General features: G+C 31.6%; 3 protein-coding genes across 5 annotated transcripts in view; 2 read left to right on the top strand and 1 right to left on the bottom strand.

Annotated features, from left to right (window-relative positions):
* The window catches only part of LOC133193960 (uncharacterized), a 15,803-nt gene extending 13,362 nt beyond the window's left edge, over window positions 1–2,441 (top strand). The window contains exon 7 of the mRNA XM_061329872.1: window positions 2,238–2,441. Within this exon, the coding sequence (XP_061185856.1) occupies window positions 2,238–2,396 (159 nt within the window). The 3' untranslated portion in view covers window positions 2,397–2,441. The remainder of the gene's footprint in view (window positions 1–2,237) is intronic.
* A 6,297-nt stretch (window positions 2,442–8,738) lies between these two features.
* Window positions 8,739–17,158, top strand: LOC133193684 (uncharacterized). Of its 3 annotated transcripts, none has more exons than XM_061329638.1 (5): window positions 8,739–8,866; window positions 13,767–13,863; window positions 14,216–14,291; window positions 16,497–16,644; window positions 17,077–17,158. In XM_061329638.1, exons 2-5 carry the CDS (start codon window positions 13,836–13,838, stop codon window positions 17,149–17,151), a joined length of 327 nt encoding a protein of 108 aa, XP_061185622.1. In that variant the 5' UTR covers window positions 8,739–8,866; window positions 13,767–13,835; the 3' UTR covers window positions 17,152–17,158. The 3 variants fall into 3 exon arrangements, with proteins under 3 accessions (XP_061185622.1, XP_061185620.1, XP_061185621.1); XM_061329636.1 differs by lacking the exon at window positions 8,739–8,866 and adding an exon at window positions 11,381–11,534; XM_061329637.1 differs by lacking the exon at window positions 8,739–8,866 and adding an exon at window positions 11,381–11,534 and having other exon boundaries at window positions 16,497–16,648; window positions 17,077–17,155.
* Window positions 17,159–42,266: 25,108 nt separating this feature from the next.
* On the bottom strand, window positions 42,267–56,233 carry LOC133193682 (uncharacterized). The gene is made up of 5 exons (XM_061329635.1): window positions 56,048–56,233; window positions 49,288–49,387; window positions 44,304–44,364; window positions 42,936–43,074; window positions 42,267–42,720 (listed from the first exon to the last, which is right to left on the bottom strand). The coding sequence occupies exons 1-5, from the start codon at window positions 56,096–56,098 to the stop codon at window positions 42,640–42,642; spliced, it is 432 nt and encodes a 143-aa protein (XP_061185619.1). The 5' UTR covers window positions 56,099–56,233; the 3' UTR covers window positions 42,267–42,639.
* Window positions 56,234–72,089: the final 15,856 nt, after the last annotated feature.

The following is a 72,089-nucleotide window of genomic DNA, read 5'->3' as shown; positions in this document are numbered from 1 at the left end:
AAACCACTGGGCCAATTTCAGCCAAACTTTGCCAAAAAGCATCCTCGGGTGAAGGGGATTTAAGTTTGTTTACAGGAAGTACCACGTCCTCATTCAAGGGGGAATAATTAAAAAAAAATTGTGAAAATTTGGTGGCATCTTTTAAAAATTCTGTTCTCAAGAACCAGTGGGCCAGAAAAGATGAAAATTATAGGAAAAGTTTTTTTTACATAGATTCAAATTCGTCCAAGTCATGAACTCAATAATTTGAAGTACAATTTGCAAACGGGGTTTCTTGCCTACTAATTTCTTAAAGGCAGAGATTTTTTACCGGGTGGTAAATTCCAGGTGAGGGAGGGGTTATTTTGTACAGGTGTGAATGCCTTGAGGGCTAGCAGTCTACCTGTGGTCATTTGTCTCCTAATCTCTATACACAGGAAGTGATTTAATACACAGTAGAGTACCCAAGAAGTCAAACTTTACCTGTGTTGGGATTTTGAATTGATTTTAAATTAGAAATAAAAAGTTATAAATAAAGATTAATCTCAATATTTTTTTATTAATTTGTTATTGAATGTGTGTCAAAGCATCCCCACCCATTAAAAAAATATTATTATTCACATTATTTGTTGAGCTTTGAAAAAAATTATACCAAATTTTAATATATATTATCATAAAGAATATCATAATTATTTCAAATACTAAAGGTGTGTATGGATATATATTATCAAGCTAAAAATTCCATAGTAATACAGCTTCTCTATTGTTTATACCATGTGTGGTAAATATCAAAGGATCAAAAGTTAATTTGAAGGTCACCACGAGTGCCAAACAAGGTGTACAGGGTATACACAGGGACTAGTAAGTAAATGCCAATCAAGTTCTAGCATCCAATGATGTACCTTTATGCACTTGATTGACAGGGGTACACAGATCAGGTATTTTTGAAGGCGGTGCTTAAAATCTCTGCCTTTAAAAACAAAATGAAATCACAACCATAATATCAAGTAATTAAAAATAACTTTCCATCAGTGCAACTATGTCCCAATTTTTTATGGATATTTGCTAGCAAATAAAACTGACACACCCACGGCTCCTATACATTTTCTGAAAGATTTGGCTAGTTAAGGTTTTAAATTTTCTTTCCTCACTCAAGTTAACCTGAGTTTTAATGAAAAATCACAAACAGGTCTGGCTGAACAGTGATGTAAAAATTACATAACAGTAACTACTACATATATACAACCTTTCTGTAAACAAAAACAGATCTATTTTCTTGATGCCATAAAAAATCACCTTAATTGTTATGGATTTTTTCCCCGGATTTTTTAATTTAACAAGAAAAAATAACTAATTGATTTCATTACAAGATTTTTCTGGTAACAATGATTAAGGGGTACAATACAGACTTGACATGTCATCTTGGAGGAAAAAAAAATATGGCAACATTTAATGCAAAATTGTTTAGTCAAAAAGTTAAAAATGTGGTGTTTTGACCTAAATATACAAATCCAGAAGTATTGCAAGCTGAATTCGAAATCAGACTGATTTAATCTTTCAAAAAATGTTTTGCTTTGTGGCCGCCATTCCTTTTGTCTTCTTTTCTTTGAAAGACGGTAGGAACTTCTTTGTCTTGTCCAAGACATGATCATTTTCTGACAAGTACATGTAATTACATGTAGCTTCTATCCTGTAAAAGCTTTAAGTATTTTGAAACAGATTATCTTAATTTACATATATAAAATTAAGAATGCTAAAAATTAACACATTGATATAATTTTCTTTTTAAAATTAAAAATATTTATAAAGTATATTTATAAATGTAGTTAAATGATTTGGTTAATTCAATGAATTAAGACTGAAAAATTATCAACCTAGTAGTAAACCGTCATGGTTAAATTATTGAACTAAAAGAAATAGCAGAGGGAATATCTTTAAAAGTCTTTTCAAGAACAGCAAAGTCATTATTAGCCATATTAATACAGAAGCATCCTCAGATAGTGAAAATTCAAGATTATTCAAATCATGACTCCCAATGGTAGGACCGGGCCACAACAAGGGATAAAAGTTATACAAAGGAATATTTAGGAAAATTTAAAAACCTTCTTCTTAAGAACAGCAAAGCCATGATCAATTATATTCATAAGAAATCATCCTCATGTATATTGGAAAAAGAATCTGCTGATAAAGAACAGAAGGGCCATACTTACTCAGGTGAGCATTGTGGCCCATGGGCCTCTTCTTGTATATTTTAACAGGCTAGCCAGTTTATCAGTCTTCCTTTCATCGAAACACCAAAAATTGAAGAAAGTGCAAAAGATGTCCAGAATGATGCCAAGTTTTCGGAACCTAGAGACAAAAAAGTGCATGCGGGAAAAGTACGACAAAGAAACAAACAAACTCATAAAAAATCATAGGATTGTCCAAAAGTCTTACAGAAGTAAATATTAACATTCTAACAATTTTATTATTATTATTCATATAAAGTTAATTAAAACACGAGTAAAAGTGAGCCTCATATGAAAGTTTTCTTCACCTTGTTATAGTACAATACAACCTGTACGAAATGTTTCGCCCGGAATATAGGGGGAATAGAGGCGTACTTGGAGAAGGGATTCCGGGCGTCAGTTTGTCTCAATACATATATGGTGATATACAGGTTCCGGGCGTAACCCAAGAGGAAACCAAGAGGAATTGAGCAGGAATTTGAGGCGAAAAATGCAAATGAGCTACGCCCGGAAAAATAAATGACGCCCGGAAAAATTTTACGCCTGGAAACTAAAATGACGCCTGAAGCAGAATTACGCCTGGAATGTCCTTATTATTATATAATACTATGTGACCTAAAAACCTGTATAACCAAGAAAAAAACATTTGGGTTATGATTTACAATGTTAAAGTTAAAAATTTAGCCTTTTGAACTAGAAGAAAACATAATGACAGGTCATTAACATAGTATAAAAATATAATTTATAAAAGCTGTTTCAATTTTTTGTACAAGGGACACTGTCAAACAACACTATGAGTGTAAAATAATGTTTAAGAATTCAAAAAACTTCTTAAAATACATTTTATCACTTCAATAATCATGACTCATGACACTGAAACAAATAACTGAATACAGTTCTTAATTTATTCAGTACGTTACAGTTCGAATGCCTCTATCAGACAAACTCAAAATATCTAAAGTAAAGAGTCGATAAGTTATAACTTATGATCATTGTACATAATCATAATCAAAAGATCTACTCAAGTTGATACCAGATATTAATTATCACACCTACCAGTAGATACTATGTCATCCAGAACAAGTGTAAAAGCCTTAACGTTGATATATCTGTATTTCCTATTTCACTCACACTAAACTCCCTCCTTCTTGATCAAATTCAAACTTAACTTCCTATCTGAAATGACCCTTAATTGATTATTAAATTGACCAATCAGACGCCTTTCTTCCTCCTGAAAGTTCCAGGCGTAATTTTTGTTTCTATTTTCCTGCCATTTTACGCCAGGAAAATCTGAACTTGCCAATTGACGCCCGGAAAGAAGAAAAGACGCCTGGAAGACGCCTCTTATACTCAGGCGTAACTTTTCAAAAACTCCGTCTCCGCCTCAAGTACGCCCGGAATTTGCCAATTCCTGCTAGATTCCACCCATATTCCGGGCGGAATCCGCCTTTAAAATTCATACAGGAATAAAAGTGATTCTGAAATACTAGTAACTGACAACTTTGCTTCATTACAATAGAACACGATTAAAACTGACCTTAAAATTTAATAAGCTGATGTTATGACAGTTAAACATAATTAAAATGAACCGTTGATGACACTCATCTCTATAGTACATTGTGAAAACAAGGTCTAAGTCAACCTCGAATCGGAACATATGCTCTAGAATAAGTATCGAATAAGTTGAGGGAGATAAACACAATATGCATGCAGGTGATAGAGGAATATTACTACATAAATAAGGAAAGCTAACGATGGAAAAACTGAAGACATAATTTTGTCATAGAATTTAGTTGTTAGTTAGCCCTTATCGTCTAACGCAAGTACAACATCAAACGTTGATGGAATTGACTGTATTCTATGTATTCTGATTTTAAATTGGGGATACAAAAAGTTCACTCAATAAGAGAAAGTCAGAGCATAGGTTTGAAATAAATTATGGGGACAATCAACGTCTTTATAAACATTTCAATTCGCCCAACAACCCTACTTCTTTCATTGGGGATAGAATTTTGGAAAAAAATATTCATATGAAGCAGAATTTATTCAAAATCATACATGAAATCCTTTTCCGTGGCCTTCAACTAGACATATATATTAAGATATATCGACAACTTATTATCAATTAACAACAGCTATTTCCATTCATATGTCGACACGATATATCCCAGTGAGCTTGAATTAAAAGATACCACACAGTCTGACACATCTGTTTCATATTTGGAAATTTTACTAGAAAAAGACGTTAATGGTAATCTAACAACAAAGCTTTATGATAAAACGTGATAACTTTAACTTTTCAGTCGTCAACTTCCCTTACTTATGCAGCAACCCTAACAAAAAATTACTATAGTTAACTATAGTTTACTATAGTGAAAACTTTGATACTTTGATTTACCATGGAATTTACTCTGGAACTTTTGTGAGACTTCAAAGCTTAAATCTCTTAAATTAGATAACAGTTATGTTAATTTTAAAAAATAATATTTGAATATACAAATAACACTTCCATTTAATATAAAAATGTGCATGTATGAATTGAACACAAAAATACAACAATCTGAAATCCCATATAAAAATTACTTTGATTTACTATAGTAAAAAAAAAACTTTGATACTATAATAAACTATAGTTAACTATGGCATTTTTTGTTAGGGAATATACCCTTGTCACCTGCAAATGGGGTGTATATCTCTCAACTAATTCGATACGCAATAGCATGCTCTACGTATGAACAATTTCTAAAAGGAGGTAAGTTATTGACAAACAAGTTGATTAAGCAAGAATATCAACAGTCTCATTTAAAGTCATCATTTCGTAGGCTCTATGGTCGACATAATGACCTTGTCAGCAAATACAATCTATCATTAAGTCTGACTAACGTTTTTCTTGCTAATTGTTATGCCTTTATTGTCGACGGATTTTTCCGTTATTTCGCGATCATGACAAGGAGCACATGGCGGATGTAACCGTTCGGCAGGGAACTCCTCCATGGCACCTGATCTCACCTCTGATGTTTTTAGAGGACGATGTTTGCTCTTCTCCCGATTTGTATTGTTTTAATGGACTTTGAGCTTGAATACTATTCGTTATCTCCATATTTCATCATCCAACAATAGTCCCACTCAAGTACTCCATTCCGTAGACAAAGATCAGGAAACTAGGTATGGTATTACCATATGGTTACAACGACTACATAAATAATGAAGGGGATTTTTAAAGCCCACAATATGATAATGTGAAAGTGATATGATCATAGTCATGGACATCGATCATAAGACCAAATATATATGATGTCTCTTTTGATAAAGTCTTCATCACAATTAATTATATAAATAAATCCTGTATATCTTCTATCCGTTCTACCAGTGAATATCATGTACTAGAAATGACACTTCTTCAATGGCGCCATACGCCATTACGAAGTTCACAACATTCCTACTATAGAAATTTGTGCGACTTTTAGAAATGCATTTTGTCATTTATTATTTTTTAAAGGTGTCTTTCCTTAAAATATTTTATAGGACAGAAAAAAAATTCGTGCATAAACGATTGTTCTGAATGGAGATAAACGCCATCGCATTTGTAGAAAAAGCCCCCCCCCCCCCACCCTTTCATCTCTCGACCAAGTCCAGGAAATGAGGGGAAAAAAATCTTCCTAAAACCTTTCTTGTGCACATTTGTGCATCCAAAAGCCATAAGCTGTCAATTATCTAATCATCACTTAATTATTTTCTAACAGGTTTAATGGACAAAACAAATTAGCCTTTTTGTATACACAAATAGTACTTCGCTTGACCAGAATTGACACCTATGACGTCAGAGCAATGGCGAATACATCGGCGATCAAAATATGCATTTTGAGAATTGCTGAAACATCAAAAATATTAATTTTCTAGCAAAGATTTTTAAATATATGATTTTAATATCATGTAAACTTTGTCATATCAAAAATTTTTGAGACGTGATAAAAATCCTTTAAATGACCAAACGTAAAACCCTTCAAGAGAGAGGGCAAAACCTTCTGAAAGACTACTTTTATTTCAAAAGAAACATATTTGATATTCTATTCACAGTGATTTTATATCTGTTTTAAAAGGAAAAAAAAGGTTTCAGTCGATGCTGAAGCAATGTTTTGATGCAATATGCACGTTGCTACGTTTAGGTTATCGATTTTGCGAAACAATATTTTAGTGAAATATTTGTTTAAACTCTTAGACTCGTAATCGTAATAGATACCAAAATATTTTATGATGTTACAAATATTCATAGAAAGTATACGATTATCATATATTGTATATCATTATAAAATATATATAAAACACTAAAAAGGAACAAGGCGAAGATAACAAACACTGATCAATCTCATAAATCTTTAAACAATATATATTGTGAAAAGCGCAAAACAGATCCAGTGAAACAACAGAGATGGGATAAGGCGCCAAGGAGGAGTAAGTATTCACTGTCGACTGGTTATACCCGCCCTGAGCCCTCTGTATTAATAAGGTACCTGATGTAATCAGTAGTAAAATTTGACACTAAACCAATTTCAAAGCAAATGATAAAACGTCGGTCAAAATACGACTCAACGATAGGTTGTATTTGCAAACGAGGTCTTTATATAACGACCATAAGAGAGCCATATCTGCCTTGCCGACGACACGGCCTACCCAAGAATTTAAAAGGAAATCACCCGTTTCCTTTTATAGATATTCATTTTCAAAATCAGCCGATGTTATATCATTGGAAAGAGTGTTATATTTTCATAGGTTTAGCTGTGTCATATAACAATTATTTTACTTGTTCTTTACTCTAAATTCAAGACGTAAGACTAAGAAAATCAGTACAAATAAAACAAATAGCTATGAATATGCAAAATTCAATGAAATCGTTTAGAATTGTCTTTTCCCGAGATATTTTCAAATAGAAATGTGTATATTAAAACTTTTGGTTTTTTTTCATTTTTATAAAAATAATTAAGCAAAAAGAATAAAAGATACAGAAAAAAGATTAAAAAGGCATAAAAAGAAAATGTTTGACTCGAACTCGGAATCATTTCATTTACATTCTAGTCAACATACCACTGCTCCATGAGATCACTGGTGTCGAAGGCATAAATTGAAGACAAATCGCTAAATCTAAAAATAGTATGAGAAGGAAATTGAATATATATTTTCATCATTTATAATATGAAGACCACCTTTAACCAAAATTATCTAAATGTAATGAAGTGCAGACATATCCAAATAAAACTATTCGAATATTGTTTTTCTGGTTAAAGGTGGTCTTTGTCAACAGTTGTCATCGTTAATGTAGATACTTTTATATTTACTATATACTCCATACAAATTAAATGATTTTCATATTTATCATATACAGAAAATATTAACATTTACATATTATCATTGTGTAATTTGAGTTTTCATATTTATAAACTAAGATTATATGACAATTTTTTGGTTACAAAAAAATGTTTAAGAAATCATTACTAGAGTAGGCGAAAATGCTCATCAAATGTGCTATGGCTCTTTGCAAAATCCTGACTTTAAAAGGTTGTTGAACCCTGATTTTTTAACTGCTGTCATAATTTCATAATTATTATGAATTATGTAGAAGACTACGCCAGGCGATGGCAAAAGAAGAACTTGATACTTTGTCAGAATGGATTAAAAGTACATGTATAAGATGGATGTTGACATCTGGCATAAGGCGGCTGACTGGCAATGTGAAAAACCATCTATTCTTCTGTCTTCAGTAATTTAAAAAAAGAAGAATTAGATTAATAAATCAGTATGAACTGATCTCAGTTGACAAAGCAGTTGAGAACATTGTTTGTAAAGCTCATTGTTTTAATTTTATTTTAAAGGAACTTGGATATGATGATGCAAATGGTAATCTAACTAATACTGATAGTACTTTCTAAGGAAGAAATTCTTCAAAACCATATGTCAATTCTGAAAATTTTTAATATTCCCCAAAATTAAATTTAATTACAATACTCATACTGAATTCCTATACTAAATAAAATCCTTACAAAGATACATAGCGGGTTCCAGTAAATGATCTACGAAGCTTCCCTTTACCCCTCACTAAAATATTAACAGCAGTGATAGAGAAACTTCAGAAGTACTGTACAACAGTATATTCGAGAAGTGGTGTGAATCAGATGTGGATTCCTAAACACTCCGAGGAAATTTTAGAAAATTTGAAATCACAAAATTTTGCCAACATCAAATACATCGAAACGTACTACTTTTCAAAACTTTATACAACCATTCCCCACGATAAATTAAAGTCCAGGCTTTTTGACATCATAGAGAGATGCTTTTTATATTAAGAGGGAACTCGTGAATTTACTTACTTTGTCATTGGTCATTTGCAAAATTATTTTGTTAAGAAACATTCTGATTGTACACACAAGTACTTGTCTATCGTCATCTTCCCTTATTTATTTAGCAAGTGTGAGACGTTAATTACATCTGCATATGGAGTTTATGTCTCCCAGCTGAACAATCTGTGTGAAAAAATGTTAATGAATATTCGGACTGACAAAAGACTCTATTTTTCTAAACAAGATCATTGAAAAGACTACAGAATCTGCTAAATCTTGACTTTAAACTACTGTTGATTGTGGATATCTTTGTAATTCACTCTATTTGTAAGTAGCTTGCTTGGTTTATTCTATAAGCTGAATATGCTCTTGTATATCATATCACTCATATGTAGCTTTAACACTTTTTCCTGCGCCATAATATGCCTGTACGCGTGTGGAGAGGTGCTAAACCATTACAATTTAATTGTTAATGATAGTTTATGAGACAGGTGGATTTTTTAATAGGTAATTGTCTTATTGTAACACAGTTAGCATTATGTTCTTTTTTCTCTGATCTTATGTTGTGCTGGTGTAGGTAAGTCTAATTATGTCAAAGTGCACAAATTACTACTAGAATATGGCGTATTATCACGAGGTGTTTTTCTTCAATTAGAACTTTTTCAGTACTTTGTTGCAAATTAAGGTACAAATAATGCGTTTAATGACAGATCACCATGTAAAATTGTCGATCTGTGATTATATGTATTATATACGTAGTTCTAAAAGTATATGATGGATAAAATTGATTTATACAATAAAAGTAAGATTTAATGGGACTTTTTTTCGATTTTTAACTAGAAACAAACTACACAAGTGATGTATCTTGCTGATTAATGCCCTCCTTATTGTGTGAAACTAGTTCATACATGAGTACTCGCGCAAAAAAATTAAACTTGGTCTGTTGCCATTTTTAAATTTCGTTTTATATAGAGAAGTTCAAGGTACTGGTATCTTAATCAAATCAACCCAGTTTTAGCTATATTTTATTGAAAAAAGCAACTGAATTAAAAAAAAAAAGATTTAAAAAGAAAAAAAATGAAACCGCAGAGAAGGCATTAAAGACTTACGTTTTTTTTTTACATTAACGAAAGTTTCAAACTATAAAGACCCATCTGATTAATATTTTCTGCTAGTTTCTAAGTGATCCAAAATCTTTAAAAATCCCTTCTTGCATTTTAAATCCCTTGATAAAGTTAAATTTTAAATTACAGACAAACATTGCCAATTATGGCTTTTTGCGACTTATTGCAGTGATCTCATACGTTATAATAAACGCCTAGTTATGATAGAGGAGTTCGTCGTCAAACAATATTCGTAGTTTTGACCTTCTCGTGAAGTACAGGTCACCTGACATCACATGCTTACCGTATACGACAGCTCAAGGTCTCAAAAACTTCACATACATTATAACCATTTAGTATGCTAATAATGGGAGGAAACCGGTCTTACGCTAAAAGGATTCTTAAACAAAATCAATAACATTTGAGACTGTTTCGATTAAAAGTTAATCTGTTTAAGGATATTTATAAAGAACATGTGTTCTCCTCAGCTTAAATAAATTTTCACTACCTTACAATAAATTGATCTATCACATTTTTATTCTATTATTAACAGCGAAATGCTGTATTTTATCAATTAAATTATGGTATTATTTTCAAAGACGAGTATCATTTAGAAAATAAACTATTTAGTAAAGAGGGTCAATAAGTGAACGGAAAAATTATAATAAAGAAAAAGATTCAATGTTTTGTCGTTGAATATTTAATTTCAATCCTGAAAATAAATTTTAAAAAATGTTTCTTTTGTTAATTAACTTCCTATTTAAGTATTTAACACTGGATATCCCCTGTTTGTAAATAATTCTTTTAACATATTATAATATTATTTGTAGAAGGGCAATGTAATAAAAGCGTTTTCTAAGCGTTTTGCAATTCTAAGTGAATATTGGATACTTTTTGAAAGAATTACTGTTTCCTCTGTAAAATTTATAATTTTTTTTATCTCATGATTCAGACATAGAATAAAAATGTGTTGATAAAATCTTTTTACCTTTGTTACGTATGACATTGATAAAAGGTAATTATGATAAAATTTATCTACATCGTCAGATTTTCTTTTCAATGCAAATAATAAGTTTGTTACATTTAAATATTCAAAATCAAATGAAATCAGAATATAACGATGAAGTTTCCCCCTCAAATTGATTTGTTAATAATTGATTTTTTTTTACACCCATCTATACAGGACTGAAAAGGATAATTCTAATATATTTTATTTTTGGAAAGTAAACAAAAAATCCCCTTTTTTCTTTTCAGAGGATACCAATTCAAAATTATTATTCAGGACGGTAATCAGATACGTCAGTACTGACTCAGATTTTGTCTATTTTTGCAGGAACGTAGGAACCTAGAAGAGAAAATAAACAAATTATTATGAATTAAACGTAAATGCTACACTCTTCACATTATTCACTTTACTTGCATTGTTCCTCCAAAACAAAAAAAAAAAAAAAAAACAAAAACAAAAACAAAAAACAAACAAACAAAAAAAAGGCTTAAAAACGGTTAAATGTTGGTAAGGTAAATTATCTCTTATATATTTCTATTTATGTTTGAAAACACATATCCTTAGAAATAGAAAAACTGGTTCACTCACCTGATTTACAGAGGTTTAATTTACATATGTGTCTGACGTATTCATAGAGCTATAACGCTAGGGAAAGCGAATAATCCAACAAAAATCACTCAGCCTTTCTATCTTTATCAAAGAGTGCGTTGACTGAATGACTCCCATTATTGAAAGCATATGAACCAGCAAACATATTATTTTCTAATATTTAAGATTCACGCAATTAAGGCTTATTTACGAAAACCTGGAATAAAATACGAATACGATTATTGAAACATTGCTTGATATAGAGGACGTAAAGTGTGGATACAGCGGGATGGAAATGGTTTGTATTTTTTTTTTTAATTAAAACATTGTATTTACATGTACTTGCTTTTTCTTTTATGGAATTGAATATTGCTGCTGATTTTAAATATTCATCATCTTAATTTAAGGAACTATTTTCTTAGAATTTTATAATATTAAGACCAAGTATTTCTAATTTTAGGAAAATCTTCCAACAAATCTAGTTTTTTTATTTAAGATTAAAATGAAAAAAAAAACCTGTTATACCTTTTTCATTCTTCAGTATAAGTAATATAGTGAAGGAATCAATATATATAATTATTAATCAATAATAAATCCGACCTTAAAATATTTGTTACAGCCTTATTTCGCACTATATCTAGGTAAGCTGTTGATTATACATCTTTGGTTAATTATCCCTAACCGAAAATTCTCAATGATTCATTGATGAAGGTATTTGGCTATAAGAACACTGTCTGCCTACATGATATAAGCAAAACAGACATTCTGAATTTTAAATTAAAATTTTAAAATAATTTTGAAAAAAAAATCACTATGCATTTGTATTTGAATATTATACACACCAGCAAGTTTTCAAAATTCAATATAATATGAATGCGGGATTTTGTATTTTCATCACATAGCAGTAATCTTCCACTTCTTGCAATGTCTCCAAAATATAGTATATACTGTCTGAAAACCGTCCATGTAAATCAATGGACAAGAAATATTTCTTTTGAATTATTTTTGTGACTTTTCTGACGGATTTCCAGTGGATTACCACAATGTCATGTCACACGCTAGGTCGTTCGGCCTTCTTAGTTGTATTCAGAGACTCATTTCTCGCTTTTTTCCCCTTTGATATTTTTTGAATCCCTCTAATAACCGATAATATCGACATTAGAAACTGATATCAGCCGTTCTAGAAACTTAACATCAAAATTTTATGTAGATTTGAACTGTTTTATGAATAAATATAATCATTTGAATCAAAAACTTTACTATAAAGTTTATAACATTTTAAACCTTGGCAGTGTACACTTTCCGCGACCCTATAAGATGGCAATTTGTGACTAAAATTAAAGTTCAAACAATCAAAACCTAACCAGTTTGACTTGGAGATTTACAACAAACGTTTGTATACAATATGTCTATATAGGAACATCAAAAATGACAAAAACGCAGTTGTCTTAGACAGCATTCGTCTGGTCTTTTGAGCGTGAAGAATGATATTTCAAGTATGCTGGGTCTCACGTGACTCCAAAAATAAAGGACCATTTTTAGAAAACAAAAAATTGTAATCTTTAATTTTTTTATATTTTTTTTTTAATCTTTTTTGGCTTTTAAAATTTGCATATCATCCGAGCACAGGATTTGTTTTGCATATAAATTAAAGTAAGTAAACTGTTTAAATTAACTTTTTAACTTTAAAATTGAAATTTATTTCAAATATTTATTTCTATTTACAAAAAAAAAACCTCTTATGTTTTACAAGTAAACAATAATTAACAGGAAAATATAAATTACTCTGTGAAATGTGACTGCACGATGGATATAAGAAATCCTTTTAAAGAGTACAATATCATAAACACAGGAAATTTGAAAGGGAAATCATACATATCCGGTGTGTATAAATAAACCAATGACCTACGAATAATAACTATACCAACGACCTATGATTAATGCCATTGATCGAAAATATCATGAGTTGACCTGATTCCATTTATTTGGCCTTGCTACATTAATTATTTGATTTAAGAAAATTTGCCAACCCTCATTAATTGCTTCTGACAAGTATTTAACAAATTTGAATTTAAAAAACAAAATTACTCGCTCTTTTAGTCCATAGTTTTCTACTTGGACTGAATTAAAACAACTTTAAATTTGAGGCATCAACTGTGTATTTTTCTCAGAAAAGTTTATAGAGATGTAAAGAGATGTACCACTATTAAAGGTATATCCTTGAAGTGAAAGTTAAAGAGAAGCTTCTACTGGTTTCTGAATTGGGCAATGGTGAAAGAAAAATCTAAAATAAAATAATTACATTTGTATGGACTATCAACTTATAAAACAATTAATATAAACTTAACTCTGATATATACTCTTAAAATTTAATAACATGTACCATCAAAGACGTAGAAATTGACAGTATTTACTTGAAACAAAACTACAACTAAGTTTGAATAACAGGGTTGTTTCGTTTTAAATGAGCATCAATCGATAAATGAGCATCGTTTAGTATAAAAAAATATTATTTTACTTACATTGACAGGAAAGAAAAAACAACGGCCTGAAATCGACTAAAGGACAGAATCCCGTAAACATTAATGGAAGAAGAGTTATGAAGAAGATAAGTAACTTAAACAGAGGTAGGTACACATTAATATATAAAACATGGAACAGGTATCATAATGTATTGAAATCAGATAATGATGTAATCCTACTTATTATTAAAATATCCCCCAAGGATAATAATTAGTATTACCTTTCCTTTCTTTCTTTCCTTCTTTCTTTCTTTTTAACTAATTAATCAAATGGTTGAATTATTAATAAATGAATAAATTAATTAATAAATTTATTTATTTATTTTAGTTTATTTTATCTATTGTATATTTTTGTTAAAATCATTTTTATTTATTAAAAAAAAAAACCCAGAAACAATTGATAATAGATATTCTACCAAACACGAGATTAACCACATATTTAAATTCTTAAATTTAGGATTACGAATTTATAGAAAAACCAAACACAATATTTCTCAGAAAATTCCAAGACTTTGGAGACGAAGGAATTCTAGGTAAGTCTAAGAAATTGTGCATAATCTGGATTAAAACTAAAAAGACAACTCTGTAAAATGCTAAATAGTAACCGAGTTTCATAAAACACATATCAATGTATAATATTAACTTTTGCTAGGAAAAGGAATAGATGGGGAAGGGGTTACAATTTAGCAAATGATAGGCAATGATATTATTGGAACTCTTCAGACCAGGGCGTTGCTGTCTTATAATTGTGATTTACATTTTCATGTTGCTTTTTTATCATATAGCAGCCTCTGTAAATTGTTACAGAATTTCGTTACTAGTTATAAAATACAATTCCTTCAAAAGTTAGACTGCTTTCCAAATAGCACCAAAGTAAACAAAATAAAAAGAATATTATGAGTAAAACAGTCGTATTTAATTCAAAATCCAAAAAAAAGGAACCCACTTTAAATCGATCACAATTGAAAGTTTCTCTCTCTCCCTCTCTCTGAAATCACCGAAGGCATCGATTTTCTGTGTGTAAATCGATGAGTAAATAAAGATAAAGAAACCAAGTCTTTTGTGTGCTTATCACTTACTTCGCATGATCTGGATTTGTACAATGCATCATGTGAGATTTCTTGATACAAAGTCAAGGTTACTAGCTTTTTGAACAACGGCAAAAGGGAATATATTAATGATGGCTGGGAAGGTTTTGCATGTCAGATATGTACTATTACGTTATCTATTGCCAATATGATCGATTTGATATTTCTCCTTATAAGTATTCTCTTATTTTTATTTAGCCTTTACGAGTTTCCTCTTGTCATTCAGTTATTTTTTTTTATTGCCGACTTCGGTTTTTTTCCAATGACTTTTCTCATGGCATATTTTGTTTACCACAATCATAAAAAAAAAATCCTTGATTTCGATTTAAATGGCACTAAAAAACAAAGTAACAACTCTTTCAACTTTTGCTTCTTCTAAAACATAGGTATCAGTGTCACATACATGTCAATTTTTGAAAGTATCCATTATGGATTTTGAAAAAAAAAGGTTTACAAATCAAAAATTTGCGTCGCCATTGTAATTCATTAAATGCAGGAATGCATACATTTTGTATACGTAGAAATAATTGATGAGAGTGTCCACGTATTGCTTTGCTTTTTCATATCAACAACAGGGTTACAGTGAAATTTGCTTATAAAAAACTCGGATATTATAAAATCTTGGTTATAACGAATTGAAATATAAACTCGCCTATAAGGGACTTGCATTCAGGGAAGTCTTGGATGTATGTAAGATATATCCCCCTTCTTCGTCTTTTCTAAATCTAAATTGTCAAACCACAGAACCAACATCTATTTATGTGTTCTTGTCATCTATCACATTTATACCTGTATTATATCTGTCAGTTTTATATATACAGTACCAAGTACTCGTTCAAACTGTCAACTAATGTCTAAATTGTATGGCAAACAAGATGACTGAGTACGATCAAGTTTTAAATCAAGGCAAGGTACTATCAAAGAAATTGATGTTACAAGGATTTCAACAATTCTACGGTTGTTATAAGGATCTTGTCGTAAATACTACCTACTGTTGAGTCATATTTTGTCTGGTATGTTTCATAACATTGGTTAGGTCAATACTTGACTCCTTATTGCTCCGTCTACCTGATCAATATACAGGGCTCACGGTGGGTGTAACGTTCGACAAAGGATGTTTACTACTAAGTACCTGATCCCACCTTTTTTGTTTCCAGGGTCCTTATCTTTGCTATGTTCACAGTTCGTCTGTTTACTGGATTTATGTGATTGTTCACTGTTTGTTATCTTCACTTTTTATGCCTCCGTAATAAAAGATTCGGTGGCATATAGTTTTTGCTCTGTCCGTACGTCTTTCTGTTCTGTTTGTCTGTATGTCCGCAAAAACATTAACCTTGGCCATAACTTTTGATTAGGTGGAGCGATGGCTTTTACGTTTCACATGTGTATTCCTTGTGACAAGTCCTTTGTTTATAGCAATATATTTGACCTTTTGACCTTTGAATTTGCTTGCATTTGAGAAAATTAAGCCTTCACTATGAGCTTCATACGGAAGCATCAGTGTTTCACAAACACGTCTTGTATATTACCAGTATTTAACAGACTAAAAATTATTTATCTTTTTTTTTAAAGATAGTTATATTAATACTGTGCTATTTTCAATCTTTATTCAATTACAACACTGACTCCCTCCCTTTATTTTCATTATAGGTCCTTAAGAAAGAGTAACAAGACTTTAATGACACGATCGACTGAGCATACAAAAGGGTGGAATCATAGCAATCCTATGTATCTACAGATTTTAAGAAGCAATGCTGACTTGGAAACAATTATTCGATTGGTGGAAATTAAACTTCAAGTAGGTATAGGAGATCTACTAGTATTTCCTAAATTAAATTAATGACAATAACAAAATCTAACCAAGAATGCCAACTTCAATGATTATAAAAAATTAGGTCTCTTGAGATATCACCTTCGGGAATGTAAATGTATAGGAGAAGAGAACAAGGAATGAATCGATCTCAAAAAGCTTAATTACGAACAATACAGATCGGTGAATAGAGCATAAAGGAATTGGAAATTATTCCTAAGAAATGTCACCTTCCACAGAATAGGAAAATAAATTTAAAATTACATTATTTGTTAGAATTGTAAAATTAAAATAAATAAAATCATACGTCTACTCGTAATAAGTGTTTGTTTATCACTGTGTTCATTACAAACTGATAATAAAAACGACATATATTTCATTGTAATCATGTAACTCTTTCTATTTTTTTTTTCTTTACAGGTATTGGAGTTCAAATTTGAACTCTATGCAATGATGAAAACTTTAAAAGCTGGTTTAAAGCGAGGTGAAACTTAGGAACGAATTATATATATATATATATATATATATATATATATATATATATATATATATATATATATATATATATATATATATATATATATATATATATATATATATATATATATATATATATATAAATTCTTTATTCAAATGTGCAAATGTATTGATGAATATCACTTTTTAAAAAATACTATTGTATTAAAAGATTGAGTTTATTTTAGATCTTATAATTTTTAGGGATTTTTCGGGGGTGGGAGGTGGGGGGGGGGATGTCATACCGAGTATTACTTAGAGATAAATTAATTGTTTTGTCAAATATCTCAGTAAGCATTTTATTTCCTAAATAAATCAGTTGAATGTTAAAGTCAATCTTAAAGATAACTATCGCTTATGTCATCTGATTAAAATAAAATAATGCAAGGAAATATTTGTATTATTTTTTATGACTAAACTTTATATATATTCGGAGTAACTTCAGTTGTCTTTGTCATAAAATTAGTTTTTATATTAGTTTGATTTTCTTTATCGATTTATTTATTCATTATCTGCTTATATTTTAATTTGTAAAAACCTCTGTGTTGTTAGAAACATACCTCACTGCAGTCATCAGTTAAACAATAACGGACAACAAATTCTACCATGTTTGGAGTACAAGGTTCCTAACATATGAGAAAAAACACGACTGGACTAAAATCGTGAGCGATAGCTCGAGCAGCGACTATTCTATATTTTTCACATACATTAGGAAACGAGTACTTCAAATGACTTGTGACACGACCCTTTTTATGACACAATTAATTAACATGTGAATATGGTTGTTATTTTTCATCCAATCAGATATAATTCTGCAATCAATTGAATGTTTATAAATTCTTCTTTGCGGCAAAAATTTTGGATGAAGTCGATGTGCAGGTAACAAAATCGATTGTTATGTAAAGTGTTTCCTAATTTTAATTTCCTACTTTCAATTAAATTTTGATTTGTTTTCCTTTTTTAAGTGCTTTCCGTTCCCTTGTATTTCTATAATGTAGTCTTTGAATTTATTATGATTTGATGTGAGATACTAATTTTTCTTTTGTTCTTTGTACTTGTAACAAAATCTTATTTACAACAACTAGACAGTATTGTATCAATTAGGCAGGGCTAAGGATAAAAAGAACACAATTTGTCGATGAAAAGCTTATCATAAAACGATAGATGCTGTTTCTATATCATAAGAATTTTCATTACAAAATCTGCTTTTTAAACATTGAAATTCAACTAATAAACTGTACGTCAACCTTTTTTCGGACATTGCAATTTAGCTGTCAGAAAACTGCATGAAATCTCACTAGCTTTTAAAAGACTTCGTCTCCATCCCCACAGGCAGAAATTACAGCTTTTCATGAAAACATCATTATTTTGAATGTTATAGTCAGACCAACTGGTTTTAAATCTCCTTTTCTGTACACTCAAAGTTAGGTGTTAAACACTTTCCAGCTTCTAGGGTCTTCTGGAGTCCTCAAGCTGGCTCCATCCTCCTTCCTCAAGCTGTCTCCAACCCCTTGTCTTTATTTGTTTCCTCATCAACAGCACCTAGCTACACCTCTGACAGTACTCTTTTCCATATGGGTTCCATATTGAAATAAGCATATCACATATATAAAGTACATTTATTATCTTCAAGTTATTCATATTGTATTTTTAACAAACGATGTATTGCGAAATATGAATTAAGAATGAGATGTGAATCCAATCCGTATAAAATATTACAATTCTAATGAAAGAAAAACATTATTTTAATTGATAAAGAGACAAATACTATTCCTTTATTTTCTTTTTTAATACAAAGATCTTTTTTTTCTTTCTTTCTTTCCTTTTTTCCCCCAAATGATCTGGAAGCACTTGCGTACTTGTATACACGAAGCTTAATTCATCCTGGAAAGTATCTTAGTTGTACGGTTAACATCAAAAGCAAACAAATCAGGTCATAACTCATAAAAACAAAATAATATCGAAAAATCTGTCAAGACAATCCTGTTTTGTCTGAAATATTCTTTTTCTGCTTCATTAAAAGGTCACGGTACCCTTGATATTTCAAATTTCACTCTGCTGTCTTATTGTAAAGGAAAAAAGGAATGAGACACTCTATATATAGAATAAATCAAGTATGAAATTATCAAATAAGAAACATACTAGAAATTATATACGTTACATTACATACATTTTTGTATTTGACTGACAAAGGATCGTTATTCGAACATAAATGTCACATCCCATTGCCAGTATAAATCAAATAAATATCATTAAAGAGGTTTAAATGTATTGTTAGCTTTTATGCAAGAAAAACATCCTCAACTGATTAACTGCTTATAAATTTCGGAATCAACACTTTCAACTCCCAACGCTACTTCTGCATACTCATACAATATAATCTTTATGACGTGGTAATAACGAATACCTTTTAATGAACTATTTATACCAGCACTTTCTAAAGAAAGTTCGGGTATATTGTTACTCATGTCTGTCCGTCCGTCCGTCCGTCCGTCTGTCACACTCTTATTTCTCAAACTCCTCTTACATTTTACACAGTAGCCTAATCATCTTTTGGGAGATGTTTGGTGGTGTCATGTAGATGTGCAGTAAAGTTTCGGAATTTTCATTTTCACCCTGGGGGTCAAATGGGAGTCGAAAAATGACGTTTTTTTTATGCAAAAAGCCCCTTGTTCCCTGAACTCCTCTTACATTTTACACAGTAGCCTAATCATCTTTTGGGAGATGGTTGGTGGTGTCATATAGAGGTGCAGTAAGGTTTCGGAATTTTCATTTTCACCCTGGGGGTCAAATGGGGGTTGAAAAATGATGTTTTTTATGCAAAAAGCCCCTGGTTCCCTGAACTCCTCTTACATTTTACACAGTAGCCTAATCATCTTTTGGGGGATGGTTAGTGGTGTCCTGCAGATGTGCAGTAAGGTTTTGGAATTTTTATTTTCACCCTGAGGGTCAAATGGGGGTTGAAAAATGATGTTTTTTATGCAAAAAGCCCCTGGTTCCCTGAACTCCTCTTACATTTTACACAGTAGCCTAATCATCATTTGGGGGATGGTTAGTGGTGTCCTGCAGATGTGCAGTAAGGTTTCGGAATTTTTATTTTCACCCTGAGGGTCAAATGGGGGTTGAAAAATGATGTTTTTTATGCAAAAAGCCCCTGGTTCCCTGAACTCCTCTTACATTTTACACAGTAGCCTAATCATCTTTTGGGGGATGGTTAGTGGTGTCCTGCAGATGTGCAGTAAGGTTTCGGAATTTTTATTTTCACCCTGAGGGTCAAATGGGGGTTGAAAAATGATGTTTTTTATGCAAAAAGCCCCTGGTTCCCTGAACTCCTCTTACATTTTACACAGTAGCCTAATCATCTTTAGGGAGATGGTTGGTGGTGTCATGTTGATGTGCAGTAAGGTTTCGGAATTTTCATTTTCACCCTGGGGGTCAAATGGGAGTCGAAAAATGATGTTTTTTATGCAAAAATCCCTGGTTCCCTGAACTCCTCTTACATTTTACACAGTAGCCTAATCATCTTTTGGGAGATGGTTGGCGGTTTCCTGCAGATGTGCAGTAAGGTTTTGGAATTTTCATTTTCACCCTGGGGGTCAAATGGGGGTTGAAAAATGATGTTTTTTATGCAAAAAGCGCCTGGTTCCCTGAATTCATCTTACATTTTACACAGTAGCTTAATCGTCTTTTGGGAGATGGTTGGTTGTGTCATGTAGATGTGCAGTAAGGTTTCGGAATTTTCATTTAAATGATGGGGTCAAATAGGGGTCGAAAAATAACATTTTTTATGCAAAAAGCCCCTGGTTCCCAGAACTCCTCTTACATTTTACACAGTAGCCTAATCATACGGGAGATGGTTGGTGGTGACCTATAGATGTGCAGTAAGGTTTCGGAATTCTTATTTTCCCCCTGGGGGTCAAATGGGGGTAAAATTTTTTTAAAAAAAATATTTAACATGTTTAAACATCCTGGTTCCCAGAACTTCCCTTATATTTTATGCACTAGCCTTAAATCATGATCATTTGGAAGATGATTGATTTTGTCCTGTGGATGTGTAAATGGTTTTAAAATTTTCATTTCCATGTGGATAGCAAATAGGGGCAGGAAAAAAATGGCCCCTCCCTAACCCATGGGGTCATGATTTGTCAAACTTGAATCTACACTTCTTGGGAATGTTTCCATATTAATCATGCTTTTGTTGTTCTTAAAAAGAAGAATTTTGAAGATTTTTTTTTCCTTTTAAATCTCTATAAAACTTTGATCCCTTATTGTGGCCTGACCCTATCCTCGGAGGTCATGATTTGAAAACTAGAAATATGTCCATAGGACATAAATGCCCCGCCGAATGTATATTACTAATGCAACATGAAAATTTGTACGAGTGTATGAAGTTTGATGAGAATATCTTGAACAGTTTCTTTAAAATTGAAACTAAAATCTAAAAAAAATGGATATAGATGATAAATTCTCACAAAATTATGTATAAGTGCATGCTTACATAAACATATCTTAGATTGTTTCTTTAAAACTAAGCAAAATACAAATTAAAGAGAAGGGAGGTCAATGTCACAGGACAGTGCAAGGTGAAAAGTTTTTGATGTAGTTGAATAGCTCTCACTAATACATATCAGCATATTAGGTTTGATAAAAATATCTTGAATGATTTATTTAAAACTGAGCTTAACACTTATTTGAGAAAAGAGAAGTCAAGGTCAAAGGAAAGGTTGAGGTTAAAATGCTGATGCAGTTGAAAAGTTTATATCAGTATGTATTTACTATTAGCATAGAAGTTCAATAAAAATATCAGAAATGGTTTATTTAAAACGTAGATAAACACTAATTTAAAAAAGTGAGGTCGAGTCAAAGGAAAAGTCAAGGTCAAAAAAGTTGATGCAATGATATCTCTCAGCAGTATATATCAGCATATGAAGTTTGATAAATATATCTTGAATTGTTTATTCAAAACTGATCTAGACACTAATTTAAGAAAAGTAAGGTCAAGGTCAAAGGAAAAGTCAAGGTCAAAAATTTTGATGCAGTTGAAAAGCTTACATCAGTATGTATCAGCATATGACGTTTTATTGAAGTCGGACATAACAAACACTATATGCCTCGGCCATATTCATGGCAGGGCATAAAAAACTTGAATCTACACTATATGAGGATGTTTCCATATCAAAATGACTAACAAGCAAATTCAAAGAATTGTGGTCCCCTGCTTTCCATGTCCTAGTGGATGGGATGCCATTATTTATGACATATTGTTTCAAATATGCAGGCCTTATCATATGTCATTCAAAAGTAATCACCAAAGTTAAAATTTTTGAAAATTAGGTAAAACATCAAGGTCAAGGGGTAAAAAAATCATAGCATGCTTGTAAACATCTTTTTACAGGTAATGTACATGTCAAATGTGTCAAATATAAAAGTCCTATCTCTTCTCAATCAAAGGTTATAAGGAAATATAACATTTTTGAAAAGTAGGTTAAACTTCAAGGTCAATGTCACAGAGTCAAAAGTCATGATATATTTAGAAAGGTCTTGTCACAGGTAATATACATGTATAATTTGAACGCCCATGAGTTCTTGTAGGTAATGTACATGTGAAATATGTAAGTCCTATCTCTTATTATTCAGAAGTTATGACCAAGGTTAAATTTATTGTGACAGACGGACAGACTGGCAAACGGACAGACTGACAGACAAATGAGATTTAATGTCCCCTAGGTCCCTTTTGTGAAAACGGACGACAATAATGCCCTTGCTGTTCATGAGAAGAAGATTTATGATGGGAAAAATCCCCTGCATTTTTCTATGTAAATCATTGGATCCCCATATGTGGCCCCACCCTACCCCAGTGGGTCATAATTTTAACAAATTTGAAGCTACACTAAGTCTATGTAAAGAAAGTTTCAACTTTTTGGGCCCAGTCAGTGGTTCTTGATAAGACTTTTTTAAAATGATACCACCAAATTTTCACTAATTCTTGATTATCCCCCCTTGAAAGAGGGTGTGTCCCTTCACTTGAACAAACTTGAATCCCCTTTACCCGAAGATGCTTTGTGGCAGGGTTGGTTGAAATTGGCCCAGCGGTTCTAGTGAAGAAGACAAAAATGTGAAAAGTTTACAGGCAGACAGATGGATGACAAACAAAATGTGATCAGAAAACCAAAAAAACTCAAGCAAGCTAAAAACTGATGATCACAAGTACTTGGAAAGAGTTACAGTATTTGAAAAGCAGGGTTTTTTTTTCATGCATTGTTTTCAGAAGCTGAAAAGGTATGACTTGTATCCATGTTGAAAAAACTTCACATTTCAGAAAACAGTATGATTAAAAATAGTTAATCAAGGTGCTTTGAGTAGCAAAATAAGCTAAACTGGTATAGCTAATTAAACCACAGAGCTTACTGAATTTTAAAATGCACAACCTTTTCAACTCCTAATCATTCTTAAAATATTTATATCATCATTTCTGATTCAAGGGAGAACTAGAGATATGATCAGAAGTATATCCGTTGACTAATAAACATGTACATGTATATTGTGTTTTTAAGTCATTAATGTTTGTTTGTTGTTAAATGTCCCTCTTGGGAATTTTTCACTTATACGGAGACACCACCACTTAAAAATAATGAAGACGTACAAGTCGGATTTGAGGTTAACATTCATTTTAGGAATTTTTAACAATTAAGACGTAAAGAAATAACTCCTTCCCCTTGCCCCTTCCCCTTCCCAGACCCCTGTTTGTTCATGTATGCAAACTAGTCTAATACATGTACTTTGGTTTGACACAAAAAATGTGAATATATACAAATAGTTTAATGGTCCATCTCTTTGAATGATTTTCATTCCTAATTCCAGGAGGGTACATGGGTTGACCCAAATTCATGAATGAAATGTCAAGTAATCTTATCATTGATGCACTTTTATTTAATTTGATGTAGTCATATTATGAACATTTCCAGTTCATTAAGAGAGTGGGGATGACCTCCAGGGGTTCATAATCTTAAACCATTAGATGTACATAACATAATAACACAAGAAACAAAATTATGTATAGTCAAATGGAAAAGTTTTCTACTATTTAGGAGTCACATGAACATTTGTCATTTCAGGGACAGGGAGCGGCTAGGGAGATTGGACCCCCCCCCCCTGGAATTTGCAGAGTTATTTAAATAGGACTATATACTGATTTACAGAAGCAAATAGAAAATGACTCTGGATGCCCTCCCCCTTTAAAAACATGGACCCACCATCATTGTTTTTATTTTGTTTGTTTGTTTGTCTGTTTGTTTGTTTTTTTTTGCTCCTCAGGAAATTCTGCCCCCCCCCCCCCCGGAAAAAAATTCCCGGATCCGTGCCTGTAACTGAATGTTATGTCGACAACGGGAGATAACTCTTCAGAATGTGAAATTCGTCTATTGTGGCATCCTATGATCCACTCTCTACTATCGGCTCATACATTCAGTGTCTGAGAGAGAAACGAACGACAACTCTGCATAGGAGATTGCCGATGATCTTTGATCCTTTTTAAACTTTAACCTAACCATTTGCATTTCGGTTTATTTTACCCCAATCTATACTTAAACTTGTACTTACCGACTGTCATAGGTCCTGTCAAATTCATGAAATATAATCCAATTAAAACACAAAATGAATTAATTTCCTCTGATATACATGTAACACTGCACCATGTCACATGGCATGTGCAATCTAAAAATGATAATGGTAAAACTAATATTAGTACTGGTAGGGTGACGCAAGCCCAATGTGATGTAGAAATTTTCAAAAAGGTGTTCACATACATGTACAGTACAAGAACAAATTTTAAATTATCATAACAAATGATGTTTTAAAATAACTTTGCCATCTAGGTCTATTTCCAAAAACAGGCAAATTGTGTGTGTGTGTTGGGGGGGGGGGTGACAAAATTGATTGAGTATGGCTTTTCAAGGAGGTTTTTGCCTAATCAAATACTATAAAAAGTTTGCACATTTTGATAAATTCATCAAAAACGCTTTTTACTAAAATAATATTATTTGTTGTTGAGAAAATAAATTTAAAAAGTTCCAATTATGGGCCAGAAATTTATATCAGCCCCCCTTTTATCAAAACCTAATTAACATCATTAATTAAATTCTGTTATTTCAGAATGGTAATGAATTAAGTATATGAAATGCGTATTAGAGGTTCATGGGTCACATGTTCACCTGAGCATTTTATGCTCGATTTGACGAATACATGTACTTTGTAAATTATAGAATCATTTGGACTTTTTCCTTGGTAAGCCCAATATGAAGGAGTGTGCATTTAGAGGCAAACACCTTAGTGCGGGTATTACTGTCTCATGACAGCATCTAGTTCTATTTTGTAAATATGTTCAATTCTTCTTTATATTTTCTAGGACAAAAACAGAAAAAAATCAATTGTAATTAAGCTGTCCTACGTGACACATTGGATGAATTATTATGCATAAACAAAATATACAATCGGGTTTAATTATATTTAATTATGCTTTCGATAATCATGAAAAATTCTAGTATTTCTAAGACTGATATTTCTGTTAATTTTTTTCTTTAGTGATTCGACAATTATTTATTGATGTACATGCATATGTAACCTAATATACAAAATTGACTTATTGCTAAGACGCACTGCTTTTTCGTAAACGGTTATAAAAAAATCGCATTTGTTATTTCACAAATAGAAATTCCTGAAAGAATTCAAGATTGGTTTTATCACTGCTCTTTTGAAGCCCTAGCTGTAATATTGAATCTACTGTACTATTCATCACTTCTAAAACCTTCTGATTATACACCATTTTCTTTACCTGATCATGTTGGTACATCATAATCTTTATGCAATAATAATCCGAGAATATTCCTTTATTGATTTGCAGTCCTGTTAAATAACCATTATAAAAAACAAAAGAAATTGCGGAAAGGTACTCTTTGCTTAAAAACTACTTATAGTTAACAATTGAAAGGAAAACAACTCTGAATAAAGAGAAATGCGAATGAAATATGATGTCATCATGCTCAAAGGTTCAGTGGAAAATAGCTGCAGATCTGTTGCTCGCTGGTCTGAAAAAAAATTGGGATGGACGATCAGAAAGCTACAGTGCAAATACTATGAAAAACGTCAGTCAGCATTCGACTTATCACAGGGTCATTGTATCTACCATAATATATGCGATACTTTAAACGAGACTGTTAATTTTCGTGTATCATCAACTTATTTATCAATAGCTTGTCTCGTTTTTAAAAATTGTTCCAAGTAGAATAAAAAGGCAAAGACAACAAACAGGGATCGTCAGATTTACAAACAATACAAATTTGTGAACATGGCATAAAAAGATCCGTGTTTTCTCTGCTTTTTTCAGCTGTTTTCAAAGAGGAACTTCAGCATCCTTTCAATATCAACATCAGAGTACTTTTGTTGATGGCAAATCAGAAGATATGAAAATTTCTGCGTTTTGTTTTAATTAAAGAAACAATTGTCTATGATATCAAAAAGCCTAGTTTTTTTTATTTATCGTCCTTAATGGTTGTATAAAGTGTGAAAAAAAGTCGAATATTTCAATGTTATTGACTATGAAAAATTTGGTGATTATAAGTTTTGCAAAGTTTTTTAAGTATCCAAATTTGAATTACACAGATTCTAGAATATGCTCTATCACTGTACGTCTGAAGTATCCCTTTTTAAAGCAGTTAAATTTTTAGTGAAGAGTAAAGATAGGGGCTTGGTGGAGCATTTGCCGGACCTGCAATGAAGCTTTGTATGGGTCTTTATGAAGTTAAGGATTCCAGTATAGGTAGGATAGATTGGTTGACAGGAATGTAAAAAGAAAATTAAGACTGAAAAGGGATTTTAAGAAAATTTGTCCTTAAAGTAAATTGTGGGTATAAGTTGGATTTCCAGATGTAGAATTAAAACCAAGTTCTTCTTGAATACAGTAAAAATAGTGAGTCTTTTAAACAAATGCTGGAATCCTAACATATTATTCATGTGGTCTTTCTAATTCTTTTATCACATCTGCTTTAGTGAAAACGGAAGGTTAGATGGTGCATATATCGCCTTCAAACTTTCTGATGAAGTATGAAGATAACGAACATTAATCAAGTCCATTGGACCAATACAAATATTGAGCAGAGAAGACATACACCTCTAAAACATGAGGTGAAATCAGGTGCCATTCAGCAATATTTTTCTAAACACATAATCCATTTTGACAAAATGTCCAGGTCCTTACCCTTCATATTTAGCCAATATCTGACATAATCTCCGCCTGAAGTAATAATAGAAATGAAGTTCTGTCGACAATTGAAACATGAGGGCTCCCTGTAATTAGGACATTTTAAATGATTCTTTTAGTTCGTCAATTTCAACTTTATTAATATTACCTTACGACCTGTCTAGAAGACGAGAACTATTTAAGACGAATTGTTTTAGATTTTCAATATCAAGACACTGTAAGAAATGATTATAATTGAAAAGTTTGAAAGCAACAGTTTGGAAATATCTGAAGGAAATGTAGGGTGTAGACTTCAACTTAAGATATGGTGGAATGCAAGAATGTACTTTTTATGATTAAGGACTAATAATCCTCTGCTCTAAATTTCATTAAAAAAAAAAAAAAAAAAAAAAAAAAAAAAAAACTTCACAACATCGATTTTCATCAAGAGCTATAGCCTTAGATTCAAATGAAAAATAGTATGAGGTATGAAGCGCTGCTTATTTTTTTCATAAAATGATTTTTATATCAGATTATGATATGAAGAAATTTTAATACAGAGAAAAGGAAGAGTGATTTATTATAATCACGACATAAAATTAAAGACAGAAGGTGTACATGTATATGAAAATAATATTTAGTGTCATACCTATTCGTAAGTCAGAATATCACAATGTTGTATGTGCTTGTAAGAAAAGAAAACTTCCATTAAAAAGAGTTATCTTTCTTATAAATATTTTTTCGATGGAAAAATGTAATACTAATAAAAATTCTACATTGGTACTTGATACATTAAAGCATTTATAAAATGGTCCATAAAAAGATAGAACTTATTCAATTTGAAAGAAATTTAAATTTCGATTGAAATGGTTGTTGCTAAATACTAGGGATGGCAATAGAATAGAGAATTGCCAATCGGTTAACCGCAAGACGTTCCGATCGAATAGTCGGTTAATTGTATCAAAAAATTTCGACATATCCTCCGTTGTAAGCACTACTTTACTCTAATAAACAAGACTATACAGATGTGGTACTATAATATTATGCTTATATTTGATCAGAACACTATATTTTATTTCAATTTTAATAGGCAAAAAGAATTAATAAATAAATAAATAAATAAAAATTAAAAAAAAGAAAGTAAAGAAAAAAATAGATACTCATGAAATATGCCTAAAGTATCATAAACATTTGTGGGGAAAAAAAATCAGAAGTCGTCACCGTAATCAAAACTAAGTATGTACTTTCGCTTGTTTAATAGGTAACTACAAAGGATAGTAGAGGTTAGGTACACATTAAATTCAGTTCACCGTACTCAACGATCATTTAATTAAAATCATTAAAGACACACAAGTCAGACTGGGTAATGACATGGTGTTTAAACAGCAATTAACAACTGACCAATTACCCCCGCACTGTCAAATTGGAGAGCCTTAAGTATCTAGCTTGTTAATATGGATGAAAATGCTAACATTTTAGATATTTTGATTGAATTTTCAGAATATTGTGTTCAAATTTACGCATATATTAATTTTTTCCGACTAACCGATTACAGATTTTCTAACCGATTACCATCGTTCCGACCGAGTAACCGGTTAACCGATTACAAATTGCCATCCCTACTAAATACAAAAAGAAAAAACATTTTGAAAAGTATAAGAAAAAAGAAATAGAAGTTAATGTTCCCATCATATGTCCGGTTTGATCGAATTGACTACTCAAATGTCACAATTATTAAACTTTAGTAAAGTATAATTAGGATTTTTTTATTTGGAAAGTTATCTTTCTTATCCGAGGGTCGGTCCCCCTGAAGGACGTTCTAATATTCATTGCATCTATTTCTGCAATTCCTGAGAGTGCAACTCATTAATAATAAAAAGAAAAACTCTTCCAAACAATTCTGAGTCTAAACATAAAATAAAGTTCATTAACACGACGGCTTATTGAAATCATAACCTGTATAATACATGGATAGAAAGGAACTGAAATTTACAAAGGAACACAATGTCTACTGAAAACAGTTTGTTCAGTTGGACCTGTCAAACAAATTTTTGTTCTCCATCCTAAACTTTATTTAGGTTTTGCATGATTAACATTTATATTTATATATCTTTTATTTTTTCGGAATAGAAAAATTAGAAAAAGGTGGTAAAAAAGAAAATAAATAATAGTGTATGTGTTAACATTATTTCAAAAACTTTCTGTAGTTGCTTTTCGTTTTTATATAAAACTTGGTTTTTGATAAGAAAATCGTATATTTCATAGATTATAGCGTGCATAAAAAAAATTTCCTATGGGTAAAACATCAAAATATTTTAAAAGGTCATCTGCAATTTGTGTGGAATAATGACACAAAAACACGTTATGATCCTCTCTTATTAGTCAAGCAAATAAGACATAAAAAATTTAACCTGATATCGATGTGTCCGTGTAAAAAAAAATCAAAACAGAGGACAGAAATCGAAATAAATGTAAAGACTTGTGTCTAGCACCATTTCATAGTGACATCAAGACAACTATCATAATCTAGAGGCTTTTAAGGTGCCAAATGACCTTAACAATGAATAAATTTAATAATGTACACCATGACGTATTTTCCCTTATAAATATGTAGTTTAGATATTACGCTTCATTATAAAATATTCATATTTGCTATGCAGGATTCTCCACATCTGAAAATTTAACCATGGAGGAAGGTGTGCAAAAGCGAAATGTGATCGAAAGCACAAATGCGTGTTCAACTTTCTAAGCTTCATTAATTAATTGTTGGTTTCACAAAACTTAGTCATTGCAACACAAAAAGTTGAAATCACATAAAAAGTAAAAAAGATAATCAATCTTAGTTTACTCTACAAATGTACCAATTTTTATTAAAATTGGACCAAAATTGTAGGAGCGTTTTAAAAGAATTTCAGAATTTTTTCTTAAATTTTAAATACGTTTGACAAAATACGGCAAAAACGTTCGTCGATCTTATTCAAAAATTGTAATACGAATTGATGTTGCCTGTTGTATGACAAGTTTTATTAGTCCCCTACCAGTGAAACCGGAGGGGACCATAGGTTTCCTCTGAGCCTGTCCGTCCGTCTAGCTGGCTGTCTGTCCGTCGGTCTGTCTAGCTGTCCCTCTGTCTGTCCGTCAGTCTGTCCCATTTGGTTTTCCGCACTTTTTTCTAAACGCTTGCAGATATTGAGCTGATTTTGGTATGCGAGTGTGTCTTCATGAGTTGCAGATCAAGTTTGCATTTCGTTTCGCTTCAATGATTTTTGGCGGAATTACGACCTTTTCAATTTTTCAGGGTTTTCCGCAATTTTTTTTCTAAACGCTTGCAGATACTGAGCTGATTTTTGGCATGTGACCTTACCTTGATGATTTATAGATCAAGTTTAAATTTCATTCCGCTTCAATGATTTTTTTTCAATTTTTAGCGGGAACCAGATTGCAATTGCCGGTAGGGGACTAGTATTGCTAATGCAATACTCTCAGAATGCTTGTTTAAAAGGGACTATAAACTGAAGAAGGAGTGGTATTTTGAAAAAAAAGTTTACAGACACACAAAGGAACGGAAGAAATAACACTGTTATCCTAACTCTACCAGAGCTTTTAACTGCATGGTCTTTGATAACTTACTCATTAGTGATGGTATACCAGGTATCAGAACCTCATACATGTATAAACAGTAGATAAATTCTACATACCTGTAATTCTGCTTTCTCTCTCTCTCTCTCTAAACATTTTTCTAAATAATCAGACAGACATATAACAAACAATCAGACAGGCAAAAAACAAACAAACAAACAAACAGACATTAAACGATCATACAAACAAACAGACAAAATACTATCAATAAAACAAACAGGCATATAACAAACAAAAAAAAACCCAGACAGACAGATATAAAACAAACAAAAAACAGAGAAAAACAATCAAATAAACAGACAGACATAAAACAAATTAACAGAAATAAAACAAACAAACAGACATAAAACAATTAATCAAGTTGACAGGTATAAACAAGCAAGACATAAAACAATTAAAAAAAAAATCAAATAGATATAAAACAAACAAACAATCAGTCATAAAACAAACAAACAGACAGACATAAAATAATTTAACAAACAAACAGACAGACATAAACCAACGAAACCTATATAAAACAAACAGACAGACATAAAACAATAAATAAATCAAACAGACAGACATAAAACAATCAAACAAACAGACAGACAGACATAAAACAATCAAACAAACAGACAGACAGACATAAAACAATCAAACAGACAGACATAAAACAATCAAACAGACAGACATAAAACAAAACAATCAAACAGACAGACATAAAACAATCAAACAGACAGACAGACATAAAACAATCAAACAGACAGACATAAAACAATCAAACAGACAGACAGACAGATATAAACAAACAAATAGACTTGAAACAAAGAAAAAGATAAAATCAATTTTTTTTGGTAACGAAAAGATTTTCACATATAGTTACATGTATATGTATTATTTTACTATTTCTGTTTTCAATGAATTAGTATTATTAAATTTAAAATTAGAAAAGTATTGGATGTGAGCTATCATCTTTTCATGCGAGTTTGTTTTAACAATCCCCAAGTCGGTATATCTATACTGAATAATAAAAACAACCCACTGGCTTTTCCCTCAAGTCGAGAACAACCTTGATATTTTTTTTTTTCCGAGAAATTCTTTTTTATTTAAGACCGCGGAACATTAACTGGCAAAATTGGAAATATACAGCTTACGTCTTTTCCATCTATTACAGTCAAAACATTTAATGATAGACAATGAAATGGGCGGGTGCAATTCGGCACGGACGTCCGAGAAAACATTGGATTGAAATTCTAGTTTGAAATTCATTTTCAATCCACCTGAGATTTTTTCAAACGCAGAGTGTGAATGTATGATCCAAAAGACAAATAATTTAAATTCCCACATATATGTTGTTTGAAATTCATATTTATCATTGTTTATATGATTTATAGGCTATAATTTTAAGGACACGTAAAAGTCATAGAAGACAAATATTATTTTTTGAAGGGATGGCTATTTGATTCTAGAAGGGGGTGGGGTAGAAATTGTCGAGTCAGATCATGCCTTCAAATGACAAAATATGCTTATTTTTAGGATGACAAGAGCCATTTTCTTTAGTTTTGTCTTCACTGAAAAATGTTTGACACCAAAAACATGGAGGGGTTGTCCAAACTAAAAAAAAAAAAAAACTTTCTTTTTTATTTCCAAGATCGTTCAACGATCGTCCCCCTCCACCCCACCCCCGACACATGTATTCACATACCTAACAGAAATCAAATATTTGTCCCTTTATAATTCTTTAAAAATACTGGTAAGAAATTCTGATTTATATATTAAAACTTCAAAATATTCCGAAATTGAAATTATTTGTCTTCTGGGTCAATCAGTAACACATTGCCTTCTAGCGTAGCTGAGGTAGATTGAAAATGAATTTCAAACTAGAATTTCAATCCAATGTTTTCTCGGACGTCCGTGCCGAATTGTACCCGCCCATTCCATTGTCTGTCATTAAATGTTTTGATTGAAACAGATAGAAATGACGTAAACTGCATATTTCCAATTTTGCCAGTTAATGTTCCGCGGTCTTAAAGAAGTTTAATTCCAGAGATTCACGATCAAATTTCGGTATACCATCCCCGTTTTATTTTTAAATACAACTTATGGAAAGATAAGAAAATACCATGACGTTTTCCGTCAAGTAGAGAAAAACTGAGGTTTTATTTTTGTTTTCATAAAAGGCTGAATAATTTCCGATTGCTATCAGAAGCCATTTAAATTTCAGTTTGTATGAATAATGTCATTGATACATTTGAAAGAAAATGTCTTCAGGTTATAAACATATTTATAAATGCTAGTTAACAAAGCTATACCTCTCAAAATTCCTGACATAACAACGATTCAGAGTAGTCGCCCGCGTGGCGCAGTGGTTAGAGCGTCTGCTCTAGAGTTGCGGCGTAAGGAGTTGATCCTTACGTCGCGGGTTCGAATCCCACTGTGGGACGTGGAGACCGGTCCTTCAGATGAGACCGTTAAACATGAAATGTTAAATGTTGAAATGTTTCAACATATCTTTCGGCAAGCAGTGCACTTGCCAAATAGTACACACTTGCCCCAAAAAAGTAAAAAAAAAAAAAAAATGAAATAAACATTGAATATCTGTATATTTGAATGTGTATTTTGAAGAGTAGATCAGAGGTCAAGTTCAAGGCCACAAGGTCAGTAACCCTGACATTTTACATTCTCACTGCAGTTTTATGCTAATATTTTTTATGGAATGAGCTGAATTTCAGTACGGGATTCCTCATATCCATAGCACCTATAGACAAATCCCATATTACTAGTATGTCTGAATATTCTTGTGAGGTTCAGTCTGAAAAAAAGGTTTTTTTTGTTTTAAACCTATAGCAAAGGCATATCAAATATACGCAAACCATGTTATTGCGGTGTTAACCCATACAAAACTAACCTCAGAATGCTGGAAAGTACGCAAATTTTACCTCAAAGTATACCTCTCGTAACATTAGAAGGACGGAACAGAAAGACAGACACCGGAAAAAATGATCCCAAAGTGTCGCTCTGCTCCTCTGCAGGCGACAAAAAACTGAATGTTTTATTTTTTATCAATGAATGTAATAAAGCTTCTGAAATCCTTGTTAATCAATTGTTCAGGTGTTGAAAGCTATATCAAACTAACTCATGAATAACGTAATTCGTTTTGCATAAATTCTCTCTAAATCAAAATTGTTTTTTTTCTGAACTTTATATTTGATTAGCTATAAATAAAAATCAGATGTTAAATTTGCATTTGAGGTTTTTTTGTGTTTCAGATATACATGTATCTATCATTAGGGATTTTACATTTTGCTGTCGTCTGCAAAGCTGAAAACTTTCTGCACTATTGACATGTTTTACTTGAGAGTCAATGACCATAAGCAATGTGTCTTAATTGTACGAAGGACTGACTTTTCTGCCCTTAGGAACACGTCAAGTAAATTTTCACTTTATGCAAGACCAAAATGCCCATGAGCCACGATGCTCACCTGCGTAGCCATGGCCCTGATATTCTTCATAGCAGTTTTTTCCTATCTATTACTAGGTAAAACTAAATCTCTTGTGGTCCCTCCCAATGAATTGAAGAAACTTGAAACTACACTACCTGAGGATGCTTCCATAAGCAAGGGAATATCCAAAAGGACATATAATGAAGATTTCAAATAAACCTGATAAACTCCATAAGAAAACATGGACTTAATAACACACTTATGCATACACAAAGAAAAGAATTACTCGGTAACCCTCGTTGTTTCTGAGTTTTGTGTTATTGGTTACAACAATCTTATTGTTTCAATAAAGGTTGACTTGAAGGAAAAGTTTATTTCAAAAATATTCCCTTATGAAATTACAAGTACAAAAAAATTCCAATTCAAAGAAACTTTATTGAAGTATCTTTGTAAATGATCATTTTTTAGACATGAGAGTCCAATGAAATTCTTCATTTGAACTTTAGACCGCTATAAAAAGGACCAGTTATTTCTCATCTGAATTTAACAAAGTGGACTAATGTTTTCAATAACTTCAAGAAAATCAGTTAGTACCCATCCTGTATTAATGTTTAAGTAAGTATGGTTACTTTACTGAATGAAAACTAATATATAAATATTGCATGCAGTTGAGTGTAAAATCGAAAATTTCACCCCATGAAAACCATTGTCAACCGAGGCGCAGCCACAATGCTCACCTGAGCTTATTGGCTAGGAAAAAGCAGAAATCAGTTCGGTATTGAAAAGGTTGCGTTTGGGCAAACTTCAGGATGCTTCTATATCCATATTACTAGTCATGGCTTTGATGTTCTTGAGCAGTAGAATATTAAAGATTTTTCCCTTTGTATTCCTATATAAAACTCTGATTGCTCATTGTGGCCCCACTCTACTCATCCTAAATTTGAACAAATTTGAATCTACACTACCTGATGATGCTTCTTTAATAATATGACCAAACATGGCTTTGCTGTTTTTGAGCAGAAGATTTTTTTCAACATAATTCATATATATTCTTATGTACATGTACATCTTTGACCCTCTGTTGTGCCCCCCCCCCAATCCCTGGGGGTCATAATATGAACAGATTTGATTCGACAATACCTAGGGTTGCTTCTGTATAAATATGACTAAATGGCTTAGTTATTCTTGAGTAAAAGATTTTCAAAGATATTATTTATATATTCCTATGTAAAAATTTGACACACTGTTGTGGCCCCATCCTTCCCCCGGGGGTCATGAATTGAAGAAACTTGAATCTACAATACCTGAGCATACTTCTATATTAAAAAGACTAATAATGGCTCAGCTGTTCTAGAAAAGAAATTTTTAAAGATATTCCCTTTATATTCCTATGTAAAACATTGACCCCCTGTTGTGGTCCTGCCCTACCCCAGGGGTCATGATTAGAACAAACTTGAATCTAGGAACCTTAGGACACTTCTATAATAACATGATTAATCATGACTTTGCTGTTCTCGAAAAGAAGAATTTTAAAGATATTTCTTATAAATTCCTATGTAAAACCTCGACCTTCTTGTGGCCCCGCCTTACCCCCGGGGTTATAATATGAACAAACTTGGTTCGTGAGATGAAGATTTTTTAAGATGTCACCTAATTCTCACGAATTCTTAATTCCCTTGAAAGAGGGCGTAGCACTTCCTGTGAATAAACTAAAATTTCACTTAAATTACTTCACGCAAGGATGCTTGGTGGCAAGTTTGGTTGAAATTGACCCAGTGGTTCTTGAGAAAAAGTAGAAAATGTGAAAGTTTACAGACGACAGACGGACGCCGGCCACGCTTTGATCAGAAATGCTCAATTCAGCCTTCGGTTCAGGTGAGCTAATAATACCAAGCGTGTCTTAGTGTGCGTGTGGTGGGTTTTACAAAATTTATGAACCGTCTTTCTATGATAGATATTTTCCACACAAGAGAACATATGTATGTGATAGTATGTGATAGCAACATGACAAAAAATATTTGCAAAATTTAAATATTTAATTTTACAGTTGAGGAGAATGGTTATTGTTGGTTTCAATGTATTTGAGTTACATAAACTATTAAAGCAAACATAGCAATGTTATTTTGTCATTGATCAAAAAGTAAAAGAAAAACCGTACACAGACATTTATATGTGGTAATTACTATTATCATTACTATTATTATTTTTTAAACCTCAGACAAGGAAGAGCTGTTGATATTTTACGACGTAAAACATGGTTTATCAACTCAATTTCTGATGAAATTTATGATTTAAAAAACTGCTGATTATCGTTCCAAATAAGTACTTTTTGTCTTAAATGGAATACACTTCAAAATTAAGGTGCAACCTAATTTCTAAAAAAAAAAAAAAAAAAAAAAAAAAAAAAAAAAAAAAAAAACTGACATGTTTACTAAGCCATATCACTGAAATAGATTACACATTAAATTGCGTGCGTATCATGACTTATTATCATAATATTAATTTTTATCATTATTTTCAACATTATTTTCCTAATTTCGAGTTTTCTATTCCCCTTCAAAAACAACAACAGGTTATTAGAATTATCATAGAAATATAAAGCTTGATTAAAGTACATTAAACAAGAACAACACAAATTATTTTGTTACATGTATCACAAAGTACATGTAGAATAAAGATGGGAAATACTGCGTTTCTAAACAGTTAAAAACAAGGAAGCGCATAAAAAGATAGTTACATAAGGGATGGTTTGTGTTACATGTATAGAGGGCCTTAAACTTCGTTTGTCTTGATGAAAAGTAAAATATGGGATAGAATTATTTCTAATTATGCTTGTCAGTTGTCACTGTTATGATTACATAGTAGCGAATTGACCCGGATAAACACCATTGTTATCGAAAAACAACAACAACAACAATAAAAACAAGAGTTTATTTGGTACTATGAAATATTATTCTCAAGACCCATGTGAAATACCTTCTCTCTCTCTCTCTCGTCAACATAACAATATTGAAATCCAAAATCTATTGTTAGATTATGATTTTGTTACTGTCATGACGAAGACATGGGGTCATGAAGAAAAATAAAACAATCATGATTAAATCCACAATTTATTGTTCGCTGTTAATGTTATCAACATCATTTTGTATCTGTTTAAACATTGACCTTCTGCATATGAAATTATGAGTCTGTTGTTTTCATTTTCGGTTTCATTTTGAAATTTTTCTATGTTAGTTACTCAATTATACCGTGTACATCTAATACGAGGATGTTACACATCTGATTTTTTTTAAGGAAAAAAATGTCATACATATCTCTATATATGAAAAAATAAGATAGTTATTAAGCTATATAAATGTATTCCATGCTAAAAGTGGTTTCAAACACTCTTGCTATAGAGATTAAAATCGTTTGTAAGACACGTGTTGATATGAATTAGATGAATGAATTAAAAGGATTCCGTAAACATTTTAGATACTGTATATAGGGAAATTTTCGCTACCGTTTTATTTTCGCCTCTTTCGCCCTTCTCACAGGTGGGCGAATGTAAAACAGGGCGAATTCAAAGAACACAGTATTATTTCTGAAACAGAACTGCGCCTGGATGAATTTAAAACGGGGAAAGATTGTTTATAAGTGTGCAAGTTCGAAAATAAAACGGGGCAAAAATAACCCTGTCTACAGTAAATCGCCGGCTAAAGAATTTACATTAGATGTCTTCATTCTCTCAACAAGAGGAAATTTGTAAAACTACATAATAATTCACTTTAATTTTAATTACAGCAGTCATCAATCATAGTAGGCTAGAATTTTGTAAATATGACATGATTTCTTTTACTGTATCATAAATCTGAAAAAGAGGTTTCTCTGTTTTATTGTTTATTGTATATCTGCTTATGTTTGTTTTAATGCCCAGCAAGGCTCTATAAACCACCAGGTGAGTTGGAAGATAATTTTGGCTCAATCCATCGGTTCCTTAACCTTGCCACAAAAAAATGGATGCTGTGAACATATGTAACATTATTAATCGTTAAAAAAACTCATTCTTGCATTCCACCTTATTGCAAATTGGAGTCTACACCCTGTATTTCTTACAGATATTCCCAAACTATTGCTTCCAAACTTTTCAATTACAAACAAACCTTACAGTGCCTAGATATTGAACATCAAAGTCAAAGTCCTTTAAGTGTTCTTGTTCTTTTTCTTCTTCTTTCAACAACAGTCCCGCTGAATACTTCATTAGTGGTGGTGTTTATATAGTTGAAATTGAATGCCTACGAACAATCATCTTAAAAGGTCCTTAATAAGGGAGCGACAGAATTTCATTTATATTATGAATTCTGTCGAAGATTCTGCCAGACGTTGGACTAAATATGAAAGAGAAGACCTGAATATTTTGTTAAAATGGAATGAGTGTTTTAGAAATAAATTTAAAAAATCGTATTAGAAAGTTAAAAGGCAATATTCGAACCATCTATCCTGCCATTTTCATAAGGTGATAAAAGAACTGGAAATACTACAAAACAATATTAAATGGTTTTAGCAGACAGGGCTTGTAACAATATAGTCTTTGTTTCTAAGGTTCATTTTATAACTGTATTTGAGTAAAAATTGATTTTTTTCTACGTGAGGAAATCCATCTTATAATCACAGTTCACTTTCTAAGGTTGATATTCTTAAAAATCACATTTCAGTATTTAATATTTTTCACATTCCAGGCAATCAAGTTGAGTTTAATCTACCCTACCTTTACTGGATTCCTAAACTTCATAAAATCCTTCAAAAAGAAGCATTGCCCAGTCCAGCAAATGTTCTACCTAACCCCTATCTTTACTTCTTACAAAAATATTAACTGCTTAAAAGGAGAAACTTTTGAAACTATTATCCTACAGCATATATTCTAGAATTGTGTAATTCAGACGTGGATTCTCAAAGACTCCAAAGAAGTTTTAGAAAATTTAGTATCATCATTTTTTTAAAAAGTCAATAACATCAAAAACGGACACCTTTTTAGACATCATACAACCATCCCTCACGAAAAAATAGGCTTTTGATGTCATAGACAAGTGCTTCAATAAAAATGGAACTCGCATTTTTTTTTAATATATTGTTATGGGTCATCAACAAAATTACTTTGTTAAAAATCACTCTGATTCTACGTACAGGTACTCTGAAGTTGATAGTAAAAGGATGCTGGAGTTCCACATTGACATCATTTATGTAGTTTTCAGAGACCGGGTTTTCAAAAAAAAAAAAAAAAAAAAAAAAAAAAAAAAAAAAAAACAACAAAAACAAAAAATTGCTGGAATTCCGATAAGCGGTTATTGTGCTCCTTTACAAGCCAACCTGTTTTTAAATTCTTTTGAAGCAGAATTTATTCAAAAACATCTATATGGAGAGAAGAAGAAAAAAACTGCAGTGTCCTTCAACTCAACATTCAGATATAGTGACGATGTTTTCTTCATTAATAATAGTTACTTCCTATCATACGTCAACTCGGTCTCTCCGCCGAAATATGGCTGAAATATTGCCGACTCGGCATTAAACAATAAACAATCAATCAATCAATCAATCGCCTCGGTCTCTCCCAGTGAACTTGAAATAAAAGACACCACAGAGTCTGTCACATCTGTTTCATATTTTGATGTTTAATAGCTATAGACGATAAGAGGCAACTAACAACTAAATTGTTTGAAACATAGGATGACTTCAGCTTTTCCATCGTCAACTTTCCTTATCTATGTAGTAAAATTCCGCTTTCACCTCCATTTTTCCCCTCTCTAAGCTTATTCGATCCTCAAGTGCATACCCTGGGTACGATCAATTTTTAAACCGAGGCAGGCTACTGACTGGTAAGTTGATGTTACAAGAATTTCAACAATCTCATTCAAAGTCAGCTATTGGTATAATTATATAGTCGTTATAATGACCTGTTAACAAATATGACGTATCGTTGGCTAGTATTTTGGCTGACGTGTTCCATTCCAGTATGCCTTTGTTGTTATAATAATTTTGACTACGGAATGTTTCATCTATCTGTTAAATGCATAGGGTTCACGGCGACTATGACATTCGACAGGGGATACTTAATCCTCGAAGGCATCTGATCCCACCTTTTGAAATGTCCGAGGGTCTGTGTTTTATACCCTGTTTACAGATTTTTGTTGTGTAGATACTTTTTTGAGATCGATCACTCTTCATTAGCAGTACCTTTTCCATAAGAATCATCTCAATAAATTGAAGACACAGTACAGATGAGTGTGCACGAAACAAAAAAAAGTTTCTTACAAGGATTTCAATTATTTCTCTTTTCAAAATTGTTGATGTGCTTATATTCAATTCGGTTGTCATTAATTAGAACAAATAAAAATCGTATTTCTCAACTGCTGAACACTTGCAAGTGCCCAATCTGTAGATGCTCATTGTATCATGTATGATGTAAAAGGTGAAGATAACAAACAGGGATGAATTTAATTAATGCAGGAAAGAATACACATCGTGAATAGGGCAAAATCACAGACTTCTGGAAAAACCAGAGATGGGATCAGGTGCCTAGGACAAGTGTTTATCACCAGTCTACCATTCACTCCATTATGAGTCATCTCTATTGATCAGGTGACTGGAGTAATACGTAGCCAAATTGTTATTCAATAATGACCTACCAATAGGTGGGGAAAATGTCAGTCATACTAATGCATGTGACAAAATGTTCATTAAGACCATGGAATTTGCGAAATGCTGATATTCAAAACATTGTACCATCAACTTGTTTTTGTTGGTCGTATAACTTAGTTGTTAGTTGTCATTAACGCCCATAGTCAGAAAAATACTCAAGTATGAAACAGACTCTATTGTGTCTTTGATTTTGGGTTCAATGGGATATATTCTGTTGGAATATGAATATAAATACCTATTTTTGATTGATAAAATACCAACGATATATCAAGATGTTGAAATATTCATAAAGAGTTTTTTTTTAATCTCATGTAGAAGTTTCTGAATACAGTCTGCTTCATGAGACTATCAAAATTAGGTCGTCTAATAAAGAGGCACAATTCCACAACTTAAGTAATTAGACTGGAAAAGGATGTAATCATTTGTCATTCAACAACCTAAGATTAATTTAAATAAGTTTATACCTTTGCTTGGAGACAAAGGCTGGTCATTAAGAACTATTTTTATGCTATCCATTGGAATGAAGGGACTAGATCTTTAACTCTTCTGCTCCATTCCCGAGAAATAATTTATTTTTAAATGTAAATTAGTCGTTTTCCATTATGTCATAAGTTCATTTGAAATGAACTTATTTTTTTTTTATCCTTTATATTAAAACGAAGGTTAAAATTTTGGCATGTTCCTTCATATTTAAATACGTTTTTATAAATATAATTATTTTAGTAGTTGTTTCCTTGTTAATTCTATTATCTTTCTATTACTGGACAGGAATTTGACTTACCCCAATAATCGGTATGAATTTCATATAAAACACTTGTATACTAGTATAAATTATTTTGTGCTTTCAGCTAGATTTGATTTATTGAGACCATGAAATTTATATTTAGATTGTCCCAATTTTTTTCAAGAAATCGTATATACGACTTATAAAATTTTCAACCGTGCATTGCATAATTATTAAAGAATTATTGTTACTTGAAGGGAAAAAGGAATACATTGAAGTTGAAAAAAAATAAATATTATAATTTCATTTATTTATCGACGTTTCGTTGTTTCGACGAAAAATTGCATTGATATTAAATTTATAGGACTGTTGCTTCTTCATGTCTAATAATATTTCAAAATTTGTAGTTTATCGTTCATTTTATTCTGTGGTCTGCATCAACCAAGAAAACAAGACAAAATTGATATTCATGAAAAAAAATACAAATAAAGCATACTGTGGAATCATCATTGTTCGTTTGCGGCGGGGGAGGGGGTGTTGCAATGTTTATGGATCTCTAGAAACTCTTCCCAGTGCATTTTATTGACTCTTCTGTTTATGCGAGTTACACACGAACTTGCATCCCCACAAACCAGTAAAATTTTGGTAGACTACGAACATTGACCGACACGAATTAAAATGATTCCAGAGCATATGAGAATATAGTGTTGGAAATCAACCGTCACCGCGCCTCTTTTAAACAGATTATAATTCCTGAAGAAATCAAAGGAGATTCATTGCTCCCTGTCTTCCAAGTAATCTTGAAGTCTATTGGCTTTCATCGTCTTATAGAAGTCCATTTTAACTTCTATTACCTGAAATGAAAAAAAATATACAATGTTAGTTTCAATTATGATAGAGTTAAATTACAGGGTAAATCCCATGCCCTTAACTTCAAAAGTAACATACATGTACATACATTATAATTAATTGTGAAGAATAAGAAACAAATTCATTTTATATCTCATTTTTTTATTACCACTAGAAAAGGTTAAAGAGAACCATTTTCTTTAAAATAAAACATAGCTACCCGAAGTCTGTTATCCATCATTTCGAGGAAAATTTCAAGGCGGCTTTGGGCTTTCTCTAACTCCACAGTTTGTGAATATACTTTCTTTATATATCCCTTTCCAATCTTCAAAATATCGCCATTGCATCGTTTCTTGTACCTATGAATCATATCAAAATATTTTGTAAAATTCCTTTGGGTAAGTAATTCTCATGTATATATGTCTCGTATATAGAAAGACGCTTTCTTTTAAACTTATATAGTTTAACTGTTTTTTATGGATGAAGTTTACTCAAAGGACAAAAGATCCACCAATAGGAATGAAAAGCGACATGTTGGGCATACTTATAACCTATGGTTATAGCGTCATTTTTAATTCTTAAATAACTAGGTCAATGACCTACTTTCATATTATGGTTTCCCCCTGATTATTTCTCGGAAAGTAGCTCAATACTTTACACTTTCAACAATGTTTTCTTTATATAAGACGCAAAAAACTCATTGGATGATTAAGTACAGTAATAATTGAATATTGTTGCTAAATAAAAATAAAAGTTTGAACAATAAATATGTCCTTTACTTCAGTAGGAAATTCTTCTTTTTATTTTATATATATTACCCTTTTTAATCAAATATTACAAATATAGAATGACAAGAACTATAAACTAATTAAAGCTTTTTTTTAATATATTACCCTTATTCTCACAGTAATAGATTTATATAAGTTGGTTCCATCATATTCATATTCTTAAAATATGTTGTCTAGAATGTTTTTTCATTATATTTTTGATTTTCTTTATTGCATGACATTTAATAATTCCATGAGCTTTACACACATCATGTTTGCAAAACGATATATTGAAAAAAAATCGTCAGAAAATTAGAATTAATCCTTATTCCATTAAAATCACCAAAAAAAAAATACCTTCGTTCTTGTATATTTTCTTTAAACAGTAAAACATTAAATTTTGATATGAATATTGATTTCTAACCTGGGTAAAACAATTTTTGATTTAAGATATTGTACTTTATCTTAATCAGTTTCCGTCAATAAAACACCAAGTGAACGCCCTACTTATCACATTATCTTTTACGTTGTACTTAATAAATTGCTTTCCTAATTTTGACAACAGTTCATTAAGATATAAATAAAGACACATTAGTAAGAATTAAACCTGAACTTGCAAAACAACCTGCATTCATTAATTTTCTTAAATGATAATAAAAGTAAACGGACACAAGACCATTACATTATAGTTTCATAGATCCTTATACTGTAGAAAAAAATGTTTAGCCATAGATACAGTTCCACGTTACATACATTGTATAATTTTTTCCTACATGGTTAAAATGCTACGTAAAAATGTTATACTCTAAACATTGCCTTACGGAGAAGACATCGTCAAAAGTCTTCTGGTGTCCCGGGATGTCCTATTGTCCCCCTGAAGCCCTGTAATATAGCATTGAAATGGAAGTGTCAAGTACAATTTCAAAATACTATGGATGTTGCAAATTTATGGACGAATGAAAACGGCAAAAAGTGAAAAAAGTATCAAAGTGGAAAAATAATAATAATTTCAATGGCAAGAAATAAATAAATAAATAATATTTAATGTACAATCAGCATACCTCTTTGCAAAACAAATAGAAATGAAAGCAAAATGAACAATCCGGTACGTTACGAATACATGTACATATACATAAATGCAAAACGAAAGGTTATTTTTGCATTACAAAGAATACATAAACGTAAGAAGAACCAATAAATAACACAAAAAATGATTCTACGGTCACAATTAACAAACAGTGTTATTTGCCACAAACACTTATTACATCAAGATAAACAGTTTCCCTCCAATAAAAATGTATTGAAATCAACATACATAAACGCGTGATAAATAGACATACAAACCTAACAAGAAAACGCGTAGTGTCATTGGGGCTCCATGAATTAACCTTTTTTTATTATTCACAGAGGCATCAAGCAAAATCAAAATCAAAACGTGACTATCTCGTAATGTCGTCTCGAACGTGAGTTCACGGTAATGTTTTAAATCCCCCATAAAACATATTAACTTGTAATTAAAATAAGTTGTTAGCTCATATCTAAAAAGCATTTTAATTACAAGCACAAAATGACACTGATACTCGGGAGGCAAGAAGTACATATGTGAGGAAACACACACACACACACATTTTTTTTTTTAATTTTTGAGTAATCTTTTGCCGATTTATTTTTTAATTTTTCATTCACATAAAGGCTCGACCATACATCATTTGTGTTGCGGTATGATCGAGTCCCCCTCTGCCCCCCCCCTCCCCGCCCCTTCCCCTAAGAAACATTTTAATCTTGATTCTAAGTGTCTGGTAGGACAGATTTTTTTTTTATATTTTATTAATCTTAATTCATCTAAAAAATTTATTCATTTATATTTGAAGATGTTGAATTAAACTCGACACAGTATAATTAAATCATAGTTGACTTTTACAACTGTATAATGTGTTCCATGCAGTCACAATAAGAAAAAAAACAATTATATATGGCTGATGCTTTTTTATCTGAAACCATGCATATGAATTAAATTTTGATAATTATAAAGAAGTCCAATTTATTATCTCACTGAATGAGAATTTTTATCATCTTTCATCGTTATCCATCGCGCGACATTTCTGTCGTATATTTCAATGTATTGTTCAAGAGAACTGCAAGTGCATATATTTTTATGTCCCCGTAATCGAAGATTCGGGGATATATAGTTTTTGTCCTGTCCGTCCGTCTGTCTGCCTGTTTGTCCGCAAAAACTTTAACATTTTCCATAACTTTTGATTGGTTGGAGCTATGGCTCTCATATTAAACATGTCTATTCATTGTGACAAGTCCCTTCTTTGGGTGCCACAAATTTTGAACCCTTGACCTTGAACTTGGAGTTTGACCCAATTTTGCAAGAATTTACCCAACTTTAACCTTAGCCGTAACTTCTGAACAGTTAGTGCTAGGACTTTCATACTTCACATGTTTATTCAATGTGATATGACCTTTCCATGGATATAAATATTTCTAACCTTTTTTTCTTGACCTTTGAGTTTGCCCACTTTAAAAAAAACTATAACATTGGACATGACTTTTGAACAGTTATTACCAGGGCCTTCATATTTCATAGGTGTATTCTCTGTGACAAGGCCTTCCTTTGGATACCAACAATTTTGACCTTTCGACCTTGACCGTGGAGTTTGACCTACTTTGGAAAAACTTTATCCTTGGCCATAACTTTTGAATAGTTGGTGCTAGGGCTTTAATATTTTATATGTGTATTTCTTATGACAAGGGCTTCCCCTTGGTAATTTTAATTTGTTCCTTTGACCTTGACTTTGGAGTTTTACCCACATTTAAAAACCTTTGACCTTGGCCATAACGTTTTAATGGTTAGTGTTTGTGCTTCCATATTTTACAGATATGTTCATTGAAAACAAGTCCTTTCTTTGGGTTACAGCATTTTTCATGACCTTGGAGTTTGACTTGCATTTGAGAAACTCCAACCTTTCCCAAAGGTGTTATACGGGGGCATCAATGTTTCACAAACACATCTTGTTTTTTATTTGTACATCACTCAAGAAATGAGCCGGTCATGTAATCAAATCCTGTGAAGACAGAAAGCCTCCTCAGAAGATTTGATCAAGTATCGGCCCACTTTCTTTCCAGTAAAGTTTTCAAACTTGTTCTTCATTTTACATATATTCATTTGAGACGGACAATCATATTGAGTTAAATTGTTTGTGGTATGTATGCATTCATTTTCCATCAGACTTTTAAATTAAATGTGATAAAAAGTAGTTGAAGAAAAAAGGAATGCCATTCAGTGTATAAGATGAAGAATAAAGACCTTGTGAAAAGGACAATATTGAAACTAAGCCCTAAGTCATCAACGCAGCTGACACAAAAATCAAGATTAAGATGTAGTTAAATGCTCATTCTGTATGAATGAAAAAAAAAAAGATTTCAAAGATTTAAAGATTAAAATTATTCAATAAAACAATCATTATTTCTCTCTCCCTCTCTCTCTCTCTCTCTCTCTCTATATATATATATATATATAGACCATGAGAAAGTAAGCTAGATATATTGTGCCGTGTGATTTGGTCACGTGATGACCTATGACCTTTAGGAAACTTCATATAGGAATGAAGAATAATATTTACTCGCTGTGTGTTAATTTATAACATTAAGAAATACCACAAATGTATATATTTGCAAATAAATTCGTATTCCTTTAAGCTTGTGGTTTATGAATAGTTATACAACTTGACGCAACATTTGATAAATTCTACAACATTGAAGACATGAATTTAAATCATTGCCTTTCATTCTGTTTAAGAGGTAAGCACCAGAAAGTATTGTAATGTCAATTCTTTATGAAGTATAATTTTAATTTCGTACATGATAAAGAAAAATTCTATAAAGAAATGAGGGTGACACATGCTTTATTTCTTAGTGAATCCATTTAAACTTGACTTTTTGCGCACTTAGAAAATTAATGAAATATTCATTTAAACTACTGATATTTCCAAATACTATTATAAACATGACAATTTGTTTTATGACAATTAATATTCAAGGATAGTATGAATAGTTTTGGTAAGGAAAAAATACTTTTGGAGTCTAAAATAAACTGTATGAGTGTTGACCTTTTTGCACTTAAAACAGAGAAAATTTCACATGGGCAATGTATATGTTTCTAAAATGCAGTAAGGGAGAAATGCCATTTTAAAAATTTCTAGATGAATATCATTGCTACATCTATTCTGACTTATTGTCTCATAGGTTCTCTTTTCATTTTCTCAAGTCATAGAGGTTTTAAATAAATTATAATGGAAACAAATGAATTTATTTTTCAAGAGTTTTTTGTGAGTAAGACTTGTGTATTTCGATAAATCATCAATTGATTAATTCTGTAAACTACAGTTAAGTTCCTACTGTTTGTCTGTAGTCTGAAAAAAATAGTTGTGCATAACGATTACGTAATTTTAAAAGATGTTTAAAAGCCATTAAAAAACTAAAATAAGCAAATTTGTATGCATTTCTTGTTTGAAACCCTTGCTCAGAAGAAAAAAATAGCCCCCCCCCCCCCACCAACTCCTTTAAATAGCAGATGACTTTCTGTATTTTGATAAAATTAATTAAGGTTGTAAATTTACACTGGCTTATGAATATGAAGATAAAAGTTAAACACATAATTTGAAAAGTATAAATTCTATCAATTTGGAATCCAAATGCTTAGGAGCGTACTTAAATAGCAAAATAAACATTAATTCCCTTATCCAAACAATATTACAAGTGTTTACATATTATTTGTTAATATAGCACTTCATACTATTAGACAACATTTCAATATAAATTAAAAATCAGTGGTAATTTACCTTTTTTTCTATTGTTTAATGTAAAATAAAATCATTTGAATGGGTAGAACCCTTCTCCTACTGTTTCCTTTGGGACTAACCTGGTTTCAGGCTAATTTCCAAGTACATTTTTTCAACGTGTACGACTAAATATCACCCGCAAGAACCCAAGCCAATCTCGTATAATTCCAGTTAACTTTTGCGTTTTGATTACGAATTTGGTTTGGGGTGAGATTTTGTGGTTACGAGTCGATCAGGTTTTTTCTTAACTATAACTAATTCTGTTGACCTTTTTGCACTTACACAAGATTGAATTATTATATGACTGTTTTGGGGGTTACTTTCAGATCAAATATTGTTAATTTTGATTTTTAAAAAATCAGTACTACAGGGATTTTTTTATACACCAATCACCAAAGATATGTATAAATAATGAACAAATATTTTGAGTATGGATAGAATGTGAAAACGCATAATTTCATAATAAGTATTACTGTACATAAACACAATTTGAAACAGATCTATGATTTATTATCAAGATATTGTACATTTTTATGGAAACTGAAGATTTTTTAGCAATATTAAGTTGCATCCCGTTCAAATTATCATCGTTTCGTTAGCTTAGATGACATAGTAGCGGATTCCTTCCGACCTACGAAATTTTATTGTGACGTGATACGACGTAGGTTCTACGTTAAAATACACCGTTTTAATTACGGACAACACTATGGTTTGATACAAGGATTTCCGTACAAATATAAATAACCTTTTTATATACGGATATAAAGAATTCCGGTTTTATTGAAGTGAAAACTGAAAAGCCCAGAAATTTCCATATAAGCGAGTTTTACTATATACAAATCGTTTTCTATTATGTATTTTTGTCCTTTACGCTGCCCATTCAAATTATCCCCTTTTTATTGAATTGTCATTTTAAATGAACAAAGATTTGTTTCATAAAAATGTTTTAATATTGTACCTTGTCTATTGAAGTTCTGTTTAGCTGTAAATGTTCCTCTTTTGTTAGTCTGCCCGGGTTTTGTTGTTTCTGTAGCTCCATCCATATCCACGTTATTGTCCTGCAATTAAAATCATAACTAGAAAAGATCTTCCTCCAAGTGAACAATTTTATAATAGTGTTGTGCTTTGCATATACTTTGCCTAAATAGCAGTCAGGGTTTGACAGATGGTGCATGCACAAGCCGGAGGCGAGTGCACTATGTGTCAAACCCTGACTACTATTTAGGCTTTATATATGCAAAGCACAACACTATTGTTATTATTATGCTGACTGTTTTATGAAAATGACATTTGTTCAATTATTTCCCCTGTGCAGACATCAAATCTCATTGATAATTTTTATGTATATTCCTTTGTTACGTGTTATACGAACAAACGTTTTCATTATTCCCTGCACTTAGTGTAATATGATGTGTAAACAGTAATATTATAAGTACAGAATTTATTTGAATATTTTTTTCCGTTATCACTGCATGTTATATCAACCTTTTTTGGTTCTCAAACATGTAAGTACTTCCCTTTATGACGTCACGCTTTGCTACATGTACGTCATATTTTTTGAGTGCTGCATGCAGTTGAGTATAATGAACAAATATTTACATTCCACATGTATTTTGCTTTTAAAGTGTGAGGAAAGCTACGGCATTCAACACACCATAACACGGACAGGGGGTCAAAAGGTTAAAGTATGCGTTTCATTTTTACGTCACAAACTTTGAGCGCCGTTGAAATGCAACGTCATAAGCAAAAATCAAAATTCACGCTCACTTTGAACAGAGGCTATTGCAACGGCTCTTCCATTAATTGTAACTTACCCGAAGAATAATACAGGGATTTTGAAATATAAATCACATTTGCAATCAAGGCAAGGAGTTAAAAATGTAAATATAAGCATTGAATCATTATTTTTTGCAAGATATAGTCTCATAACTGCAGCGGTGTGTGCAAACAAATTTTCATAACGCACTAACGCGCTTTACTCAATTTGTTCGCACACACCGTTGCAGTTATGTGACTATATCTTGCAAAAAATAATGATTCAATGCTTAAATAGTTTCAAAGAATTTTAGTAGAGTAAGGTTACATGAAACTATTTGGAAAAATTACTTTGTTTATTTTTCCTTTAGGTGTCAAAATACGAAACTACGTTTATATACATTAAAATGCAATGAATTAGCTAGAGGCTTCTGTGGCGTAATCGGTAGCGCTTTGGATTGACCATCTGAGGGTCGTGGGTTTGATACCCGGCGTGGACGTTGTCGGATTTTCTTTAAAAAAGAAACCGTGTACTATTTCGGCATAGTATGCTTACGCTTTATAAATCCTTAGAACACTATGCGAAAATAGTTGGGTATTGATTATATAAAGACAAACTGACAGGAAGCATAATAATACTTGATAATTGGAAATTTAATTTATAATCTAAAAAAAAATTAGAAACACATCAGAAAGGATATCTATTTCAGACTACTTTCAGTTCTTCTCAGTTAATTTCCGTTCATAACCGGAAGTGCTTGAAACAAATGAAAATCGCAGTGTAAAATCTTAGAATCATCCCTTAAGGTTTCCTTAGTTCTGTTGACTGACAGGGCTTTAAATGAAACAATGCTTCTAATGCTTTTTTCCCTTAGGTTAAATATTTCACCTCCATATCACATCACATTAATCAAATCAAAAGTAAAATTCCGTTAAAGAAATGTGATAGATTTTTATTGTATTCTTTATTTTTAGTATATTATATACAATAATAATTGTCAGGACATTATTTTTTATATTGTTTTGTCTACGGATGTGACAGATCAACAGGGATGCTTACTCATTCATTGCACCAGATTGCACCTCTGACTTTTTAGGTCATCTGAGTCACTCAGGTGACCTATTGCTATCTGTTTTCGTCCTTTTGAACATTTTTAACTTCTTCTCTAGAACCGCTCAACCAATTTCAACCAAATTTGGTATATAGCATCTATGGATAAAGGGGAACAAAAATTGTGAATTTCATGGTCCGTGCCCCCCCCCCCCGGGGCCTGAGGGGTGGGGCTAAAATTACCAAAAATAATGCAATCTTTAAAAATCTTCTTCTTTACTCCTGAACATCAAGCAGTCAAACTGTTGGCATCATTGTAATAAGCATTGAGCCCTCTACCAAAATTGTGAAATTCATGGCCCCAGGGTCAGGGGTTCTGGCCCCAGGGTGGGGCTATATAGATCATGTAGTGAAAGTGCATTATTTCTTTGAAAATCTTCTTCTCTGCTCCTGGGTATTAAATAAAGTTACTAACTACATAGTTATGATGAGCAAGAGTGCCTCTTCCAAAATTGTGAAATTCATGGCCCCAGGGTCAGGGGTTCTGGTGTTAGGGCGGGGCTCTATTGATTATATAGTGAAAATACATTAATTCTTTGAAAATCTTCTTCTCTGCTCCTGGGTATTAAATAAAGGAACTATGTACATAGTTATGATGAGCAAGAGTGCCTCTTCCAAAATTGTGAAATTCATGGCCCCAGGGTCTGGGGTTCTGGTGTAAGGGTTGGGCTCTATAGATTATATAGTGAAAAAGCATTAATTCTTTGAAAATCTTCTTCTTTGCTCCTGGGTATTAAATAAAGTAACTATGTACATAGTTATGATGAGCAAAAGTGCCTTTTCAAAAATTGTGAATTTCATGGCCCCAGGGTCTGGGGTTCTGGTGCTCCTGGGCATTAAGGTGATAAACTAAGTACATAGTTATGATGAGAAGGTGGGCCTCTTCTAGAAATGTGAAATTCATGGCCCCTGGGTCAGGGGTTCTGGTGTTAGGGTGGGGCTCTATTGATTATATAGTGAAAATGCATTGATTCTTTGAAAATCTTCTTCTCTGCTACTGGAGATTATTTAAACAAACTAAGTGCATGATTATGATAGACAAGGATGCCTCTTCCAAAATTTTTAATATATGGCCTCAGTTTTTGGGGTTCTTGAGGAGGGGGGGGGGTTCTATTGATTATATAGTGAAAAAGCATTAGTTCTATTAATTAATCATTAACTAATCCTGTCTGCTCCTTAGTGTTGAGCTGATAAATAAATTGCTTAGCTATGATGAAAATGGGAGCTTCGAACAGAATTTTTAAATCTAGTGGTCCTAGGGTCAGGGGTTCTGGCATAACGGGGGGGGGAGGGGGGGGGGGCTTTTGATAATATAGTGGAAAAGTGTTAATTCTTAGAAGTCCATAGTTATGATGATGAGGGTAACTCTTCCAAATTTGTAAATTTCTTGACCCTTGGTCTTGGGTTCATGTGTTAGGGTAAGGCTTTGTTGAATCTGTAGTGAAAATGCATTGTACCTGTGAAATTCTTCTCTGCTTCTGGGCATATCGGAAGCAAACTGAGTAAAAGTTTAAATGATATGAGTAAGCGTATTTCCACCAGATTTTTAAACATCTGGACCATTCGTCTAAGCATTCTGGTCCTGGGCAGGGCTCTATTAACTTGTATTCTACTGAGAGAAGTTATTCCCCTTTTCCATTCACCTTTGATAATTAATCACTGTAAATAATGTATTTGAAAGGTTAATAGAATAAGATAATTATGCAAGAATGTTTATTGTATAATTAAAAAAGTACTGTCTTAGTTTTAATAATCAGGTAGACCTGTAAGTAATAGATAAATAAAAATGAGACAAAAATAACTTATCTTATTAAAAGTTCTTCAAAGACCATAAGAGAGGTCATTGCTAGAGGTCTTATATGGGTTTAAAAATAGTACAGAGGCACTAATAGTTTGTTAATAGTCTGCATGGTGATAGTGTTAAGTGGGGGACAGATTAGAACTTAATTTATGAGTTGATACTGAATACTAGACTAATTATTTTGTTGATCCTGATCTTCCTACTTCTCTTGCTTTAGGGCAACAATGCTTCATCTATCAGTGTATTTAACTTCTAAATTGCAATTGTTGTATTATACTCAGGTGACCGTTAAGGCCCTTGGGCCTCTTGTTTTTTTTTTTATTTTTATTTGCTCTGATCTCAATTTGTATTATATAAATGGACTTTGAGCATGAGCGCAGATCCTTTTTTTTTAGTCATTTTCAAAATGAAAAGTCCACAGAATTTTCCGCTTGATTGATAATGTCAAGATGAACACGGCAGGTGTGACCGTTCGACAGGGGTTGCTTACTCCTTCTTGGTAGCTGACTCCAACTCTGATATTTGAGGTTTTCGAGACTTTTAAGCTTGATTACTGTTCTTTAACTTTACATTTCATTTCATGCTTTATTTCTCAAAACGAGTTGAAATAGCTATTCCAAAAGAATTATATAGTTTTTTTTAATTGAAAACAAGTGCCTATTTTTGGTAGTGGCCATTATTTACTCCCCAAATCAAACTTTGATGTAGAAATCTGGCCCCGGGGCCATACAACTTAGATGAGCTCACTTTGGATCTCAGTCTCACTTTTCCCTTATATATTCCTTTAGTTAAAGTGAGACTGAGATCAAAAGTGAGCTTGTCTAAGTTTTATGGCCCCGGAGCCTAAAATTATGTTCTAGGCCAAGAGGATATATAATTACGCTGACTTCTAAGCATTTCACATTTTCTTCATCTTGACAACATAAGGTAGATGTCGCGTCAAGAAATAAAGTAAATTCCACATTTCAATGATTTCGAAAGAAAACAGTGTATTTTACGTCGAAAATTTAATAAGAAAATATCAAGCGCAGGTCTGGTCAGACTCTTTTATTATAATGTGTAGAATGATAACATTTTATAATGTTATCATCAATGAATATGTGAAAATAGATCCTGAGAAAGTTTGCCCGGTATAAAACTTTAAGTCGTAACTTGTCAAAATTTGTGGATTCTTTTCTCTTTTATAAAACAATAAAGGAAATTCTCAATTGTTTGTGACAACACAGAGTTAAAAATGCCTAATTGATAATGCATTGGGATTGTCAAAATCTTATATTTATGGGGTCAGAGATATGTTTGTACCATATTTCTTCACTTACAATTTTATTCATAGTCATCAACGTTTTTGAGGAAATAACAAGAAGTTAATTGTTAATTTTATTTTATTGGAATTTTATATAAAGCTTTAAAATAATAAAATAATGGACATCTTAAAGTAAAATTATTACAAACAAAATTTGATTGATTGATTGCATGGTGTTTAACGTGTCGTTCGAGAATTTTTCACTCATGCATAGACGTCATCAAATACCGGTGAAGGGCTTCAAATTTAGACCTTTACTCGGCACTCAGGGTCATTGAGCAGTGAGGGTTCTTTATGGTGCCAACTCTACTGTGATACAGGGCCTCGGTTTTTAAGGTCTCATCCGAAAGACAACTTTTACTTCAAAGTGCCGAGCGCTTGGCGAAGGAACAATTGCTACCTATTCTTTATCGACTCAGGTCAGTGGCGGCCGTGATTCGAACACACTACCTTCGAATCATGAGCGAGCGCTCTACCGACTGAGCTACCGTGACGGCCAAACAATATTTAAAAACTGTTATATAATTAGGGTAAGTATGTACTCTCCACTAGGTACGGAAAGAAACAGATTATCCACTCACTTATATAAGTTTTTTTTAAAGAAAAATTCAGCTATCATAAGCAGTTTCAAAGAAACTAAAATATTTTAGTATTATAAAGGAAATTTATAGTTTGATTTCTGTTTCCTTCAAATGTAACCATAAACAACTACAATAAAATTGATTTATCCCGATGATGTGTTTTCTCATTTATGAACACTAAAAGTCCCTTTTTTAAAAGTACAAGATTTACAGTATACACAGAATGATTTGTTTGATGTTTTGCCTAATTTCATACCATGTTAGGCAATTATTTTTTGGCGTGATTTATAGGACAAGGAGTATATTATTATGTAATAATATGTTAATGTGTTGTTAACTAAGATGTAATATGCGCATCGCACAGACCTTGGAAAGCATGTGATTTTTGCATTTTATATTTCACATGACAAGATAATATTCGTTAAATTGATGTAATTATTAGGGACAGTGCTATCAGAAACCCATTCATTCAGTCATAAATTTAATTTTATTAAAACTGCACATTGATTCTTTTTTCGTATACTTTTAAAAACTTTTTTTGTATCATTATAACCTTCGTATACGTAAACAAAATGCACATGTTTTATTTTATATATTTATTATTTTTCTTTTACAATAAATTTTATTTCATGTGTAGAATATGACGTTTTTTTTCAATTTGCTTCTGTTGCATTTCATTTAAAAAATGATATAGTTATCAATAATTATAGAGACAAAATCTAAACGTTTGCATGAGCAATTGAATTATCCGTAATAAAGATCATTGTCTTTAAAAAATAAAATAAAGAGAAGTAATTTTTATGCAATTTAAAATGTCAAATTGTGCAAAATTATTAGAAAAAATTTATTACAAATTAATATTTTTTTTTGAGAATAGCTTTTCGTAAGAGTTGTTTTAAAATGTGGCAACATCGTTTCTTGCAAAAATTCAAGCAGGCTATCAAATAAATAGACGCATGCATAGCAGCATATCCAAGCGTTCAAATGTTTCAAGTTAAAGTACATTTTTCTTTTTTAATTTCCTTTTTTTTATATTTAATTCTTTTTTGTTTTCTAAATAAAAGAGAAAGTCAAAATGTTGCATTTACTTTTTCAGTTGAATTACTAGCGTATATCGTTTTAAGCTAAAACAAAACATAGATTGAGTTTTTAACAAAATATACAAACCAAGTGTTGTCTAAGGTTTCCATATCCGGTGGTGGCTTCTTTACCAATCATTGTCTGAGATTTACAATTTCCTTCCGCCTTTCGATGTCCAAAATAATTAAATATATACTAATCGATATTATTGTAGAAATCAGAACATTAGGTGCACCTTTTATTATTCAAAATGCACGCCCTCTTGCAAACTTGCATATAAGAAAAAACTGTTAACTCCTGTCAGATTTTTTTCTGCAGAATAAATTTTGTCTAGGATTTGGTCACATGGACTGTTTGAACAAGTTTTACTCGTTAAAATTTCTGTCACATGGGACTTATTTGGCATGCCTTTTGATTAATCCTTGAGACTGCCATTTATTGCAAGACTTCCGTCCAATGACAAAACTTTTCACAAGTGCTGGAGTGTGTCTGTTCTTGCAATTTAAAGGTTTGCCTTTCAGTAAAACAATATAAAAATATAAATATGTATATTATGATGTTTATATATATATTAGGGATGTCAACGAGTACCCGGTTAACCGGGTACTCGATCGAACGTCCGAGTATCGAATACTAAAAATGGTACTCGGTTACTCGGATGTATATTTTTTCTTATTTCAAACTACATATTTTTTTCAAAAACTTATAAAAAAAAAAAAATAACTTAAATATGCATACGGTAATTAGCGTGTCGTCATCTACACCCGTAAAAGGTGTGTTCCCGTTTTGCACACATTCAATAATTAGGTATGGAACAATAGGTGTGAAATATGTTATGATAGCAATTATAGTCTGATCTCCGTTTGGCAAACCCCCGTAAAACACCCGTTATATCGCCTGTGTATATACAGTAATTAGTGACCAATCATTTCGTACACAACTGTTCTCACGTATTGTGGTCATTTTTTGGATGGCTTCAATGATTGTTTTCAGTGAACATCATTTAAGTATGGTCTATGATATTATCTTTATATACGGCAGCGAAATCGGACATGCATAGAAATGCCGCTACCCACTTCAAAAGTGAAGAAATATTTAGAAATGACTAAAGAATCAGAAAATGTTGAGTCAATTCGCGTCGCAAGTTTAGTGTATACGGGGGAAACAACCAACATATGAAATAATATTAGACCAGCGATCCCAACAAATTCCGTTCCTTCTCTTTCGCTAGTCTGATCATCAAACCTGCGCAACAGATTGTGCTTATTTTGCATTGATCAAATACTAGTAGATCCTAAACAAGAACTGTAAAACATTTGTAATTTTCGGTGTATAAATTTTGTATTTTGTGTTTATTTGATAAATAAATCTAGTAACAAAAACCATTTCCGTTGGAATCGATCTTTATATACATTAATAAACGTGATAAGAACAACCTTGAGGTTTATCAGAGCTTAACGGGGCTCAAGAGCACACTTTTTTTTTTCATTTTTACCGAGTACCCGGGTACTCTATCGGAAAAACGTCCGAGTAACCGATTGTTAAATATTGACCGATTTGACATCCCTAATATATATATATATATATATATATATATATATATATATATATATAAGAAAAAGGAACGGACTGCAAGCGAATATTCATGTCTTCTCCCTACATTTCGAAGTCCGAAATTAGTGGAAAAACTACATAAAATAAACATCACTCTGAAATTATGTTTATTTTCTGACTGTCTAAGTACTGATATCCATGAAAATTGGATATTCTTGTTTTTTTCTATCACTGCTATTGGAAACTGTAATTAATTGTTAAATGTTTTACGCTGGCCCCAAAGTAAACACGTCTTCTAACAACGCTTTCCCTGAAAGTGGAAAAAAGCGTTATAAGTAGGGAACACTAATTATGGAGCAGAAACTGACGTCGTCATTTTAAACAAATCAAACATTATATCACTTTATGGCATTTTGACTTGTATAATTAAACTCTCAGATAGAAATTAATTTGTTTTTTTTACCTGTTTTTACCTGAAAAAAAAATTAAATGACAATGCATAAAAAATTTAGGTTATGTGTGATACTTGTAAATTCGCATTCTTCCTAAAGCATGCCTGTACGATAAAAATGAAAAGGATTGAAAACTGATACGTTCGGATTTTAATACACTGTATGTTTGATAGAAGTCAAACTTGGCACTTTTCTTATTAATTTGGACAAGACATCCAGCATCACTAGAGAATATGGACATAATAGTTTCATGAATATTAATGAAGGAAATTCAATAAATATCAGCATGATGCACTTCAAACAAAATAAGAAAACGCTAACTTAATTGAGGTTTTTATTTCAGTGTACATAAAGAAGTTTGTGTTGATACGCAAATATTTTTTTTTTTTTTTTTATAAAAATGAGTTTTTTCATGTTTCATATTTCCTACTGATTTTAATCGAAAGATATCATTTTTTAAAGTCATATTTTTGTTATCGTTTATCTTGGAGATTTGATATAAGAATCATTTGGTAAAGAACTTTTTTCTATTGAAAAAGGTGGAGATAATAAACAGAAATCCATCTCCAAAAAAAAATCTACAATCAATACAAATCTATGGACAGGGCATAAAACACAGACCCCCGAAATACCAGAGGTGGGATCAGGAGCTTAGGAGGAGTAAGCATTCCCTGTCGACAGGCAACATCCACCCAGAACCTGATGTATTGATCAAGTAGACGCCATCCCGTAGTCAAATTTAGCATAAAAATAAAGGCCTAACAATTGGCATGAAAAACGTCGGCCAAAGTACGACTAAACGATAAGTTATGATGGGTTATATTTGCTAACAAGGTCGATAAAATGATCATAGAAGAAAAGACATTCTAACTTTGAACAAGGTGTTGAAATCTCTGTAACTTTAACTTATCTGTTAGTAGTCTTCTTCAGATGAAATATTGATCGTACTCTGAGCATTCTCTGGTTTCAGAGACGTAAACCATATGCAGGTGATAGTGGAATATTTCTACATATATAAGGAAAAATGAGAGTTGACAAAGGAAAAGTTCAGGTCATTTCGTTTATCATACAGTTTAATTTTCAGTTGGTCCTTATCGTTTGTAGTCAATAAATGATTCAAATATGAAACAGATGAACGGAAGTTGCAGACTGTGATATATTGTATTTCGAGTTCACTTTGATATATCTTTTTTCCTCCTACAGGATTTTTCTTTCTCCTATGGGAAGGTAAATTCCCCTAGGAAATAAAATTCTCCCTTGGTAAATTAATTTCCTGCAGGAATTCTGAAATATCCTACAGGAAATCATCGAATTCCATAGGATTTTGATAATATCCCTCAGGAATTTTAATTTTCCTACAGGAACTTAATTTTTCCCATGGGAATTTTCTTTTCAAAGTGGTTATCTCACCTGACAGGTGAGATTCACCTGTAACAAAGGTAGTTTTGAACTCTGTAAGTGATGGTCTACCTCATGGTATATATGGATTTTATGTAAACTAAGAGTTTGGCGAGCGCCGATTTGCCACTTTGCAAGTGGCAGATTTATCCGGCACAGTGTTTAATGTTCAAAGGTTTCTATTCCATTCTTCTTTTCGCAAAATGCATTATATCACATGATCGCTATTTTTTTTTCTTTTGAAAGACGTTACTACGTATTACGTATCTGAGTCTTTAATCTGCTACATATGTGTGTGGAAGATTTATTTACTGTTAACTCTGTTTTTGTTTATTTCTCAGATATTCGTTTTTTTTTCTCAAAAATGTCAGTAAACAGAACAAATGTATGAAAAAATAAAACATTTTAGTGTTTATATCTGATCCTCGAGATCTGTGTTTTAAATTTTATTAACTAAAAATAGTCCTTCCCTGCCTAATAATTCATTAAATAGAAGGCACATAAAATATTTTTGATGATTTTCATAATAATTGCATTGCCCGTTCTTAAAAATGCAAAACTTTCCAATTTCTGCACATGAAACAAATGAAGCACAGATACTCTTAAAGTAAGATAAATTACATCAAATTATCCTTTATTCAAAAGAACTGTTACTTGGGAAAAAAAAAAGCAGATATACGTTGCCCATTTTGTTTAGTTTTCTCTCTCTTTTTTTGGTTGTATTTTTTAGTTCTCGTTTAACACCTTGTTTTTATGCCTTATATTCAAAACTTACAGTAAAAATTTAAAATTCAATGATGAAAGCTCTTTTTTAACGGTTTTAGTAAAAATATAAAAAGGTTGAATGAAAGTATGTGCAACACTTTTTAATGCACATATTGGAAAAAATACATAATCATTAATTGATATTTTCTCTTAACATGTAAGCAATTTTACTTTTGATACCTGTTATGCATGCATATTGTAGTTTGGGTTTGATTCAATGATGTTTTTGTTTCTGTTTCAGCTAATAAAGAAATAAATCTTTTACCACAGCTCATAATCTCTATGTCATTCTATTAGTATACATAAATAATGTCACTATTTTTAGTTTTAACAAATGTTTACCATTATTTCCATGCCATCCACACCATAACTCTTTTGTAATTTTTTTTTTAACACCGGACTTCGAGACTTCACTTAAATAATGTTTTGATTGAATATTCCACTAATGACATTTTATCACATACTAAATGATTATTAGTTGTCATACAAAAATTCCTAATGACTTACGAGGGTTGTCCCAAAATTCCGTAGACAAGCATCGTTTTGTAGTAACCCAGTGTCATACATTAATGAATCTTTCAAAATAACTAAAACTACTAACAACTAATATTTTTAATGTAAAAAATTGCGTAATTACAGATTTATCCTATTTAAATGAAATAATTCAATGTCTGATGTAAAGAGGCGGCGCAATCTCAAAATTTGCTATAAAAATCGGTATATAAAATGTAAAATCTCGCAAAAAAGAATTTTTTTTTTTTCAAAATTTTCAGGGATAAAAATGATAGTTTCTCAAATGACATAAATAACTATCTTTATTCCAATTTTAACGCATATGCCTTCATTAATAAGAATTTTATAACGTTTATTTGCACTGGTTAGACACTTGACTGTTTCAAAAAATGACGCCGTATTGACACAGGCGGCGGCGCAATGGAATTTTGATAAGATGTAGTTCAGAACTTTAATTCACCCCCAACTGAGGTGCATTAGAAGAGACAAATGTTTGAAACACATTGATATATTCAAGTTTGTATTATTTGAATGACATAAGCAGTTTTTCAAGGTATATGTGGAAAACGATGCAATGAAAGAGTCCAGCAGAAAGAAATCGACAAAGAAATCGTCGTTAAAGCTACGGAGTGCAACTCCATTAGGAAAGACAAACGAAAAATCCCTCGAAGATACAGGAAATTTTCATGAATTATCAACAGATGCATGCAATTTAAACTTTTTTGGCGTATATTTTAATGTTAAGTACATCATAACAATTATAATATTTCATATTTATTTCATAAATTTTTACGTTAAAGTAATAAATGTGATTCTGATAATTAGTGTATTTCCTCCAAAAATTCGTACCGGTGACGTTTACGTATTTTTTGACGTCGAAGATTGCGCCCGGTGGTAGGACAAGGTAACTTTAAAATTCTAATTAAACGTACGTTTTTCAAGTAATGATGATAAAACTTTGTAATTTATCAGCTAAAAACACACTTTATACACCCACAAAATTATACTAAGATACGGTGATTTCTGCAATAGATATGAACTCAGTTTACGGAATTTTTGGGACAACCCTCGTAGATCCGCCAACCTTGTCTTCCACCATGCTATCTTTATTGCAATTCCATGGCTGTTTATCGAAAACGAAGGTAGGCTTTTGGTTAAATTTACGATAATTATTATGGAAGTTAAATCTTAATATAATTTACGGACATTATCGTATACATGATGAAATATTAGAAAAGTAAGTATAAACTCTGGTGCTGGCGTTTTATTTACAAAATTTATTAATTTATAGATATAGATATGGAGTGAAAGTGAGGTGATTTTGAATAAACTAAACAGTCTACAAACTGCAGTTGAACGAGCATGTTTTCTTGGGTTGTCCCCAAATTTGCATTGCAAATCTTTTTTAGTGATATATAATCATCTTATTTATTATGAATATAGAGGATATTCAATGTTTTGTAGATGAATATGGAATTTATTTCACGAGTGGGACAGGATTTTTTGATATTTTCACGAGTGCGAAGCACGAGTGAAAATATCAAAAAATTATGTCTCACGAGTGAAATAAATTCCATATTCATCTACAAAACATTGAATTTTCTGTTTATTACATTTTCTTTGATTTTCCCTTTGCTTCTGTATTTTCTTAACACAGTGTCATAGGCTTGACGTCATAGTTGAACGGTTGAGACGTCATAGCTTAGAAGTTGTGTGATTGAAAACATTACATAGCAAGGATTTTAGCAACATATTTGGGAAGAAATTTGCAGTTTTAGCTCTATCAAGATGCTTAGTTACTATTTCTATCTTATGACAGGCCAGAAATTATTTTTTACTTACTTTGATATCCTTTCACATTGTGAGAGAATATCATTTTGGTATCCTTTCACACTGTGAGAGAATATCACTTTTATTCAATAAATAAATCACAGTATTTCACTGTTGAATATGTAATAAATGGTTATATCCCTCATTATTTTTTAATTTTAAATACGTAAAAGAAATTCACTCTCTTTAAAATGTACATTTTTAATGAGATTCGTCTAAGAAGTACATATAATTGTTATAATTATATAATGATTTAAAAGGTTTGCATTATAAAAAAATTAAATGGTATGCATAAAATTCATTTATGATGAAGTCCAATTTTTAATAGCATACTGTTTAGTACCTTAACAGTTATTTATGTACAAGGTCAATTTAAAACTTTCGTCCATGCATGCTATCCTGGCTTTTCTCTCGTGATGTAATCTGTCCTTGTTTTGAAGGATAAACTTCCCACGATTATTTTGTTTTGCTTTGTCTATGGTCTAATTAAATTATGGCATTATATTTCTTTTTTGCCTTTTTTGTATCTCAATATCTGCATAAATAGTTCTTCGTCCCAAGCTAAAAAAAAAACAGTCCAAGTAAAATAAAGTAAATTTAATGGATATTCAACCGGGTAAAATGTGGCAGTAATTTGGATTTGAAAAAAAGAATTAGATGGATTATATGATCAGTATTTACTGGTTCCAGGTGACAAATCAGGTAGCAACACTGTCTTTGTTTGTAAGGCTCGTTATTAGCATCGTATCTTAGAAGAACTTGGATTTTCAATTTCACGAGTGGTAACCCAAATTGTACAAAGGATTCTCTTCCAAAGGAAGTGATTCTTCAAAATCATATGAGGGTTAAACTTTATACTTTCATCACACCCAGCAATCATAATGAATTTGATTTACTGTACTTACGGTATACTGGATTTCAAATCTTGGACCAAAGTAAAGATTTTAATCTATCATAAAATAAATATTTATCATAACTAATACCTTAAATTTGATTTAACATGAGAGGGGGGATTTCTATAGTTAAACGATAGGACAATGAAGATATATATTTAAAAAGACGTTTGAGAAGTATATTTTGAATATAAAATTGTATAGCGTATCTCAAAATTGCGTTAAAAATGGGGGTCAGTGTGTACCTACATGTAATTGAGTACCAGTTCAATTCGAATATTTTGATGAATTCAAATTGTAACTTATGGGTTGATCGCTTTAATCTCAAACATATTTTACAAGATATAATCATCATTTTAAACATTATCTTATTTCATGCAAAATAGTAAAAAGAATATATATTGTTAAAAAATATTGCGAATTAATGCACGTCAACTAATGTATGACTTTTGTACTAATAAAATATCATTTTGGGAAATTAAAACTCTAAGCAGGTGATAAAATATCATGCTTTGTACGAACTTCGTGTTGATCGGTCGAACGTATTTTCCAAAAAAAAAAAAAAGAAAAAAAAAGAAAGATAGATAGAGATAGAAATAGAAAAAAGGTTGGCATCAATTATGTAAATGTAAATGTACGGACAAGACTATGAAAATTAGGCCTAAAATAAGGTAATTTTTTGCGTTGTTTATTTTACATGCAATATTATCGAAAAGTGGGTATTTTTTCAAAAATTATCTATTGAAGGCCACAGAGTACTGTGAAATCTAATTCCGTGGGAGTTTAGTTTTCCTTCTTTTTGTGGTATATGAAGAATTCTACGAATGTATGTCCTCAAAGAAGAATAAAATTTCAAATACATAACAACTCAATACTTCTTCAACCCCGCAATCTAATTCCCACTTACCAACATTTTTTCTCTAACTATGAAAATTTGACCGCACTGAAAATGCGATAAAAATGAAAATATATTATTGAAATAAAAGGTGCTGTTCAAACTTTGTTTTCAAACGCTGACCAATGACATGACTTTTACAGTAAACTTGTTTAATACGGATATAGCGAATTTGCGGATATAATGGTCTTTTTTTGCAGTCCCAGGAGAAATTCTTAGCAATTCTTTGAAAATTACGGGATATAACGAACTCAGATATGACGAATTTACGGTTAAAGCGAACGGATTTCGTGTCCCCCAGAAATAAAATTACAAAATTTAACTCTTCTTTAGTGAATTTTCAAAGATCTAAATTTTTAAATATTGAATCGACATTAATTTTGGAAGTATTTAAATTTAAAACTCAATTCATCTGAAAACTTTTGAACTCCAAGGTAAATTTTGTATTTTATACTTCCCTTAATGCATTTTGTAGTTGTACTTAGATGAAAAAAATCTATATTGCAAAAAAAAATCTATATTGCAAATCTGTTATGTATACTATCTCAAATTCCTTATACGGATATAACGAATTGCGGATATAGTAAAATAAATTTGCAAGTCCCAAGAACTTCGCTCTAACCGAGTTTTACTGTATCTATAAAACCTTCATAATCCATGGGGCATTGCCGTTTAATTTCCAACAAATAGCTTAAAGGCAGAGATTTTAAGCACCGCCTTCAAAAATACCTGGTCTGTGTACCCCTGTCAATCAAGTGCATTAAGGTACATCATTAGGTGCTAGAACTTGATTGACATTTACTTACTAGTCCCTGTGTATACCCTGTACACCTTGTTTGGCACTCGTGGTGACCTTCAAATTAACGTTTGATCCTTTGATATTTACCACACATGGTATGAACAATAGAAAAGCTGTATTACCATGATTACTATGAAATTTTTAGCTAGATGATATATATACACACACCTTTAGTATTTGAAATAATTATGATATTCTTTATGATAATATATATCAAAATTTTGTATAATTTTTTGTCAAAGCTCAACAAATACTTTGAATAATATTTTTTTTAATGGGTGGGGATGATTTGACACACATTCAATTACAAATTAATAAAAAATATTGAGATTAAACTTTATTCACCAATTTTTATTTCTAATTTAAAATCATCTTAAAATCCCAACACAGGTAAAGTTTGACTTCTTGGGTACTCTATGTGTATTAAATCACTTCCTGTGTATAGGCATTAAGATACAAATGACCACAGGTAGACTGCTAGCCCTCAAGGCATTCACATCCTGTACAAAATAAGCCCCTCCCTCACCTGGAATTTACCACCCGGTAAAAAATCTCTGCCTTTAAAGTCATGGGTACTAATTGAGTACATTTAGTAGACAAGTTGCTTTGTATTCTTATGAAAAAGAATCTAATCAAGAAATTTCATGTCTAAAAAAGTCTATTGCTGTGCCTTCACGGACATTTAGATATGTTACAACGACAATATATAGTTAACAATATTTATTTTCAGTAGGCGTCAATGCCATATACTTTAAACCAACTGTTATTTGAAATATCGTCGATTTTCATGACCTTCTTTAAATAAATAAATATTTCACGGTTCCCGTCGCGAATATTTTATTTTTCATTGTGTATTTATGTAGAACGTTTCCTCAGTCGCAAAAATTAATCGTCTGATTTCAAACTGACGAATATACGAATAAAAGATTTTACTAATTTTATTTGGATAACAGTATCGCAGTGAATAAGAAATGAAAGATAGCACAGTCTAAAACATTTGTTTCGTATCTTCGATATAGAGAACAAGAAAAACTGACGGCACACTAATTACGCAGCTTTGATTATGTCGAGAAGATGAAGAAAACAAAGTGATCAATCTCATAAATCCGGTAAACCAAATGAATCCTGGACAGGGACCCCTGGAAACACCAGAGGTTTGATCAGATCTTAAGAATGAAATATATGAAGATAACGAACAGTATTCAGGCTCAAAAGTCCATCAAAAAATACAGAATAGGAGCAGAGCAAACACGGACCTCCAAACATCAGAGGTGGGATCAGGTGCCATGGAGGAATGAGCATTCCCTGCCGACCGGTCACACCCGCCGTGTGCTCCTTGTCATGATCGGGAAATAACGGAAAAATCCATCGACAATTCAGTGTGTAAATAATGGCCTAACAATTTGTATGAAAAACGTCAGTCAGCATTTGACTCAATGATAAATTGTATTTGCTGAGAAGGTCATTGTATCGACCATAGAACTTACGAAATGATACACTTGAAACGAGACAGCTGATATTCTTGATTCATCAACTTGTTTGTCAATAATTTACCTCGTTTTAGAAATTGTACATACGTAGAGCATGCTCTTGCGTATCGAATCAACTGAGAGATACAAAGAACAAAGTGAATGACGTTCACTTTCTGTTGTTAATTTACCTTATTTATATGTAGCAATTTTCACTTACGATCAATTTCTAGCCATTGGTAATAATTTTTGAGTTACAAGAGTTCCAATAATCTCATTGTACGCCAGCTTTTCGCAAATTTTATAATAGTTACAATGACCTTGTTTGTAGATACAACCTGTCTTTCGAATATTGACTGATGTTTTTATACAGATTAATAAGCCATTATTTTCTTTCCGAATTGTTTATGCATTACTCTGTTTACTTGATAAAGGAAAAGGGCTTACAACTTATATCGTTTGGTTGTAGTTTTAAGCTTCATTACTAAACATTTTTTAACATGTTGTAGTTTTCATATGTTAAAAAATCTTAATTTCAGGAATCAATCTTATCTATTGCATGGTTTTCTGTGAGTACATTCAAAACTATTCTAAACTATACTAACTTTTGACACTAGTATCTGACCTTCTTCGTTTCAGCCAGATTTGACTGACTTGATGAGGATTAACCCTGTTCTGTCATTTGATAATAATATTTTTGTTAATATGTATCAATGATTTATTCCTTGGCAACAATTAGCACAATTATCGTTTATTCATAAGAAATTAAATTATAAACAATAAGGTGGAAGTTTGAAAAAAAAAAGTATTCTTTCCTTATTCTGTTGTTCCTTTTTTCACATAATTCGCAATAAGTCTATCAGTTATGTTTTAATTCAAGACTTATGGGGGGGGATGAAATTATTTAAATTTTTCAAATATTTAATTCAAAAACATAATCCATGCATATCATTTGCAAATTTTTGCATTTCTCAAGCAAATATTCCAACATGTTTTGTTCACAATCAATATTAAACTTAAATTCACATGAAATTAATAGAAATTTCAAAGATTCTTTGACTAAAACATTTTATTTTAATCCGGATTGTATCATCAGATCATTTTCTTTTTAGAACTGCATGGTAAAGCTATATTTAACTTGTTATACAAGTTATACATAAAAATCTATACCGTCATTAAATTGCTTAAAATGCTTACACAAAATTATCATGATCCTTTTTTAGAAGTGAATGACTTAAATGCAGCAAGAACTCTCAATTTATTAGAGGCAATAATACATGTCAATGTTATTCATTCTTGCTAATTATTTGTTGTATTGTTTCGTTATTCTATTTTAGTTTCAAAGCTTGTTGATATTAAAAACAATATATTGATTATAGACAAAAATCGACATGAATTTAAATTTTAATAACGACTTTTGTGAAAGTATTGCATAAGCAATATTAGTTCCCTACCAGGACTATTTGATCCCCCTCGAAAATTAAAAAGACCGTAATTCTGTCAAATATCAACGAAGCAAAACGAAATGTAAACTTAATTAATCCATAACTCAAAAAGTATACATTCAAATATTAAAATTCAGCTTAATTTCCTTATTTAGAAAAAAGGGCAGAAAACCAAGAGGGGCAGAGTGCCTGAAAGACAGAGAGACAGACAGAGGGGCAGAAAGACAAGGAGGAGACCTAAAGTTTCTTCGGTTTCACCGGTAGGGACTAATAAAAAAGAAAATCACGAACAATAATGACACTTGGTGTTGTTCGGTGAATATTGCGCCTAAAGATGCGATTTTCAAGATTAAAGTCCATTTAAACAATACAAATCGGGAGCAAAATAAACATCACAAGAGGTGAGATCGGATGCCATGGAGGAGTGAGCATGCCCTACCGACCGGTCACACCCGACGTGTACTCCTTGTCATGATCGGGAAATAAGGAAAATCCGTAGATAATTCAATATGTAAATTATGGCCTAACAATTAGTATGAAAAACGTCTGTCAGCATTTTACTTAATGAAAGGTTGTCTTTGCTGACAAGGCCATTGTATCGACCATTAAACTTGCTAAATGATTTTAAAGGAGACTGTTGATTTAAATGAATTTGTATTACCATACCTTTACTGGATTCTTAAACTTCATAAAAATCCTTACAAAGATACATAGCGGGTTCCAGTAAATGTTCTACCAAGCCTCTTTCTTTACTCCTCACGAAAATATTTACTGTAATGAAGGAGAAACTTCAGGAGTACTGTTCAACAGTATATTCGAGAAGTAGTGTAAATCAGATGTGGAAACTTAAAAACTCTAAAGAATTTTTGGAAAATTTGAAATCACAAAATTTTACAAAAATCAATAGCATCAAAACGTACGACTTTTCAACACTTTATACAACCTTTCCCCACGATAAATTGAAGTCTAGGCATTTTGACATCATAGACAGCTGCTTTTTCAATAAAAATGGAACTCGTAAATATACTTACCTTGTCATTGGTCATTTACAAAATTATTTTGTAAAAAAAAAAGCATTCTGATTGTACACACAAATACTGTGAAGTTGATAATAAAAAGATGCTTGAGTTTCTGATTGACAATATCTATGTAGTTTTGGAGATCAGGTATTCCAACAATCTTTTGGAATTCCCTTGGATACCAATTGCGCCTCCTTATTAGCAGACCTATTTTTGCATTCATGTGAAGCAGAACTTATTCAGAAACGCCTACATGAGAAGAAGAAAACACTTGCTGTGGCCTTCAACTCGACATTTCGATATATCGACGACGTATTATCAATTAACAATAGTTACTTCCAGTCAGATGTCATCTCGATATATCCCAGTTATCTTCATATTCCATATACTTGTTTCATCAGCATGTTTGACAACACCTTGCTTAAAAAATGGTTCGTACGTAGAGCATGCTCTTTCGTATCAAATCAACTGGGAGACAAACACCTCATATATGTAGGGTGTTGAATCAGACTTAAATGCTTTTTTTTTTATTTGCATAGTTTGTAAAACTCCTTCAGTTTGTTGCAAGATTTAAAACCAAAAATTATTATATTCTTTTAAATTATTAAATATAGAGTCACTAAATAACAAGTTTAAAGTTTAAAAATCTGCTATCATATATCAGAAGTACGTTTCTTGGTAGTCAAAATTAATATAAAAGCAATGGCCAAACAATGGTGTGAAATAAGACAGTCAAAATGCGACCAACGATGGGTTGTATTTGCATACGATGTCATTATTACAACCATAGAATTTTCGAAATGCTTTCATCTCTAGAGTGATGAATGCCCTGGCATTAGCCTGCCTCTGCTTAAAAAAAAATTCGTCCTCGGGGTATGCAGAGAACTCAGAGCATGTACAAAAGGTATACAGGATATACAGTATGAGATTGATACATTTACGCTATCATTTTCATACTGACCTTGTTACGTGCTTATCCGTTTACTCAATCAAGACAAAGTGATCCCACCTCTGAAGTTTTCAAGGTCTGATTGCTCTGGTCTTAATAAGTATTTTTAATTTGGACTTTTGTTCTTCATAATTCATTCGTTATTGTCAACTTTTTCATCATAAGAACGTATTTAATTTGATCAAGGACCATTTAACAAAACAAGTACAACCAAGATAAAAAACGTTAATTGATTATAAAATGTGAAAAATCAATAATTATGTCGAGTTAAAATATCTTTCAAAATGCTTTTAGAAAAATAAGCATATATTTAAATGATTTTTCTTTCAAAAGTTCATTTTTGCTCGTTTTCAATTTGTAAAACAGATTCATGTTCTCAATAATTTATGTTTGCTTTTTTGTAAACAAATTTTGTTAGGGCATATTCATATGTAAATCATTTAAAAAAAAATAAAGCAACAGGTTTATATATGTACCTTCAAGACCAAGTCCAATTTTAAAATTAATGGTGAAGGTGACTGAACTTTAGGAATAGCCCAAACAAAACCAAAGACGTTGTATACAATATACACTGAAGTAATATGTATAAAACCATTTTTCTTAAATTTTAATCTACGAGAAGAATCCAAAAATATTTCAAAACACTTGTGATTCCATCTTTAAATTTAGTCTCGTGATGCCTGTTTATGTTAAATATCAGACTGACCTTGTTGAAAAAGAAAACTTGATTGCCTTAAAAAAAAACCTGAAATATGATTTTAATAAAGTTTTATGACTAAATTTTATGACTTTTATTGAGATTTGTGGGTTATTTGGATATTAAATATAATATATTTTATTTATTAATTACAATTAAACAAATGATTCAAATTAAATGAAATGAAGCATGCTTAAATTTTTACTCGTATACAGATTCCTAGTTCAAAAATCATTTAAAACCTGTTTGAATAAATTAGGCAATTTCAATATTATTGTGTATGTTAATTTATGTCAAATGTTTGTATTGGAAATTGGACCATAATCGTCGTTGTAACCTGACGACACAAAGTGAAATAACTCGAATGGCAAGTCGAGCATGCAAAACGAATGTGGAAAAGGGAAATCCTGACTAAGTCTCTAAGTAAAAATTCAAAGACTTGAACCCTGTTTTAGAGCTTAATTTCGTGGATTATATATATTTTCTATTAATTGCTACGTACTTACGTAAAAATGGCAAGGGCATCATAATGTGGTTCCCCAATAGCTGGTAAACGGGAATTGAATCAGATATTAGATATACACTTGTACTACTATCTTTCTCGGAATCCGTAATTAATCCTTAACATTCTATGCAAATCATAGCTAGTATGATACTGTTAATTTCATTCTGATAATTCATATCATTATGTCGTAAATTAAAATTTAGAATTTTTTGTTTTAAAAAATTACATTTAGATACCGAAGCATGAATTTTCCTATCATTTAAAAAAAAAAATGATCCAAAAAAGCCCCATTGACAGCGGTTCACAGAGAACAGGTTAATTTGAACGCGGTGCTTATTTTCTCCCCCTTTAAGTATATCAAGCTCTTAGTTTTTTAGTAAAATTTCCTATTGGTAATTAATGAAGGCTTTTAATAATGAATAATTTTTAGATCTAAAAATTTAAATAATTGATGGAATTTTTGGAAGATCGGTGGTAATTTTTGTGCCCCGTTATCAACAGACCTATTTTTGTATTCATATGAAGCAGAATTTATTCAAAAACTTCTACATGAGAAGAAGAAAACACTTGTTGTGGCCTTCAACTCGACATTTCGATATATCGACGACGTATTATCAATTAGCAATAGTTACTTCCAGTCACATGTCGACTCGATACATCCCAGTGAGCTTGAAATAAAAGATACCACAGGGTCTGGCACATCCGTTTCATATTTAGATGTTTTACTAGAAAAAGACTTTTATGAGAACCTTACAACAAAGCTTGTGATAAACGTGATGACTTCAACTTTTCAATCGTCAACTTCCCTTACTTATGCAACAATACAATATACCCTTGTCACTTAATATGGGGTTTATGTCTCTCAGTTGATTCAATACGCAAGAGCATGCTCTACGTATGAACAATTTCTTAGGCAAGCTATTGACAAACATGTTAATGAAACAAA

The sequence above is a fragment of the Saccostrea echinata genome, unplaced genomic scaffold (assembly GCF_033153115.1).
Source record: "Saccostrea echinata isolate AGI-Se365-2 ecotype Australia unplaced genomic scaffold, CSIRO_AGI_Sech_v1 ptg000028l, whole genome shotgun sequence".
Classification (NCBI taxonomy): Eukaryota; Metazoa; Mollusca; class Bivalvia; order Ostreida; family Ostreidae; genus Saccostrea; species Saccostrea echinata.
The sequence above is the reverse complement of the archived record's forward strand: the minus strand, read 5'-3'. Positions and strand labels throughout refer to the sequence as shown.

Bases quoted from the DNA above. Each gene is read 5' to 3' on its own strand.
- LOC133193684 (XM_061329636.1), top strand. The intron at 13,864-14,215 runs GTAGGTACACAT...TCTTAAATTTAG, and splicing joins GATAAGTAACTTAAACAGAG to GATTACGAATTTATAGAAAA. The intron at 16,645-17,076 runs GTAGGTATAGGA...TTTTCTTTACAG, and splicing joins TGGTGGAAATTAAACTTCAA to GTATTGGAGTTCAAATTTGA.
- LOC133193682 (XM_061329635.1), bottom strand. From the start codon at position 56,098: ATGATTGGTAAAGAAGCCACCACCGGATATGGAAACCTTAGACAACAC. The intron at 44,365-49,287 runs GTACAATATTAA...GCTATATTACAG, and splicing joins ACAGAACTTCAATAGACAAG to GGCTTCAGGGGGACAATAGG. The intron at 42,721-42,935 runs GTAGCTATGTTT...TTTTCATTTCAG, and splicing joins TGATGGATAACAGACTTCGG to GTAATAGAAGTTAAAATGGA.